The sequence below is a fragment of the Rhamphochromis longiceps genome, linkage group LG17 (assembly GCF_057381845.1).
Source record: "Rhamphochromis longiceps isolate RC_006_pf linkage group LG17, R_longiceps_female_GT1.1, whole genome shotgun sequence".
Taxonomy (NCBI): Eukaryota; Metazoa; Chordata; class Actinopteri; order Cichliformes; family Cichlidae; genus Rhamphochromis; species Rhamphochromis longiceps.
Window position 1 is genome coordinate 6,407,354 of NC_140573.1, and position 72,089 is coordinate 6,479,442.

Consider the following 72,089-nt stretch of genomic DNA (forward strand, 5'->3'; position numbering starts at 1 on the left):
ACAGAATGATTATTTACACAGAACTATACAGTAGTGCAGTTAAGATAAGTGAGATATGTGGATAATTTCTACAGAGGCTATATAAAGTGCTAGTGGTTGTGAGTGGTGGTTCAGTCCATGTTATTATTGTGTTTGAGGGTACAGTTGTCCATTGTGTGTGTGTGTGTGTGTGTGTGTATGTTCAGTCCATGAGTTAACGTGGGTCAGATGTCAGGAGGCAGAGTTCAGGAGTCTGACAGCTGTGGGGAAGAAGCTGTTCCGGTACCTGGTGGTCTTAGTCCGGAGGCTCCTGTAGCGCCTCCCAGAGGGCAGGAGGGTGAAGAGTCCATGTGATGGGTGACTGGGGTCTTTGATGATTTTCCCAGCCCTTTTTAGACACCGCTTCCTGTAGATGTCCTTTATGGCAGGAAGTGGTGCTCCGGCGATGCGCTGGGCAGTTTTCACGACCCTCTGCAACGCCTTCCGGTCCGAGGCAGAGCAGTTCCCGTACCAGACTGTTATACAGTTGGTCAGGATGCTCTCGATGGTGCAACGATAGAAGTTCACCAGGATGTCTGAGGACAGGTGGTTCTTCCTCAGAGTCCTCAAAAAGAAGAGGCGCTGGTGAGCCTTCTTGACCAGCTTGGAGCAGTTGGTCGTCCAGATGAGATCCTCGGAGATGTGGACTCCCAGGAACTTGAAGCTGCTCACACGCTCCACAGCCGTCCCCTTAATGTGGATGGGTGGATGTGGGTCAGCATTTCTCCTGTAGTCCACGATGAGCTCCTTAGTCTTCTCGGTGTTAAGCAGCAGGTTGTTTGTGTCGCACCACTCAGCCAGACGATCCACCTCCTCCCTGTAGGCGGCCTCATCGTTGTCACTGATGAGGCCAATCACCGTGGTGTCATCTGCAAACTTAATGATGGTGTTGGAAGCATCAGCAGGTCTGCAGTCGTGGGTGAAGAGGGAGTAGAGGAAAGGGCTCATCACACAGCCTTGTGGTACCCCGGTGTTCATTGTGATTGTAGATGAACAGTGGTTATCCAGCCGGACATGTTGGGGGCGGTTGGTCAGGAAGTCCAGTAACCATTTGCAGATGAGGGAACTGATACCCAGGTCTGTCAGTTTCCTGATGAGTTGTGAGGGGTGGATTGTATTGAATGCTGAACTGAAGTCTATAAACAGCATTCTGGCGTATGTGTTGTTGTTGTCCAGGTGTGAGAGGACAGAGTGCAGTGCGATGGAGAGTGCATCCTCTGTGCTCCTGTTCTGGCGGTATGCGAATTGGTGGGGGTCCAGGGTGGGGAGGAGAGTCAGAGGTTGGTGGTCTGGCGTCATGTCTGTTTTGGGTGTGGTTGTGGGGTTCCCTCGCTCAAAACGTGCATAAAAGTTGTTGAGCTTGTTGAGGAAGGAGACATCAGAGGATGCGGGGGAGGGTTTGGTGGTCCTGTAGTCTGTAATGGTCTTGAGTCCTATGGTCTATGAGATGGATTCGCCGTAATAAAGGGTCAGTACTATTATGTCAGATCACAGGACACTTTAGCTTTTGTTCACACTGAACTTTAAACTTTAAATACTTTGCTACTTACCTATAGAAAGGAATGTGGTTGTCCATCTCCATATCTTTTGTACAGGTCTGTCTTGACAAAGAGATCTTAATCTCAGTGAGACTACCTGTTCTAAAAAGAAAGAGTGACAAAATATATTTTTACCTATAGTTATATTTTTTTTATGTACTATGTAAAAACCAGTGTAAAGTAACGCTTTAGATAGGCTCGTTATTCATTACTTCGTGTGGTGGCTATCGCGGAGCTTCCACAGATTTAGTAACATTAGCAAGTGGTGGAAGCCAGCAGGTGGATGAAGGAAAGGGGAGGCAGGAGGAGCAGAGACCCGAAGCGGCCGCCGGTCCGAGTGTCAAGTGAACTGAACTTCATATAAGAAGTTATGACCTGCAGTCTATTCGGGTCAGATATAAACCAAGTTTAGGTGGAGTTTATTTTCGTTATGCTGACTTTTTCGTACTGCGTACTAGCTAGCATGACGGACTTTCTATACAGCTGGGTGGGTGCTATGATGTTGCTGATGTTGAACTTTATCTTGTTCATAGAGTTCATTATTAGAGTTTCCAACCATCCCGTAAAAAATGGAATCGTTCGGTATTCAGAGAAAATATCACGCGTTTCGTATTGAGGTGAAAAGAAACGCAGTTTGTCCCGAACTTCAGCTACAATGAAAAAGACACAAAACTGGATTTATTCTGTCTTTGCTGCACAGCTGCCTCTTCTTCTCTCATCCTCTCATCCTCTCTCTCCCGTTGCTACTTCAGTAATGAAACTGATCAATGATCAGCTGATCGGCTTTTCTCTCTTCTGTTTGTTTATCGCCCACTTTGCGCCAGAAAGAAGAAACCAGCAGATGTCGCGCTAAACAACAGCAGCACGTTTAAGCTTGATCAGCTGTTGTTAGAATTTATTTAATATTACTTTCTAGTATCAGCTGATGTTGGCTGGAGCCACAGCTGTAAAGCTGCTGGTCATGATATCGGTTTGGATATGTGGTGAGAGGGAAACATGAAGATGAAACCAGGAGATGTCCTTACTGAATCATCAGAGCTGTGATGGAGAAACAGGTTTACCTTTTAGGTGACATGAATGAGTTGAAGGGAAGTTATGAACTGTTTCTGAGAGACAAATAACACCAGGATCCTTTTCTCAGTAGCTGACAGCTGGTAACTGTGCAGGGGCGGGTCTAGCAAAGTGTTGCCAGGGGACCAGGTATAGGGCATTAACAGGGAAAGGGGGACACAAAGAAATACTTTTCTTTCTTATTCTCATTTAAAATAATAGCTTTTAAAAAATAATCATCTGAGTCTTACAACAAACGATTGATAGATTCATACATATATACCATCAAGACAGTGTACATCACTGTCACAACAGCGTTTGTTTTCATTCAAAGGCTTTATGATTTTTCCTATAAGGGTGGGCCTGTCTCTAGTCAAAATGCCCAGGACGATTTTTTGTCCCAGTCCAGCCCTGTAAGCAGCTCATCAACAGTCTGGTAGTTAACCTACATCTTCCTATTCAGAAGGCAGAATTTCCGAGTTCTGAGTACAATCGAAAAGCACCACGACTGCAGTTTTTGTGTTGGATGTAAAAAGCGCACATGATGCTGTGACGTAGGCTAGAATCATGTCGACGATCAACGACGGTCCAGGCGTGGGATTTCTCTTGTGGAAATATGCAGACAATTTTTTCCTTTCTATTGGTAGGTGGCACAGTGCACTTGTGGCAAGTAAGCAAGCTAGAAGACTGGCAATCTCGCTGGGTATCCAGTTACGGAAGCAACACATTAACAAGAGAATTCTGAGTAAAACCAAAGTTACTTTCCCTAGTAACTAGTTACTTTGAAAGTAACGAGTAACTTGAAGTAACTGAGTTACTTTTGATAGAAGTAACTAGTAATGTAACTAAATTACTAATTTAAAGTAACTTACCCAACACTGGTAAAAACATATAGCTAACAACAAACCACAAAATGGAGACTTGCCAATTTATAATCTGCATGAAGGGTACTATATTTTTGGCAAGTGGTCTCCAAATACTTTTAAACAAGAAATATGCACAGATTCACCACACAAAAAATGATACACGGGCTAATAAAGTAAGACAGTGCTGGAATTATCAAGTATATGTATATATACTTGATATATATACTTGATATATATATATATATATATATATATATATATATATATATATATATATATATATATATATATATATATATATATTAGGGGTGCAACGATATTCGTATCGATATTGAACCGTTCGATACAGTGCTTTCGGTTCGGTACGCATATGTATCGAACAATACAACATTTGTAATTTATTTGATCAACTTTCCTTCTGACGATGCTGTCTGTGTTGAGCGCTCAGTGAATCTGCGTTCGACTACTCCGCCTAGGCTGCACTGTCTAGCGCAGATCCACTGAGCGCTCACAGACAGCACAGTCAGAAGGAAGAGCGCAGGGCAAGCTAGCCAGACAGAAGTTAAGCTCTCCTTGCAACATGGACCTCCCCCACCCTCATTCAGATCTGGCGTTTGGAATTATTTTGGTTTTCATGTGACGTATGACCCTGAAGGTAAGTGCGTCATGGACTAAAGTAAAACAGTATGTTGGATGTGCCACGCAATGCTCAATTACATGGGTGGGAGCTAGTGTGTTAGCGCAGTTAGCTCGTTAACGTGTTGGCCGTCTAGCCCCATGCACGGGGCTATCAGGGGTAGCTCGTTAACGGAGATTTGCCGTGTTGTGGCGTTAAGGTCATTTTAACGAGGTTAACCTGAAAGCACTAGTGGGAACACAACGAATATGACTGCACATTTACGCCGACATCATCGCTAGCCCGACGTCCTGGGGCTAGGACGCTAGCGATTTTTCCAGTCGGGCTACCAAAATCTATCTCTGCCCTGCCCGTCCGGCTATTGTAGGAAGGAAAAATATATGTCAATGCTTTTGCATTCTTTCAGAAATGTAGCTGGGTAATTATGTCATTGGCATCGGTGAGCCACTGCCAATATGTGACATATTGAAATCACGTTTGAATTTGCGCTTGTTTTTTTGCTTTCACTTTGCAATCGCGTGAACTGTGTATAGAGAGCGACAGCACTGATCTGTGAGTGATGATAATTTGTGCACCAATTCCTCTGACATCGTCTTATCAATCGTTAGCTTACTATGCAAACATGACAAGTGAAATCTCCCGCAGCAAGCTTAAACATGTGAGAGGTTGATCGCGCAGAGAATCGCTGAGCTTATGTGAGTGCCTGTGTAAAAGCAGCAGGATTTATATTTCAGTTCTGCTGAGCCAAATAAGACAGGTCAGGGTGAAGAAGTGACAGCCAAAGAAAAGCTTACCACAAAACGGAAAAGTTATGACAAATCAGACTATAAGGCAAAAAGAAAGTGCAGCTTTATGATTTCATGGACAAAAGAATTTCTGTGGCTGCGATATGATGAGCTAAATAACCAGGGCTGCACATAAGTGGTCCGCAGGTGCGCATTCGCTGTCAAAATAAAAAAACACGCACAAGGGTTAGGGTTAAATTTAAAAACTGTACTTTTGAGTTAAAATATATATTTATAATTTTAATAAATGACAAATTAAAAAGGCATGAACATTTTTTTTGTATCGAAAAAATATAGAACCGTGACACCAAAGTATCGAACCGAACCGAGTGGAAGAATCCGCGAGTTTCTCTGTGAGTTTCCCATTACGTCGTTGCGCACTTGGTGCTTGTTTGGAAGGTTAGGGTTTTTTTTCGCTGTAAAAAGAAGTTTTCTTCCCACGCACGATGGACGCTAATGTTTTTGTCACTTTTTATGGAATCAAACTCAAAGTAAGGTCAGTACTTCCACGCTTTAAATGCTGCACGCTCATACTCTCTCCCACAATTGATATATGATCCATTGTTGATCTGCACACAGCTGTTGTCACTAACGTCTCACTCGCTTACGTCACTGTAGTGAGACATTCTCGCAAAAAATCACGGTTTTAGTAACGCAGTAACGCAGTGTTCCTACGGGAAAGTAACGGTAATCTAATTACCATTTTTGCAATAGTAATCCCTTACTTTACTCGTTACTCGAAAAAAGTAATCAGATTACAGTAACGCGTTACAAGTAACGCGTTACTGCCCATCTCTGGTCCAGACCAAGTTGAAAAACAGTAAAGTATGTTTTCTTTAAAAAAAGGCCATTGTTTTTTTTTATTCTTGTGAAATATGCATGTCAAAAGCTTTATATGTTTGTATGTGATGTTCTAGCTCTTAATCCAATGTTGACATGATGGTCTAATGTTGTGGTTTTGATTGTAATTAGTGATTGATTTTACTTTTCACATGTTTTACAACAAAATTAAAATGTGTTCTTTTATTCCTTTCCATGGTATCCTGAGTGATGCATCCTCGTCCAGTTTATTAGTTAAGTTTGAAGCAGGCTTTTAGAAGAAGCTCAGCTTTTTTGAGCCACCATACTCACCTTGACAAAGCAAACTTCCCTCAAAATTCTGACAAATTATAAGGACTCAGGTATGAATGGTGTGAATCCACCTGGGATTTATTTAATTTAAAACAACAAAGCACTGAACCTGATAGAGAATAGAACAAAAGGCAAGCAACATACAACAAGAAGAGGAATGCACATGTTCCAATACATTGTTGCAGCCATTTACCATTTTGCTATATAAATAAAGAAATGAGTTACTCAACAAAAAGTACTGGCTCAGTACTTCTTCTTTTTGCACATTACTGCAAACAGGGGTTTAACTGCATCAGAAATGCGACCTTTTGTGTGAAATTAGGGAACGTGTAGCTCTGTCCAAAACTCAAATTCCATTTCCCAATATTAAAAAAATACTGACCTAGCATCTGAGCCATCTGGGAATAAATATAATAAAAACATTCACAGGCTAATGTTAAGAACTAAGAAGCATGCAAGCTCCAATTTTTAATCTAAGTAGTCACAATGACATAAGCATTGTTAGTTAAAAGATGTAGTAGCTTGTGATCAATTATATAAGCACACACCTTAGCACATGCACTTTGCAGGTGATGAGGCATGATGACATAGCAAAAATCCACCTTAGGTAAAATGCACAGCAGACTAATATAGGGTGGGCCATTTATATGGATACATATAAATGTAGAATAAAGGCAGTTTGTGGGATTCGTAGTTTTTGAGAGTCTTCAACTAGTAAAAACTAAAGTTATAAGGAGATGTCTGTATGTTGTGTTGCATAGACACCAAAAACAGGCAACTGAATTTAGCATGCTAACTGGCTAATTAGCTGCAAAAGTCTCTCATGTTGCTGGTGAGTTCATCATCAGACATCAAAATGACAAATTTGACTGGCAAATAAACGCTAGCACAAAGATTTCACTTTGACATGTTTCAGTCCCAGTACTCACTTATCCTTTCCCTCTATCACAGCCGTTATCACGTGAAAATTGTGCCAAGTCATGCTGTGCAGTACGTGGGTTTAATTGCCTGAAGGAAATACAGCACCTTACCAGGAACATCCAAAATCACATGGAGCTTGAGAATAAAATAAACAGCTCCATGCAGCTGAACAAACACAACTCCAGAACACTGTATGATTGTCTGTGTATGATTTATCCCCCCCTCTTCCTCTTCATGAGGTGCCATCAGAGGGTCAGTCCCATTGTGTATTTACATTGTGAATTCCATACTGACCCTGTCTAAGCCTCTTGAACCTGCTTATCTTGAACCAGCTTATTTCCTTCTGGCTGTGACATGAAAATAACACAACTACGCCTTTTTTTACATGACAACTTCAAAAAGATTGTTTTCACATCAAAAGGGTTTAATATTACATTCATATATGCCTGCAAGAGCTTCATGAGTCCGTAGTAATACGCTTGGCAGCTGAAGCTTTACTGGACCACTGGCCACGGGTTAAAACATTAATGAAACACTGCTGCCTTCTGTGTGCCGATAGCACAGACAAGTGTTGACACTGACTCAGGCTCAGATGCTATTTCCTCGTGTGTGCTTGCTGTAACTTTGCCCAAAATGAATGAATGTTGCCACATTATAAGAAGAAAGCACCTGTCTCTTTGTGAACCAGAGTGATGAGCTAAACCGTACCTATGATTATCAGTATTATCATCTGTTTAAACGTGACCTTTTGTGTGAAATTAGGGAACGTGTAGCTCTGTCCAAAACTCAAATTCCATTTCCCAATATTAAAAAATACTGACCTATTTCATCTGGGAATTAATATAATAAAAACATTCACAGGCTAATGTTAAGAACCATGTCATTTCCTAAAATAGTTTTGGAGTTGGAGAAATACTAAACAAACCTGACCTTTGAACTGTACGATGTGTTCATAGAGAGATGATTACCAGCACAGCAAACTTTGTCATTGTTTGGCTGTTAATGTGAAATGCAAAGTTTGTATCAAACACAGTGAGTCACAAATATTTTTACAGTCAGGAATATCTATTATATCCACAGGAAATACTTACAGGATTGATATAATTCACAACATTAGGATAACAGCCAGCGTTTGAAGTCTGTTTTATGATGTGGCCATTAAGATAAACTCATATAGATGAAGAGTAATCAGTGTAGGTTGTTTGGATAGTTCAGCTTTGAATCATCATCATCACAAGGCTGTGTTGCAACCACTACATGCTGATCATGGATACTTTATTTGTTTGTCATTTCTATTTAATAGAGTTATGAAATGCTGCATTACTAGTAAATTTAGCAATGGTTGATTTCATATTTCGCATAGAGTTCAACAAAACATAGGCTGTAAGAAGACGGTAAAAATAAAAGAAATTGACGAATTAAAACATAAAGCTTGGCTGTAAGTTTGTATCAATTTTCACAGAAAAGAATATTGCTATAGAGATTTCCATCTAGACCAGGGGTGTCCAACATAAGGCCCAGGGGGCCTTAATCAGCCAGGAAAAGACTCCCATACTGGATGTTGCTAGAGTATGTGAAAGAAGCATATGTTTTAGACTTTAAACTGTACTTTCATACATTTTACACCTCGCTGATGGCCAATTAAATCTATTTTAACTTCAATTTCATTTCAATCTGTCCAATTACAGGAAATCACAACAGCAGTTGCCTCAAGGCGCTTTATATTGTACAGTAGATACAGAGAAAAACCCAACAATCATATGACACCGTATGAGCAAGCACCTTGGCGACAGTGGGAAGGAAAAACTCCCTTTTAACAGGAAGAAACCTCCGGCAGAACCAGGCTCAGGGAGGGGCGGGGCCATCTGCTGCGACCGGTTGGGGTGAGAGAAGGAAAACAGGATAAAGACATGCTGTGGAAGAGAGACAGAGGTTAATAACAGATATGATTCAATGCAGAGAGGTCTATTAACACATGTTGAGTAAGAAAGGTGACTGGAAAGTCACAGCTCTTCAAAGGAGAAGATTATTTCACAGTAGCATTTACTCACCTTGTGCTTTCTACCTTCAGCCATCCGGTCAACTTCCCCTTAGATCCTCTGACTATACTCACCTGCATCCAGACGTTGGTCTGTACTCGGCAGCTCACATCGGCTTAACTCACCTGCCTGCCCTCCTGTCACAGTACTCTTAGAATCACCCTCACCTGGAAACCATGCTGCCTCACCTGGACCACTTGGCCCTCCCTTGCCATTTCTCCACCTGCCTGTTATGATTCCTATCCACCAGGACTTCACAGACTGAGCCACTAAATCTTGTCTCCTCTCATTCTAGTGTTCAGAGCCTCCTGTTTGCTTTACCTGATCCAAGACCTTGTACCTACTCCCCTCGTCACCGCTCCCAAGTGCTTTTCTTTTTTTTTTCTTTTTTTTTTCAAGTAGCAGATCATTTAATTTTCTTAAATACTTAATTTAATTGACCTATTTTAGGATCACAAGACCTGTCTGAAGATATTATTATCAAAGTGTTAATAAGCATATATAAGTATATATAAGGAGTATGAGCAATATATTGATATGGTAATAATATAATTTATTTGTATCAAACTTTAAACAATAGTTCACCCTCATTACTATTAAATTATTAAGTTGAGTGTGTGTGCTGAGCTCACTGTTTATACAGGAGGTATTCTTTATCAGTTTGAGTCATGAATATTTGGCAGTGGTACACTTTCCTAGATTTATAGCATTATCTTCTTTCTTTTTTTTTTTTTCTTTTTTTTTTGCCTGTCCCGTTTGACTCTTTTGCCAGTTATAATTGCAGACAGCAAGAACTTCAACAAAAAGGATATACTTACTTTTTTTGCCAAAAAAGGCTGATGCTGATGGACTACAGCAGCAGAGAAGACCAACACTGGACAACAGAAGTTTAGAAAAATGTTGTCTGATAAGTCACGATTTTGCTGCAACATTCAGAATTTCACATAAACAACCTGAAATAATGGATCCCTCATGCCTTGTATTGGCAGTCCAGGCTGCTGGTGGTGGTGTAATGGTGTAGAGTAGAGCTTTCAAACAAAAGGACTGGGAAAGACTCCAATCCGGTGCACCGGATTGCTTTGGACCAAGTGAAAGAGAGCATATGTTTTGGACTTTTGAACTGTATTTTCAGAGGTTTTGTAGCTTTTCCTGCTTTTCCTGCTTTCCACCTTCCCCATGAACATTCATACTATGATAAAGTCATTAACTAATAAATAAACAATTACATGACAGAAAGCTCCTGTTTTGACCATCTAATGTAGAAATTTTAGTTTTTCACAGTGAAAAAAGCAAACAACTGAAGCTTATGAGTAAGTTCAAAGGAAGATCTGTATTCACTTTTCTGCCTGCTTTCCTGGGTGTTAGGCTGCTTTCTGTTCTTTACATAACTACCACTTTCCCACGCTATCAGTTTCAATACTGACATCATTATTCCAGTCCAATCATCTTCTCGTCCACCTTTGAGCCAATCAGCCTTTGCTTTGCATGATTTAAATCTGTGTGCTCCATCATTCTCCCTTTCAGACTCTCATTCGCGCAGCCCACCTCCTCCTCATCTCCACCTCACGCACCTCAGTCAGGGCTCCATCCATCGGTCTCCAGCTTTACCGCCACCAGCATCTAGACTCGGGGGAGTCCTATCATGGCTGGGATTCTGTTCTGCCCTGAGGGGTCACTGGAGTCTAATGGGAAAATGTGTTAATTTCTATATCTTGATAAATCATGTTTAATTCTTCCAAGTCATCAGTTCTTCTCAATTCTTCCAGATGAAGTTACTGAACTTAAAATATCTTTACGATGAAATGCCTAGCATAGGTACTTTCTCTGGTCCAGCCCACTTGAGATCAACGTAGGCTGCATGAGTGATGTCACATCCCTGGTGTAAAGAAGATTGTTCTGTTTCAAGAAATGACTGTTGTTTAGGTGTTTTTTTTAATTTATAATTTTAAATAAAACTGAATTAAACTGAACACTTCATGTATATAATATGCCAGTTAAACATTATCGATCTTAATGACAGACATTGAGTGACAAACATGGAGTGGATGGCACTGTGCTCCGTGTGAACACACTGAGGAACAGAATGTACCCAGAACTGAACTGAACCAACATATTGACTGAGGTTGATTCGCACAGACATATGAAACTGCAGAAATCGAGCTCAGTTGTTTGCACACGTAGCAAACATTCATTTTCTTAGAAAGGGTGTGATGTACTCTCACTGTCCTGGCTGTTAGTAAAGCAGATTTATTTTCCATCACAGCAGGTGAAGAGCACAGAGCTAATGAAACACATGAGTGAAGGCCGTCGGCTGGACTGGTTCCCAGGCCGCTGAGTCTGTAGCAATATTTTACCTCATTGTGTGTTTAGGTTAAGTACACACTTTATTCAGTTTTCATAGTTTGATTTTCAGAAATGTCTAACTGTGCTTGTAAGCAATTTCTATCTCTTTCGTTTCTCAGGAATAAAGACTTTCATTTCTTTTCAGACATGCGGGGCTAGCATAACCTCCCAGGCAGATTTAACACACCTAGGTTTTGCTCCACCACGCCTACACGGTCCCCAAGAGGTCACGATCAATACCCCCCCTTTTTGCATGCGTAGTGTACTGCATGTCTGTGGTTGGAGGTGGTTATTTCTCACACCTAAATGTAGTTTATGTCACAGGGTTGCCATCTTTGCCACTGTAGGCGTGTCATGCAGCACCTTACAGTCAGACACATAAAATCATCCATCTCTGATCTCAGAGACCGAGCCCTGCTCTCCTGAGCACATCCTTTAAGTGATTAAAAAGAGATAGTGTTTGTGTGTGTGTGGTTTTCCATGTTGTTGTGGCTATGGAAAATGTGTGTATCCTGTGTGTGTTGTGCTGATGCTGCTTTCAGATGAGTCATCAGCATATGGTGAGGACCCCGAGCTTAATTACGTCCTCTAATTCTAGTTTTAATTCATTTAAGGTCATTTAGTAAAGTCGATCAGTGGTGATGACACTGACATTTCCCTGATGCACTCAATCAATGAGAGCGGGGCCTTTTTCTGACTCTGCTCAGCTGTTCTAAAATTGAATTGTATTTCATAAAAGTCTGTTAACCACATCTAGACAGATGCTTGTTCAGAGTGGGTACTGGCATCCACTCTGAGGCCACCGAGAGCATCCTTGGTCACACACACACACACACACACACACACACACACACACACACACACACACACACACACACACACACACACACACACACACACACACATATGTATATATTAGGGGTGCAACGATACACAAAATTCACGGTTCGGTTCGATACTTTGGTGTCACGGTTCGATATTTTTTCGATACAAAAAAAATGTTCATGCCTTTTTAATTTGTCATTTATTAAAATTATAAATATATATTTTAACTCAAAAGTACAGTTTTTAAATTTAACCCTAACCCTTGTGCGCGTTTTTTATTTTGACAGCGAATGCGCACCTGCGGACCACTTATGTGCAGCCCTGGTTATTTAGCTTGTCATATTGCAGCCACAGAAATTATTTTGTCCATGAAACCATAAAGCTGCACTTTCTTTTTGCCTTATAGTCTGATTTGTCATAACTTCTCCGTTTTGTGGTAAGCTTTTCTTTGGCTGTCACTTCTTCACCCTGACCTGTCTTATTTGGCTCAGCAGAACTGAAATATAAATCCTGCTGCTTTTACACACGCACTCATATAAGCTCAGCGATTCTCTGCACGATCAACCTCTCACATGTTTAAGCTTGCTGCGGGAGATTTCACTTGTCATGTTTGCATAGTAAGCTAACGATTAATAAGACAATGTCAGAGGAATTGGTGCACAAATTATCATCACTCACAGATCAGTGCTGTCGCTCTCTATACACAGTTCGCAAGATTGCAAAGTGAAAGCAAAAAAATCAAATCAAATCAAATCACTTTTATTGTCACATCACATGTGCAGGTACATTGGTACAGCACATGTGAGTGAAATTCTTGTGTGCGAGCTTCACAAGCAACAGAGTTGTGCAAAATACAATAATGTAAACAAGCAAAATACAAGAATGGCTACATCTGAAACTAATAAATATATGTACAATATATAATAGTATATGCATTTCTGGATGTGTATACTAAATATTTTTCTACGTGTGTGTGTGTGTACACATATTTTACAAATTAAATAGAGTAAACAATAAATAAAATATATAAAATAAAATATACAGAGTGAGACATGTGCAAAACAGTGGCGTTACTGTACAGTATGGAGTGCATAATGTTAAAGTTCCAGTAGTGAAGCTGAGGTGTCTATGAAGTGTTCAGCAGTCTGATGGCCTGATGGAAAAAGCTGTCTCTCAGTCTGCTGGTTGGGGACCGGATGCTGCAGAACCTCCTTCCTGATGGAAGCAGTCTGAACAGTTTATGGCTGGGGTGACTGGAGTCCTTGATGATCCTCCCCGCTTTCCTCAGGCACCGCTTCCTGTAGATGTCTTGGAGGGAGGGAAGCTCACCTCCAATTATCCGTTCAGAGCACCGCACTACTCGCTGGAGAGCTTTGCAGTTGTAGGCGGTGCTGTTGCCATACCAGGTGGTGATGCATCCAGTGAGGATGCTCTCAATGGCACAGTGATAGAAGGTCCTGAGGATGCGGGGGCTCATGCCGAATCTTTTCAGTCTCCTGAGAAAGAAGAGGCGCTGCTGCACCTTCTTCACTGTTTTGTTTGTGTGTACTGACCATGTAAGATCCTCAGCCAGATGTACACCAAGGAACCGGAAGCTGCTCACTCTCTCCACAGCAGCGCTGTTGATGGTGATGGGGGTGTGTACTTCTCTGCACCTCCGGAAGTCCACTATCAACTCCTTTGTCTTTGCGACGTTGAGGGTGAGATGGTTGTCTTGACACCAGTGGGTCAGGGCGCTGACCTCCTCCAAGGAGTTAAGCTCTCCTTGCGACATGGCAAATTGAACCTCCCCCACCCTCATTCAGATCTGGCGTTTGGAACTATTTTGGTTTTCATGTGAAGTATGACCCTGAAGGTAAACGTGTCATGGACAAAAGTAAAACAGTATGTCGGATGTGCCACGCAGTGCTCAATTACATTGGTGGGAACTAGTGCGTTAGCGCAGTTAGCTCGTTAACGTGTGGAAGCCGTCCAGCCCCACGCACGGGGCGATCCGCGGTAGCTCGTTAACGGAGATTTGCCGTGTTGTGGCGTTAACGTCATTTCAGATTAACGCTGACAGCACTAGTGGGAACAAAATGAATATGACTGCACATTTACGCCGACATCATCCTAATGCAAAGACAAGTGGAAGCAGACAAAAACAACAAGCACACATGCTACAAACTTTACCCGAGTCATTTAGACAGCTGTTAGCACAGGATTCTCCTTATGGGGACCTGATATGTTTCATATGCTGCTGAGAATATAGCCCAGAAGAAGCGTATAGTATAGCTTTTATTTTGGAAAGAGACATTCCTCTGTAATAAACTCTCTTTTCCAAAGATGAGTGATTTCTCGATCAGATAGATTTATTTTTTTTTATTACTTTGTTGTTTCAGCAACATTAAATTTAAAAACTGCACTTTTGAGTTAAAATATATATTTATAATTTTAATAAATGACAAATTAAAAAGGCATGAACATTTTTTTTTTGTATCGAAAAAATATCAAACCGTGACACCAAAGTATCAAACCGAACCAAACCGTGAATTTTGTGTATCGTTGCACCCCTAATATATATATATATATATATATATATATATATATATATAAAACAAACACCCAGCACGCCCATGCGGGCGGTTTTTTTATCCTTCAAGCTCGGGTCCTCTACCAGAGGCCTGGGAGCTTGAGGGTCCTGCGCAGTATCTTAGCTGTTCCCAGGACTGCGCTCTTCTGGACAGAGATCTCCGATGTTGTTCCCGGGATCTGCTGGAGCCACTCGCCTAGCTTGGGAGTCACCGCACCTAGTGCTCCGATTACCACGGGGACCACCGTTACCTTCACCCTCCACATCCTCTCGAGCTCTTCTCTGAGCCCTTGGTATTTCTCCAGCTTCTCGTGTTCCTTCTTCCTGATATTGCTGTCATTCGGAACCGCTACATCGATCACTACGGCCGTCTTCTTCTGTTTGTCTACCACCACTATGTCCGGTTGGTTAGCCACCACCATTTTGTCCGTCTGTATCTGGAAGTCCCACAGGATCTTAGCTCGGTCATTCTCCACCACCCTTGGGGGCATCTCCCATTTTGACCTCGGGACTTCCAGGTTATACTCGGCACAGATGTTCCTGTACACTATGCCGGCCACTTGGTTATGGCGTTCCATGTATGCCTTGCCTGCTAGCATCTTGCACCCTGCTGTTATGTGCTGGATTGTCTCTGGGGCATCTTTACACAGCCTGCACCTGGGGTCTTGCCTGGTGTGATAGACCCCAGCCTCTATGGATCTTGTGCTCAGAGCTTGTTCTTGTGCTGCCATGATTAGTGCCTCTGTGCTGTCTTTCAGTCCAGCTTTGTCCAGCCACTGGTAGGATTTCTGGATATCAGCCACCTCCTCTATCTGCCGGTGGTACATACCGTGCAGGGGCCTGTCCTTCCATGATGGTTCCTCGTCTCCCTCCTCTTTCTTGGGTTTCTGCTGCCTGAGGTATTCACTGAGCACTCGGTCAGTTGGGGCCATCTTCCCAATGTATTCTTGGATGTTCGTTGTCTCATCCTGGACTGTGGTGCTGACACTCACCAGTCCCCGGCCCCCTTCCTTCCGCTTAGCGTACAGCCTCAGGGTGCTGGACTTGGGGTGAAACCCTCCATGCATGGTAAGGAGCTTTCTTGTCTTTATGTCAGTGGCTTCTATCTCCTCCTTTGGCCAGCCTATTACCCCAGCAGGGTACCTGATCACGGGCAGGGCGTACGTGTTGATGGCCCGGATCTTGTTCTTACCATTCAGCTGACTCCTCAGGACTTGCCTGACTCTCTGCAGGTACTTGGTGGTTGCAGCTTTTCTAGCGGCCTCTTCATGGTTCCCATTCGCCTGCGGGATCCCCAGGTACTTGTAACTGTCCTCTATGTCTGCAATGTTGCCTTCTGGTAGTTCAATCCCCTCAGTTCTGACTACCTTCCCTCTCTTTGATACCATCCGACTACACTTCTCCAGTCCGAACGACATTCCAATGTCATTGCTGTATAGCCTGGTAGTGTGGATCAGTGAATCGATGTCTCGTTCACTCTTGGCATACAGCTTGATGTCATCCATGTACAGGAGGTGGCTGACAACTGCTCCGTTCCGTAGTCGGTATCCGTAGCCAGTCTTGTTAATGATCTCACTGAGGGGGTTCAGGCCTATGCAGAACAGCAGTGGGGACAGAGCATCTCCCTGGTAGATCCCGCACTTGATGGTGACTTGTGCTATGGGCTTGGAGTTGGCCTCTAGTGTTGTACGCCACATCCCCATTGAGTTCCTGATGAAGGTTCTTAGGGTCCCATTGATCTTGTACAATTCTAGGCATTCCAGTATCCAGCTGTGGGGCATTGAGTCATAGGCCTTCTTGTAATCAATCCAGGCAGTGCACAGGTTGGTCAGTCTGGTCTTGCAGTCTCGGCTGATTGTTCTGTCTACCAGTAGCTGGTGTTTTGCACCTCTGGTATTCTTGCCAATTCCTTTCTGTGTCCCGCTCATGTATTGACCCATGTGCCTGTTCATCTTAGCCGATATGATGCCTGACAGGAGCTTCCATGTAGTACTGAGGCAGGTTATTGGTCGGTAGTTGGAGGGGACCGGTCCCTTCTTGGGGTCCTTGGGGATCAGGACCGTCCGGCCTTCAGTTAGCCATTCCGGGTGTCTCTCGTTAACTAGCAGCTGGTTCATTTGTGCTGCCAGACGCTCGTGGAGTGCAGTCAGCTTCTTCAGCCAGTAGGCGTGAACCATGTCAGGCCCTGGTGCTGTCCAACTCTTCATACTGGAGACCCTTTCTTGGATATCTGCCACTGTGATGGTTACTGGACCCTGTTCAGGGAGGTCGCTGTGGTCTGCCCTCAGATCCTCTAGCCACTGAGCATTGCCGTTATGGGTTGCATCCTTCTCCCATATGCTCTTCCAGTATTGCTCCGTCTCCAGCCTTGGTGGTGCTGTTCTCTTATTGTTCCCTTGCCACTGAGAGTACACCTTTGCTGGTTCTGTGGAGAACAGCTGGTTTATTCTCCTGCCTTCTATCTCTCTGGTGTACCTCCTCAAGCGGCTGGCCAAGGCTGTGAGTCTTTGCTTGGCAGTTTCCAAGGCCTCAGGTATGGATAGCTTGCTGTATTTCTTAGGCACCTTATTTGTCGCACGTTTCTGCAACTCCGTTAGTTGGCTAACCTCCCTCCGTGCTACTTTGATCTTGCCCTCTAGCCTCCTTCTCCATGGAGGGTACTGCCCCTTGTGGCTGTTCAACTTGTAGCCAAGCATCTCACTGATCACTGCTGCCGTATTGTAGATCAGCTTGTTAGTGTCGGTAATCGTGGTTGTAGGTATTGCCCGTAGTGCTGCATTAACATCATCTAGCAGACCTTCTGAGGGTACTTCACGTAATCTTGGTAACCTGCTACGGGGGATCCAGGTTTCAAGCTTGGCCATGATCCTATTTTTCAAGTCAGTTCCTCTCGCACTCAACGATCCTTCTCCTATCGCACTTGGGGCTATGTACCCAATCTCGGGTGGGGGTGATGATATCTCCCCCCTGACCTGGCGTCCTGACTCCTCCTTGCCATAGCATTTGTGTTGTACCTCGTCAATCTCTAGCTGTGAGAGCAGTCCCTTCTTTCGAATGTTGGAACACTGAGCTACTAGTTGTTTCGCCGTCATTGTGGATGTTGGGTATCGAAGAATCCATAGGTCCCTCATCCTATTCATGTAGCCCCTTCCGCCGGGGTTACTTGCCCTGTTTTCGTCCCTTGCCCACCGATGCCTTCTTGTTCCAGTAGCCCACTATTCGTCAGGGTGCCCTGGTTCCTCAACACCTGACGCGGACCTTGTTGATCCGGGCGACGTCCGAGCCGGCATGCCTTCATATTTATCTGTCTCGCTCATGTCTGCGGTAGGCTTGCTTAGCATAGGGGGTCTAGCCTTAGGACCCTTACTGGATACAGACGCCCCCAGGCAGGAATCGAACTTGCGATCCTCCGTTCCAAAGGCGTGTAGTTTAACCACTACGCTATCCAGATATATATATATATATAGAGGGCAGGGATAGCTCAGTATGTAAAGTGGTCGCCCCATGATCGGAAGGTCGGCGGTTCGAATCCACTTAACGGCTACCCTGAGGTACCCCTGAGCAAGGTACCGTCCCTACACACTGCTCCCCGGGCGCCTGCTTCACTGAGTGAATGGGTCAAATGCAGAGAAAAACAAGTAATTTCCCCATGGGGATCAATAAAGTATCCATTATTATTATTATTATTATAAATGGCCTGCATTTGTATAGCGCTTTTCTAGTCATTAAGGACCCCAAAGCGCTTTACACTACATTCAGTCATTCACCCATTCACACGGACATTCACACACTGGCGATACCAAGCTACATTGTAGCCACAGCTACAGACAGAGGCGAGGCTGCCGGACACAGGCGCCATATCTATATCTATCTATATCTATATATATCTATATAGATATAGATATATGCTTATTGTTGCCATTTTCTCATTGAGTTATTTACTTGTGGTACTCAATATTAATTTAAGTGACCTCTGAATTAAATCTCTGCTTTTACTAATTACCAGCTGTAATAGAACAGATGTTTGTACTGCATGTCTGTCTAGCTATGGAAAGATTTTTATCAAGACATTAACATCAAAGCTATGTAAGCTGCAGTCATGAAACTTGACACTGAAATGAGAACTCTTTATAAGGTCAGTGTGTTCCGAGAACTCATACAACTGCAACACGTCTCCACACGTCTTTGAGCTCCTGTTAAAGTTTCTCACTTACACTTGGACAGTCTCTTTTTAGGGTAGTTTCATTTTAATGAAGTAAGATAGTATATCAACCAAATGTCAAGCATTAACACATTAAATACGTTATGAACTGATTTGCATGTTGTTGAGTGAAAGAAATATTTGATCCCAAAGCAAAACATGACTTGGAAAAACCCTTGTTGGTAAGCATTTCTTGTAGTTGGTCACAAGGTTTGCACAGATCTCAGGACAGAATTTGCATTGTTTAGGCTTGGGCCAATTGTTTAAGAATAGTGAAGCAGTAGCACTTTTGCATGAGATGCCCATCCCTAGTATGAAGCAAATGTTATGTATATCTGGACATACAGAGATAGAAACTATAACTTAAATGGTTATATAATTCTCATTTTTATATGGAAATTCTGAAAGGTATTTCACATATAATGTTACACCTACAAATAAACCATGTTATGAGTCTCCAGTTACCCTATACCAGGGTTTCCTGGCTCAACAGGCTTCTGGTTGGTGGCTAGACTTCTGATTCTCATAGTGAAAGCAATAAGTCCATGTGATCTTATTTGACAGAGCTTAATGCATTTTCCTGTGTATATATATATATTTTCAACAAATTAAACCATAAAGAAATTTGAAACTAATTTTTCCAAAGCAAAGGATCCATTAGTACTTGGTGGAGAGTCCTTTTTTGGCTTATAGTTGGTCTCCAGGTTTGCGCACATCTCAAAAAGGAATTTTGAGAAAGGCCAAATCTCTAAATCCTTTAGGTTTCCTAGCTCTCGTCTTCAGACTGGCTAGGCCACATCATTGCCGTAATGTGCTCCTTAAATAACCACTCCTTTATTGCCTAAGCAGTATGTTTTGGGTCATTGTTATGCTGAAAGACCCATCTACGACTCATCTACAGTGTTCTGGCTGAGGGAAGGAAGTTCTCGTCCAAGATTTTATTGCATATAGGCCTGTCCATTGGCCCCTCAATGCAGTGGATGCCAAAGCGCTTAATTTTAGTTTGATCTGACTACAGCACTTTTCTGAATGAATTATATGTTCACTGGCAAAATTAAGATGGGCCTGTATCTTGTATTTTCCCAGTTTAGTTGGTCCGCTGTTTACCGGCAACCTGCTAATAAAGCGGTTATTTTGAGTTCTACTTTGCCTCACTGAAACCTGCATTTTGGGTCCTTCTCTCCTTGCCTGCTGGTACGCGAACATGACAGAATGATGCGACCATTTCGTGGACCCAGCGGTTTCATCCCGGGAGCATGACCTCTCCCGCATCCACCGCCTGATCGAGTGGGTTTCCCACACTAAGGACACTAAGACTATGGCAGTTGGGATTAATGCAATCGAAGCGATCCTGGAGGGGAATCCTCATTTGCGCACACTAAAGGGATTTATGGGCTTCATGGACCAGCTGCATGAAGCCCAGGAGGTGCTACAGGCTCGGGAGCTTGCAGCCTTTGCCCGCGCCCAGTATTCTTCGCCGAAGCCATCGCATCGGCAGCGGCCGCAACATAAGGAGCTCTCCGCGGAGTCGCCCGCCGCACAGCAGCAATTGCCACGGGGGAGAGGGGTTTCCGCACCGCGGCCACAGAGCTCCACTACTTGCCGCTCAGGGCTTAATTCACCTGCCTCCTGCTTGGCGGCGATGTGGTCGCAGGACGAGGACGTCTTTTCTCCATCGTCACCAGTTTCTCCTGTCGCCTCAGCCCCTGCCGCCAGGAGGAAGCAGCGCCACCGCCGTCATTCCTCACTACAACCGGAGCCCAATCACTCGTCAGAACAGCAGGCAATGGTGAGTGATGTTGACTGTACCCCTATTGCTTCACCTGCGAATAGTAATGGGAACTGTTTTCTTCTCACGGCTAAGAGTAGTGAGGTGAAGGCGGTTTGTTCCATGGACATTCATCCCGGCCCTGTAGAAAGAAAAGACTCCCTGACTAATTATGTTGATGCTTTTTCCGCTGAAGTATCAGAATGTATGGGCAAAACTCTGATTGTGCACCCTCTGTTGGAGCCAACTAAGAATTTTTCTGTCGATACAGAGTTAACCCCGGACAGTTTGAATTCAGTTTTGACATGTACTGCTGAATCTATGAATGACGCTGTGGGTTCGCTATCCAAGAATGGGGAGGGAGACTTAACGGGCTGTTTCTGCCCTGTTCTCTTAGAGCAGAGAAGCCTAAGCAGAACTGTTTCTTCTGAACTCGTTCAGCTAGTTAAAACCGAGCCCTAGAGGCTCAGGGGAGCCTATACCACCCCCTGCATCACGCTCACTACAAACACCTCTTCAACTGTTAGCTCATTCAGCAGCCCAGCTAGCTGTTCAGCTGCCCTCAGCTCAGTCAGCTGCCCAGTTAGCTCCTCCATTACCTATAGCTCAATCATCTGCTCCTTCACTAGTTTCGTTCTCACCACAACTGTCACTTCAGCCTTTTTCAACCCAGTCTCCTGCTGAGCAGCCATCTTTTCTCACTCGTGTTAAGCAGAAAAACATTCCCAACAGGACTGTTTTCGTTCCTCAAAAGCTGGCCCGATTAGAGACATTTACTACCTCCAGGGCCTCCCCAGAGTCCGAGTTTCAACCCGCAGTCGACTCTGGACCCCTGAAGGCTAAGGAGTCAGCCGAGGACTGCACCCAACTGTTGCCTCCTGAGCCAAACCTATGTGTTGCTCAGCCCCAGTCAGCATCAACGCTGCCAGAGGCCCGTGCGCCTGCTGGTCCTGTTCTGTCCCTGCCAGAGGTCCCCGCACCTGCTGGTTCTGTTCTGTCCCTGCCAGAGGTCTCCGCACCTGCTGGTTCCGTTCTGTCCCTGCCAGAGGTCCCCGCACCTGCTGGTTCTGTTCTGTCCCTGCCAGAGGTCCCCGCACCTGCTGGTCCTGCTCTGTCTCTGCCAGAGGTCCCCGCACCTGCTGGTTCTGTTCTGTCTATGCCAGGGGTCTCCGCACCTGCTGGTTCTGTCCTGTGTGTGCCAGGGGCTCCGGTGCCCACTGGTTCTGAGACTGTTTTCGCTGGGGGGCCAGAGGAGCCCGTCCAGCTTCCTGCCTCGTCAGCTGGAGGGCCCGAGGAGCCCGTACAGCCCCAAGACTCGTCAGCTGGAGGTTCAGGAGAACCTAGCCAGCTTCCTGCCGCGTCAGCTGGAGGGCCCGAGGAGCCCGTCCAGCCCCAAGACTCGTCAGCTGGAGGTTCAGGAGAACCTAGCCAGTTTCCTGCCTCGTCAGCTGGAGGGCCCGAGGAGCCCGTCCAGCCGCCAGCTGCAGCCTCATCATCCTCGCCAGCTGCAGCTTCATCCATGCCACCTGCAGCAGCCTCCTCATCTGCCTCAGCGCCGCCTGCAGCAGCAGCAGCAGCTTCATCCACGCCGCCGGCAGCAGCAGCGGCTTCTTCCACGCCGCCGCCTGCAGCGCCACCGTCTCCGGCTTCCACGCCGCCGCCTGCAGCGCCACCGTCTCCGGCTTCCACGCCACCGCCTGCAGCGCCACCGTCTCCGGCTTCCATGCCACCGCCTGCAGCGCCTCCGGCTCCGGCTTCCTCGCCGTCGCCTGCTGCAGCCTCGTCATCCTCGCCAGCTGCAGCCTCCCAGTCTTCATCCTCACCAGCTGCAGCCTCTGAGTCTTCATCCTCGCCTGGTCCAGCTCCGGCTTCACCCTCGCCTGGTCCAGCTCCAGCATCGAAGTCGCCTGGTCCAGCTCCAGCATCGGCGTCGCCTTGTCCAGCTCCAGCATCGGCGTCACCTGGTCCAGCTTCAGCATCATTGGCGTCGCCTGGTCCGGCCTCCTCATCAGCTTCAGCATCATCGGCGTCGCCTGGTCCGGCCTCCTCATCAGTTTCGGCGTCGCCTGGTCCGGCCTCCTCATCCGCTTCGGCTTCGCCTGGTCCGGCCTCCGCTTCAGCTTCGCCCGCTTCGCCTGGTCTGGCCTCCGCTTCAGCTTCGCCTGGTCCGGCCTCCGCATCCGCTTCTGCCTCGTCTGGTCCGGCCTCCACCTCGCCTGGTGCTGCGGGGGCCACGCAGCCTTCAGGTCTACAACTGCCGGCTCAACATCGTCGGCCATCTGCCAGGCCGCTTGTTGGGCATCTTCGCCACTGTGGACGACCTCCTGAACGCCGCCACTGCCTTCCGCGTGGCCGGCCTCTGGACTTGCATTGCCGCTGCCGCCGTGCGCATGGTTGGCCCCAGAACTGTTTCCACGCCGCCACTGCCGTCCGCGCGGTCGGCCCCCGGAACTGAACTGTTTTGGCCTCCTGCACTGTCGGCCTCCGGGTCAGCCCCCTGAACTGTTGGTTGGATTTGTTTTTCTTGACCACCTGGGTTTTTGGTTTGTTTTTGGACTCTGTTTACCGGCAACCTGCTAATAAAGCGGTTATTTTGAGTTCTACTTCGCCTCACTGAAACCTGCATTTTGGGTCCTTTTCTCCTTGACTGCCGGTACGCGAACATGACACAAATATTCATTTTACTCAATGACATGGAAGTTAGATTATACCTTTTATATGTTTATGTTTTTTCTGGTCTTTTGGTTGATATTCCTTCATAAAACTGTCAAAAAAAGAGACTGTTCATTTCTTTGTAAGTGAGCAAACCCAGTGGGAGATCAAAAACGTGTGGAGACATGTTACAGTTTAAAATGAGTTTTCTGAACACACTGACCGTAATATATGAGTAATTAGAATGACTCATCAGTCAGACACACCCAGGGGCATGTCCAGAAAGGTGGCATCGGCTCCCCCTGAAATAGGATCAGTGTATCATTATAGGGCTGCATATAAACCTGAAAATCATGGCATATGTTTTGTACACTATTTTTAATTTGATTTCATGCTGTGCAGTGTATGTAAATGAATACTGTAGCTTCCATATACTGCATATTTGTGTAGCATAGTATAAGGTGTCCTTGGTTATGATAGGAGATAGTATTATTACTGTTTCTTTAGTTTAAATGTTAGCAGTTTTATTACAAGGAGCTTTCATACACAGGATGAGGAGTCTCCAGACTTCTAGACCTGGATTTGGCCTCTGCAAGGATTATACTACAGACACAAATGTCCAGAATTAGTTTCTGGGTTCACCCTTATGGCATGTTGGGGGGGTCAAATATCTGGAAGAATCTTAATGTAAACAGAGCCAAATGGAAGCTCCCAAATGAAATGCTTCTCACATTCGTTGTGGAGGTATTGGTAAATGTTTGCAAATAACTTTTAGCCATAGACCCAGGTGGGCTAAGACTTAGTATTGTGTTCCCCCAGGAGAATCTGAAGGATGTGGCTAGAAAGAAAACTACTGTGACAACTTTGCCACATGACTCAGATGAGCTGTTGTGGGGATTTTATGCCTCCACATTGGCAACAGCTATAGCCAGGAGGCATTATGTTCTCAGTTGTCTGTCCTTTTGTTCAGTTGTTAACAAAATATCTCAGGAACATCCTGAGGGAATTTCCTCAAATTTGTCACAAACTTTCACATGAACCGATTGATTTAATGAACTGATTATCTTTTGGTTCTCAATTGGCAATGTGAACTCACAAAATAGATTGTGAAGACGATGATCATGCATTTTGAAGTATCATGCATTTTGAATTATATAATTGCATAGTAATTCAATCATAAAACATTCCAATAGTTTATGCAGCTTCTTTAAAAAAAACAAAAAAACAAACCCTTTTCCTTATACTGGAAATACACTACTCCTGCCAAGAGTGTGACAGTATTGCGCATGGAACAAAAACACTAGTGGTGTGGTGTGTGGAGTGGTGAGATTAGATGCTAATGCAAAAGAAATGTTTAAAGCTGTCAAAAAGTTATGATGGCCCAGTACAAATTCTATCAAATACAGCTAGCATGTCACAAATCTGGAGTGGTTTGGGGTTTATTGTTGCAAATAAGGAACAGTAGTTTTGCATGAGGTGCCCATCCCTGGTATGAAGCAAGTATTATGTAAATCTGGACACACATAGATGTAAATTGTAACTTAATTGGTTATAATTCTAGTTTTTATACTGAAATTGTAAAGCTGTTACACATTTGTAGTTTTACACCTACAAAGCACTGAGAAAATTAGCTTCTAGCTTGACATAGCTAATCACCTACTAGATGACTCATTTAGCAGCTACTTCTACAAAATATTTGGACACAAAACAGAAGCCAAGTAGCATATTTCACATGTAACACATTTGCGATCGGGTCTAGTACACTTGTAAGAGTTTGCTTACACACCCAACATACCAGATAAATCACTTTGTGGTTTATAAGCTGCATTAGGAGAATTTGATGATCAGAACTGGAATTCTTATTAGATCATGGTGGGAGCTTTTAATTATGGCCAGGTACTTTCTCAGGTCAAAAAATCTGGGTAATGTGACTTCAGTTCTCAGCAGTTTAGTGGTGCTGTGCTGAGCCTCTTTCCCACACAGATAGTAGGTTATTAACGGTGAGTGTATTCCAGGAATTTACAGAACGGTACAGCTAATCCTCATAAAATTAAGATAGTGGGTGGTATGGGAGGGGGGCAGGAAGCAAAGAGGGTTTTGGAAAGGGGGGACTATTAGTTCCAAAGGTAAAGAGTTAAGAGGAGGAAGAGAGAAGAATATAGTTAAGAAGAAACGTCTTGGTGGAGAATGGTGAATCAGAAAAGAGGAAAAAAGAAGAGAAGAGAACAGCAACAGGAATCACAAGAAGCAGGTCTGTTTTGATTATTTACATTGGAGTGGCACACCTTGATCCAGTTTTATTTGCTCCCTTTTTCAATTACACTTCCATCTAAATACATTTAAAGCTTTACATTCTTCAGAAACAACAAATAGCAACATCAAGCTACGGCTTACTGACTGGTTACACAGTTCTAAACATTATAAATTAAGTTATTCATAAAAAGCTCCATTAACAATGGATTTGGGTGTGTAGAGTGAGTCATATTTGCTGTATATCCTGTGTTTACTTAACATATCTAATGTGGAAGATAAATGTGCTATTCAGTTTATTACTCATGCATCCTATCCTTTCCCTTTGCCACTGCAGCAAGCTGGACTTCTGGGAAATGGGAGCATTTGAAAGACATTCTTACTATTTTTGTGGATGCTAATCTATGAATGCACACGGTTCATTATTTATGTATGAAGAGAACAAAAATGTTTTAACAGGTATATGAGGCAAAGGAGCAGCACAATGAGGTGAAGGGAGGTTTCTACAGATTGTCAATCAGAGGTCAAAGCTCACACGTGTGGCATAACCAGATTTACAACTTCCATGTGGTGGAATCTGCATTGTCTTGTAAAGATGCCGTGCTCACACATAAAATCTCAGTTGGACAACACAATTTTTCATAGAGGCATTTTTAATGGCATTGATGAAAAACTGAAGCATGGGCCACCAATCATTAAGAACTCATTAACAGGCTTTAATAAGCCTGTTAATGAGTTCTTAATGATTGTTAAAATAATGGTGTAAAAATACTATGGTAAGTACAATACAGTTATTTGCTTTGAGCATAGAAATGTCAGAAAATAACTTTATGTCTTTTGCAAAGTGAAATAATTTTTATTTTAAGAATAATCTTTGTTTCAGTGAAAGTCAAAATGACACTTAAGTTACAGGAAGTTTTAGCATCAAGTAGAAAATAGAAAGAAAAGCAGCAACAAGAGTATTCATACAGAAACATATGGCACTGGTCAGCACTTTTGCCTCACAGCAATAAGATTCCTGGTTTAAATATTAGCTGGGGGCTTTTCTGTGTGGAGACTGCTGTGCCTCTGTGGGTTTCCTTTGTCCACAATTCAGCCGCATGCATGTTAGGATAATTAGAGATTCTAAACTGGACACAGTGTGTGATAGATGGTAAAGTGCTTGTACTCTAAAAGCCTTTGAGTGCTATATTAAATTAGGATTATTGATTTGTTGATGTGTATAGCCATTTTAATGCTCCAGCTGGAGATGAGTTTAATTATAAACTGTTGAGTAGTTTTTTTTTTTTTTAAAGTAGTTTTATATTCATTGGCACAGGAAAATATGCAGTATCAGTGGATTTTTTTTAAAACTCTGCAAAACCTTTTAAAATGAATTGCACATCATTAGAAGTGTACAAGCATCAGTACATTCAGTCACTCCAAACCATTATGAAGTATTGTTGGTCACTGTACTACTCAAGCTCAACAGTGTTGTGGCAGATATATGAAATTTATGCATTTTTATTACTGTATTTGCAAAATGCAGGAGAAAAACTCTTTGGAGAAAGAAAAAAATGGAAAGATTATAACATTCCTCATTTTGACTCTTGGGACATTACAAGCAGGTGTTACATGTCAGCAGCAGATGCTAGGTATCCAGGAAATTGAAGATTTATTTCTATAGGCCCAATACCATCTAATTGTTATGACAGAAATATGGTTCTGGTCACTACCTTCTCAGACACAAACTAGAACCCCCCCACCCCCACCCCAGCATGTTATATAAAATCTGGAGCGACATAAGGGATTTTTCCCATATCCACATTTACAAACATTTTATAATATACTGCATTTCTATTATTACCACTTGTTCGTTTGCTTTGGATTTCTTTAAAGAACTATGATTTTAAAAGTTAAAAAATGATAAAAACATGGTTTTTATTTCACATTTTTATTGTTCATCATAATGAAACAGCATCACCGATACAAAAAAAAGGAAAAAAAAATCCCCTTTGTTTAGGTAAAATTACAAATCTGAATGTTCAATCTGATCCATAGGAACACTGTGAACAGCAGAAACATTAAGCCAGTGCTTCTACACGGCTGAGGCTCCATAGAAAAATAAGGCAGGTGGTTTTTCTACACCTTCTTTCGAAACACATTCTGGGGACTTGTCTGTTTTACAAATCCATGAGAAGACTTGTCATTTAGACCAGCACGGCATTGTACAGCTTGGCTCGATCACACAAAAAAGGAAAAGAGATATGATACGAGTCTATCCGAAAGTGAGAAGAAAAGTTCAGCCAGACTGAATACCTGAGATACTAAAGTAGGTTGAAAGAGCTTTCTGATAAAAAACTGCTGTCTCTTCTTTTTATTGGATGAGCTGCTTGAAAAGACAAAACTCATCCTGAGGAACTGAGAAAAACTCTTACATTAGTAACAGACCCAGAGGAGAGAGTGAGGCAGATTTTCAAACACCTATTATTGAATATTGATAGTGAGTACTGCACGGGTCAAGTGACCCTTTAGTCGAGAAGCTTGGTGACTTTATCAGGCTGTAAAAATATTCAAGTAATGCCTTGCAAATAAAACCTGACCAAAAACTGGGCTTTTTAAAGATGTCTATGACACCAATGCGTCACAAGCCACTGACATACATCCAGCAATGGTGTATGATTGTCCTGGTAAAGCTTTGAGCTGGTGAACGTGGAAGATTCTTATGCATAAAGATATACGCTTACAGTACATGTTAGTTTAAGTGATGGCTACACTGCATTGCACAGTGCAATAGCAAAAGAACCACTTGGTCTTGTAACAGATGACTAACGTGTCTTGTAAGAAACTTCCTGTAGTGTGGTCATAAAATACTTGTCTCGTCCTAATTTTGTTGAGTGTTAAATTACATGTTTAATATCAACACGGCTTAATCGTGGCTTTAAAATTCAACCCAGTGACGGTCAGCTAGTGACATAAACCCAGTTGCCTTATTTCTGAGACTCCTGGGAAAACCGTGTTGGGAAGTAGGCTGTTGAGTTAATGCATTGTGACGACAGGTTAATGTTAAAATATGAAAACAGATATATAGCGAACAACTTTTCTACAAATATACAAGCTTCAAATATAGGACCAAAAAAACCCAGAACAAACTACTGTCTGACAGCAAGAGAAAAAAAAGGTCTAATACATACTTAGAAACTAAAACAAACACGGATTGCAGAAGAAGTCAAGTAGAATTCATCCATCAACCCGCTCACAAGCAATGAGTGTCAGTGTACCATAAAATAAAGATTATTTACAGAGCATATACAATTGTTCAAAAAGACCATGTTTGTAGGCCAAAAACATGCACATTATATACTATTTCATTTGAAATATCTATTTGTTTTTATGTACGTAGATCCACAAAGGATCTATAAATGCTGTCCACTTTGGCTGCGTGTGACTCGCAATGGCACGGGAGAAGCGGTGAAACGGAACAAGTCTGAGGTTGTGATGCCGCCATTCACTGTTACATTTAAGGCACCTGTTTCAAAAGCCAATTACAATACCAAGAATTCAGAAGGCACAATAAAATAATGAATACGATTACCGGTTGTATATTATTCTTTTAAATTAAAAAAAACATCAAGAATTATATATATATAAAAAAATATATTGCTAGGGGATATCCAAATGTTTAGCTTTAGATGTTGAGGTAAAACATCTGGAGTTGCAACTTGGGATCTTGGTAGACACCCTTCACAACATACTTAAAAATGGCTGACACCTTTAGCATGGTCATCTAGGTATTGAAGCATTCTTTGTTAGTTATTATTTACCGCACCCTTACTTCTAAAAATTACTGCTCTTTGATATTTTGTGTGTGAAGGGAACATTTTCACTTAATTGTCAAGACTTACACGTGAAGATTGATAACAATCTCGTTTATATGCCAAGTAAAAACAAAGGAACCTGGAGACTTGTTAGCCCTCGCTAGCATATTGACTGACTAGCTAGCATGGTTTGGCGTAAAGTTAAAATTTGCCTACCACAGCCTCTAAAGCTTAATAACTGAAATATTATATTTCCTTAAATTAATTTCTATATATCCGTAAATGTTTAAGCATTGCATCACACTTTAATGGAGCGTTTCAATCCCTACAGGCCTGACAGTAAAAGGTTAACTTCCTACTTAACGTGCCTACATGAGATTGTTATCAATCTTCGCATCTAACTCATAAACTTTTACAAAGTGTCAAACAATTACTTCAAACTAAATAGCATATAATTATGCAAAAAAACAAAAACAAAGGACGTACATTCGAATAAAGTTCTTCTTGAGCATAATATGGCACGAGTTAAAATAATTGTAATATTTAGGTCAACCTATTCATATGTATCTTTTTTAGCTGATCTTTTTTAAAAATTGTCTAAAATGCATACTTATTTTTTCCCCATATAATTACTTATTTAAAAAAAAACCAATTCAATGTTTATCTCATGAGTTCTACTGTATGTGCCTTAATAATGATTCCAGCAGGTATATGTATACTGCTAGTTGGAAATGATCATCCAGCTGAATGGGAAACAGCCTTAAGAGGCCAAGTAAGATATTATATACAACAACCATTTTGTCAGTAGATACACTTAATTATGTACATTCGTATCTTGCATATTTAGATCCATCTGTGAACAGTAATACTGAAAGCACCCACTTAATCTTGTGTGCACAGCCGAAATGAAAAAAGACCAGCAAGGAAGATCCTTGTCTTTTTGGAGCTGAAAATATCTAGCATAACTCTACTAAAGAAAATTGTTTGTGCGTGCCAACTTTGGCAAAGCTTCTGGTTGTTAATACGTAACACAGCAGCAAATCGATGTTGAATTTCCCAAATAAAAAATGGAATTAAATTGCTCATCAACCGTCATTTTGAGAAGAGATGAATGCTTAATCGACCGCAGGAATTTTAGGAAATAGTAGTAATAATTATAGTAATGGCTTCTTACACAGCTACTACTGAACACAATGCTAGATATGCTCCTTTTTCCATGGATGATGGCACACTCCAAAAGACTCCTTAAAGTTCACAGAGGACTGATGGACCTACATGATCGTTCCAGCCCTTCCAGCTTCAAGTACAGGCTGCAGAGTATCTGTTCATTGTTGTTTCTTCTTAGCTGGAAAAGAATGATCATCAAGATGATGGTGACGATCTAAAGCTGTCTCGGTGGCATGTTGGCATTTTAAACCAGAGACCGGTACCCCTTGTTGTGATTCTTTCATTTGTGTCGTTTCACATCCAAAAAAAGAAAAAAGAAAAAAAAATACAAACTAAGCTAAAAGGATCCCCTCCAGTGGGACTTTCTGGGAGGATACTGAAGATGTCTTAACCCAGTGCTGCACTCATGTCTATAGCCTGAGGTTCTATAACGATTTGATGAAATGAAGGAAACCAGTGGGTACGGAAAACAAGTGATTTGCTGTGGGGCAGTCAAGGAAGTGGCTGCACTTCTAAATGGGAAACTGAAGACGGTAGAAAAGTGTTTTAATGGTGTCCCCCAGAGCCTGGGGGGTTGTGGATCCAGTCAAGAACGATAAGCGTCAAGCTGCCAATCATGAAGATGACTCCCACGACCAGGAAGATGGCTGCCTGAAGAGAGAGAGAGAGAGAGACAGAACAAGAAGGGATTCAGCTTGATGAGATACACAGAAGAAAGAAGGGGTCTGTGGAAATTTCTGGCAGATCACATTCATCTGGCCCTCAGTGGATACATGGAGAAAGCCAATACAGTGAGACAGCAGCAGAAAGCATTGTGTGTGACTGCGAGTGTGTTTCTGTACACTTACCCCAATCTTCTGTGGGGAGCGCAACGGCAGCGACTTTACCAGGCGCAGGTAAAAGGCAGCGGGTAGGATGAAGATGAGCATTGTTGCTGCAGAGGCGCCTGCAATTAAACCGAGAGGAAAACTGAATCTGCCATCAGGTGACAACAACTGAAACAAACAGCCAGACCAATCACTATGAGGAATTCTTTAAGTGACACGTTGAGTGACAGCTGTGTTTTTTAGACTTTTTAATAATTAAGGTGCATAACATAAGCTTTTAAAATACCTTTAATAAAGCATCAAGCCTCATATATTATAGGCATGCCATTAAGTATTGATTTGAGGTGCTGGTACTCAGTTACAAAGTAGTACTCTTTGGTTTGATTTAGGGATTAGTTTTGCAGAGCTGATTTTTCTTTTTTCTTTTTTTTAAACTTTGCTCGAAGTGATCGTCTTTGCTCCAACAGAACATGTGCACAGGCATCTGCTGGCAACTCTTTATTAAAAAGGGGGTGAGTAGGAAAGTGTTCTTCCTGACAATCTTAAACCTGAGAATCCTCACCAGGTAAGGATTTAACCTGACATTTTAAGCTTCTCTGTACTTCCAGCGGCTTTATCCAATTAAACAATCCCTCATCTGAAGGTGCCAATCAGGCGTGAACCGGCAAACCTCACTGACTCACTCTGGGTTCATGTGTCTTTTTGAAAGGGCAGAAATGTTGCTCTCTGTTCACACTCAGTGTCAGGACTCACCGATGAAGCCAAAGATGTCCCGGATGGTGGGGACACAGATGACCAGGACGTTGTTAAAGGCCAGGATGAAGGCGGCAATCAGCAAGTGGCGAGTCCAGCTGAACTCTCGCCCGCTGAACAGTAACGTGGTGATGGACGAACGGATCTAGGAGAAACAGTGACATAGTGGTGATGAATGTGGTGAAACAGTGTTTTCAGCTTTCTTGTAAATAGAGAAATAAACGTTTGTTTGATAAAAACAATTTATTCCAACACTAAAGTCAGTTGCTCTCTTCTTGTCTCAGTCAAAGAACCGAATCATTAACAAATATGCACGGCTGCCAGCCTGCGACTGAAGCCGATTCCTCACATTTGGCCAGTGATTGAAGTGTGTCAAGAGTTATGAACTTGTGTGTGTGTGTGAGTCAGAGAAAACCAGGAGATCCTTGAGCTACAGGCAACCTGTTAAAGCCTGAACTGGGTGAAAGGTCGCAGGTATCAGGTAAAACCTGAGGCCCCTTTAGCCCGTAAGCCTCTGGGAGAGAGGTCACAAAGAGCCCTGCTTACAGCGCCCATTCAAAACTGTTTGGGATTATCTCCCGCAGCGCAATGGAACTATGGGATTGCATCAGCCAGTGCAGAGAGGAGGGCGGGCTCAGCCCCGGGGGGGGGGGGGGGGGGGGGGAAGAGGAGGAGGAGGAGGCGTGTCTTTACGCCTTTTCTCTTTTTTTGTTGCTGCCAGCATGTGCTTTCTTCTCTGTGACAAACTAGTGGCTCACAGCACAGATAAAATGAACGATTCAAACCCAAGTTTCTCTCTTAGCCGTTTTAAAACAGCCCCTCCTCACTGCCCCAACCCATACCTTCACTTTACTCCCACCAGCGTAATTAGGACTGCTTGGAAAACTAGAGCCTGGACGCAGCATTTCACTCCAAAGCTTCAAGTTATTCAGCATCTGACTGTCATCTGGCACTATGACTCTTGGGAGTGCACCCTTTGATATCTGCGCACTCCTAACCTATCAGTATGGCCAGGCTTCGGTCAGTCCAAAACAAACCACAGATGAAGATCTAAGGTAATAAATAGGCAAGCATATGTGACTTTTTCTGAGCAAAGTTAAATGTGTGACTGACAAAACCAAGTGTGAACTGAAACTACAAGCAGCACAGTAAGGAAAGCCCCTTCTCGGATATACATATATACATATATATATATATATATGTAAAAAAAAAGTGTTGCCTCGCTGTAGAACCACTGAAGCTTTACAAACCATGACTTCTTCTCTAGGCAAAAGGCTTTAATGCAGCCAAGCAAACCTAAGAAGAATATTTGTGAACCGTGCTCTCTAGCGGTGACACCGATCCTGATGGACAACAACTGCACTGTGTGAGGCACAGACTGCCCTGCCTTCCCAGAGGTTTACATACAGAACACGCTTTGTACTTCAGCAAGAACAACATTCGGGTGTTGAGGTTGTGTAATTTCTGTCTGGGTGGTGTTTGTCCCCTCCAGCATGACACCAGTGTCATCCTTTTAACCTAAATTCAATAGAAGACCCCTCAGGCTTGTTTGCCCTCGGCTCTTTTGGAAGCGTTTCAGCACATCTGGACTGAAATAACACAACTGTTTACAGAAGCACACTTAGGAGGAGCACACTTATTAAAAAGTAAGACATTCACACGCCTGGATTAATCACCAGAAATGACCACTCATGACACATTAAATATATTTAGCTTGAGTGGCTATCTGCAAATATTCACAGTCACATGTACATTACTAAAGCAGGAGCAGAGGAAGTAAAGAGAAACCAGCTGTAGCATACAAGACTTTACATACATGTATTTAAGCCAGAGCTACAAAAGGAACATTTTTATGTTGATGATAGTAAGTTATTACTGGCTGTAAGTGTTAATCAGCTCTCTTACAGCCGTCTTTTGTGGTTTCCATCTCCTGCTGGAGCCTGAGAACTGGAGCACGTCTGACTCCACATAAAACCCTTTCATTATATCCTGAATCCTGGCAAAGCCTTATGTGATGTGGCCTCTGTAAGCATCTATCCTTCACGTGACTGCACCGCCCTCTGCATGCACACACAAACACACACACACACACACACACACACACACACACACACACACACACACACACACACACACACACACACACACACACACACACACACACACACACACACACTTTCAGGCTTGAACGTTTATCTGGACATTTATCTCCCACACATACAGTCTTGTCTCGTCTCTTATAGTCCTCTACAGGAGTCAAAGACAGCTGCAGATAAAGCTAAAGTTATTTTATTTTCCTACAAAATGAAGGTCAGGAGCATTCAAGACAAGATTCTCAAATGCCACACGGAAACTTGGCATAAGCGTTGCTGTGACTGAGCAGTTCTTTTGATCCGACGCCGTGCACGGATCTAGATCTAGCCAGTCTTCCGGCAGTGTTATGGCAACGGTGATTGTAGGAATAGTTATGGTCAGTTAATTAAAACCTCCCCAACTTTGTGTATTTTAATCAGAACGCTGTTAATCAACTTTCCCAGTCACTTCATTCACACTGTCACCAGTTAAAAGTACACCCAAGACTGACTAATGTTATGTGTCATGTCTTTACATGCAGGCATATTCAATCTAAAATCAGTTTGCAAAGCAGGATAACTAAAAGAAATCTCCTTGTAACAGCTTCAACGCTGATAAAACAGCCACGTGCACATTAGTTTTTTAACTCCAAGCCAAGGCTGCATAGCTGCCTTTTTCCTAATTCATCACAGCATCCCGTTTCAGTCTCGTGTTTCTCTGCTGCTATCAGTTTTCTATGTCCTCTGTCAAACTCTCTCTATTTCTCTTGAAGGACTCAGCTGGATATGTTTCACACAGTGACTAGACATGGATCATAAATACCCAGGATTACGTTTTTTGATATGATTTGAACATAATTTCACATATGGCCGCAATATTCAATTCAATGCAATGTATTTTATATAGTGCCAGATTTCAACAATAGTTGCCTCAGGCACTTTATATTGTAAGGTGAAGACCCTACAATAATACAATACGATAACACAATAATGCTAACAAAGTAAGTCCATTACACTGTCTTCCTCATTGACAGAGTGGGTACAGATGCATATTTCTTATCAACAAAACTACACAATTGGAGGACTGTGCGGTCCTGGCAGAGGTTTGTGTCTGTTTCTCTTCTCTAGCTCGTCTCACTGGCTCCACCTCTCTATCGCCCGGAAGGCAGCAGTTAGAGTCGGGGTTTTTCCACTGTCCACTCCGAGTCTGTAAACTTCCACTGCAGAGACTGAGGGGGCTGAAGGGATTCCCCTCTAACATAACAAAACACAACAAAGGAACTGAGGCGGAAGTGGCACTGTGCGGGCATAAGCTCCATCCATGCGTCTAAAATATAACAAAATGTGTAGGCTGTATGTAAGAGAGCACCGATGTACAGAAATGTGTCTGTATAAATGTGTGTGCGTGTGTGTGAGTGCGGTGTCGCAGTGTGTTTCCATAACATGCCATCACTTGCTGCATCATTCTCCATCAGCACTTTCCTCTGATTGAATGCTCCTGCCCCCTGGTGGCAGTCTGCTGTAACTTCAGGTATTTCCGAGAAGAATTCATGCCCCAGCTGCTCTTCTCTATATTAAACCCAGTTTAGATGTGTGTGTGTGTGTGTGTGTGTGTGTGTGCGTGAGTGCCTGGAAGCCAAAACGGGTCAGGAAACTTCCTCTGTCTAGCAGCCATTCTTGTTCTCCTCAAGTCAGATAAAGGTCAAGCTAAAATTAGTCCTTGACCATGTATGGACAGGCAAGTAAGAGGGGAAGCGTACGTGTGAATGAATGTGGCTTGTGAAGTTGTGGTGACTGGAAATCACACACATGCAGACTTTTGACTTCATGCTGAGAGAAAGAGCAACATAAACGGGTGTAAAAAAGAGTCGGGCCTCACTGCTGAAATCTTACAGTGTGTATGCCTTAATGTGATAAAAAAGTTTTGTTTTTTTAAAGAGCCTTCGTCTGTGCATTTGAGCTTTGAGGTGACGGCACAAGATGGAGCTCCAAACTGAACAGTGTGTTCTTTTTTACCAACGCCGGGAAAAAGCAGCTGTGTCCAGAAAATGACAAAAAAAAACCCCCAAAACATTCTGAATGACTGCAGTGAATACAAAACACAGTCTGTAAGCAGACTGACAGAGAGTGGCAGCAATGTTCAACATTTACAGGCGTGGTGTTTGTGCTCGTGTGCTCTGACGTAAATCAAATTAAACTGCTGCCTAAACGAGGCTCCAAATGATGAAGGCGAGTGATGAAAGAGGTTAGAAATAAGCTCTAGGCATGATATTTTACCATAAAGGCAACTTTTTCGGCTTCCAGAAGACAAGACAGAGACAGACTGTGTGTTTATGCAGGTTGTACTTACAGGGAAAAGCACGATGGGGACAGTAAGAGTGACAGCAGTGAGGACAGCCAAACGCACCAGCAGCAGCATCGTGTCAAACTTGTACACTTTAGTGAAAGTGTGCAGCAATTCTGCCTCCACGTTGTCTGTGATGCAGAGGGATAAAAGAGCAGTCCGTGAGAAATACTGAGACTGAAGAAATGGAAAAATAGGAATTCTAGCAAGACAAAAGAACGGAATGGCAGAACAAAACAAACAAAAACCAATCGTTTTTTTCTGTTGGTTAAACTGTTGCTTATACCATAAAAGGTGAGGTAGCCAAAAAGTGCCGACAGCATGTACATGATGAGCATCGCCAGGATGGACAGGTTAGAGACATTCTGCATTTTCTTCCGGCTCCGACTGTAGATGGCAAACACACAGACTTTTAGAGAGGTGACTTCACGATCGAAATATAAGGATTGGACAAAAGGGTGAACACAAAAGGAAGTGTCGAAAACAAACCACTTCCTGCAGAAGTAACACCATTATCACGCCACTTCTGCAGGAGGTGGTCTGTTAAAATTAGGTAGTGACCGACAGAACAAGATTGTAGACACAAGTGGCAGAAATGACTTTTCTCCAAAGGACTTGCCTCCCCCTTAGCGATTGGGTGCCAGTTGAGGTTGTTCGGGAAAGTGACGAGTACGCCTCCCGGACACCTCATATGTGAGGAGTTCCAGGCATTTCCTATTGGAAGGAGGCCCCTATTTCTCTCTAGTGTGTCCTCGGGAGATTATATCTCTTGACTGGCCTCAGAATGCCCTGGTGTTTCCTCGAATAAGGTGGAGGCGGTAGCTGGGAGCTAGCTCACAACTAGCACTTCCCAAATGACAGTATTACTGAAAAATGCTAATTAGAAATCCATGTTAAAGTCCCTGACAGCAGTGCACGAGGAGGTATCTGAAACCAGATGAATGTAAACAATACCAGCTCTGGCAGAGGTCCACTACTAGGAGGCATCCACTAATCCACATTAGGAGTACCCCACATAGACACCACAATTTTTGCCATGTCAGAATTACTAATCAACTTTTTTTTTTTGCTTTGAACACATCAAGAATATCGAGAACTAACTGTTTCTTCGCTTCCTCTCTCTTGGAAGACGTCATTGCAACGGGTCAGCATATGATGATTTAAATGTATGTATAAGATGTTTGATGGTTTTTCAGGATGTGATGATGTAAATGTAAGTAACATACTTACTCTTTAAGCTCGCTATAGATAGGCAGCACCTCAGGATGGCAGACGAAAGCAAAGGCCAGGATGGGAACAGTGTACGCAGTCTAAGGAAGGATGAAAAAAGTACGGAAACGAGCCATTAACATGATGTAATATATATGAGAAGTATTCTTCTACTGGGTAAAGTAGCTGTAAAACAGAAATGCCTGCTGATATAGCCTCAGGAGAAAAGAGAGGAGGGAGAGCACTAAAAAACCTTTTCCTCAGCATTTAAGACTTCTGATGCACTGGACAGTTGAACACAGCAGTGCTGCACTGCTGTCTGCTCAGGTCATAAAAACTGGTATGCATAAAAAGACACGGAATATGTTTCCTTTCTTTGTCTCCAATCAAAGCATGACATGCAGACAATACAATGACCTTTACTTCTACCAGCTGCTACTTTTGAACGGTCTCATTTTTCTACTTAAATTATGTGAAAGGTATCATCGTGAAATTTTATTTGTAAGAGCTGTTATTACACAAAGTTTGGATTTGGATTAACTCGCTTTTATGAAGTATAATGCCACATTTAAAATGTGTACCCTGATTTATGATTATATTTGCCCACAGATTAAACAAAACATTTGTCACTCAAAGGCCGAAAACACAGCACCAAAGATGTCAAACATGTCTTGGCTTGGCATACTGGTGTCTTGTCTATTCCACCCCTACAGCCCCATGATACATTGTGTACATGTTTTCAAGACTTTACCCCAGCAACAAGATTATCTTCAACTTTACTAAAGTCTTGGAGTGTCTAATTAATTGGGAACTGATCAATGGTGAATATTTGCACATGTACAATGACAAACCCAACAGTTCTCCATTTCAGAAGCTAAAACCTCTTAAAATAACAAATAAGCAATGGACTGTGAAGGCAATCAAAGGTTCTGCACCAGTACAACGAACTAACCTGTGAGTTGAAGACAAAGTATTTCGGCGTGCACATCTCCTCAACGTCTGAGTGAGGTTCAGAGTGTATTCCCGTGGAGTGCTGGGTATCGTGGCTGCCAATGATTGCTGGGGAAATGTCAGCGTGGGAGAAATCCATCTGTATAGACTTGTTTTGCAAGGCGTAGAGCCCTGGCATGTCCGAGCCATTTATGCTGAGATTGGATGAGTGGCCATGGAGGAAAGGCAGAGGGCAGGGTAGCTGGGTTTTTTTGTATATTATCTGAAAAAGATTGACATGAAGTCTGACTGTGCTCTTCAAAGTAGAATTGTCACATATTGTATGCTAACGTACTAGCTAACAGTTTTTATTACGACATCCAAAAGATACGGAGCAACATTAGCATCTCAGCAACTTAGTGATTTCAAACTCCTTTTAGCTCTTTTCTAGTTTCCTTCAACTCCATAGAAAAATAAACTGGCAACTTAGTTGCTAAATAATTGACTGAGTTCTCCAGTTAGCAGCTAAAATTATCTGTTTTTTGATGCTGCGGAGGTAGCACATGCTGGGTTTATCAAGACTGTTCACTGAAGCAGGCTCCTTTACCAAAGAAGGTGCACGTGAGGAGTGACAGTGAATCAAGAGTTTAATATTGTTAAAAAATGTCATCTTTGTAATTTGCATTTAGTGTAATTTTGTCATACTACCTAGCAAGAAAATGCCAAAAGATACCATTATAGCGTCAACCATACTGAAGGGTTAAAACAAATAATTTAAGGACGGTTGTTTTACTGCTTAGTTGAGGTGTGAGGCTGTATCTTAGGTTTTAGTTGCACCTTCTTCAAGAATAAGAAGTTGCAACTAAAATTTATTAAAACGTGGTAACAAAAAAATTATTTGACCCTTTTCCCTACCACTTTTGTTCTTTTAGGCAACAAGTTGAGTGTTGACCTGGGAAAGTAAATATGAAAAGAAAGAAAAATCTACTTCCTCCGTTAGTAGTCCTGACACTGGCAAATCGGAAATCTGAGTAACTGGCAACAGGCCGTAACACAGAAACTATTAGCTGAAAGATGCTAACATACCCCAAGTGACAAACACCTACGTACAGATGGTTTATGTTCATACTGATCTCTTGACATACAATTCTTAATCACATTATTATTAGCACATATTACGATTGCTCACACTCAACTTACCACACCTAGGAAGAAAACCATGCAAGAGAGGGAAAAACCACTGGTGTAGCCCAGGTAGCCTAAAAAAGAAACAAGAAAACAAAAAGTGAGTTCCTTTCTTACTCTGAACCTAGATAGCTGTTTTTAATGCATTTTGATGCCTTTTCTATTATATGTGTCACTCTTGCTTGTCAGCCCTATTAAAGAAACGCACCAACCAAGTGTGATCTGAGCAGAAACAAATTTAAATAGTGACAGATGCAAAAAACCCCACCATCATCATCATCAACAAATTCAGTTCTAACATAAAGAATTTATCCCGTCTGCTGCTTTATACAGCTGTCTGTATGTTTTACAGACAGCTGCAAGAACATGGAGGCACTGAGGAATTTGGCGAGACATAGCAGGAAGCGAACTTTAGAAACTTTAGTGAAACTGGAAGTCAGTCTGTGGTGGGAGCAAGTGGATAAAGTTTACAAAACATGTGAAGGAGAAAATATGACGGTTTTCACTTGTGTTCCTACCCAGATTTTTGAGGAGGGATAAAGGCAGAATGATTCCGACGGACACAAACAGCACCAGGTAATTTCCATTTAGGTACCATTCACTGCAAACACAACACAAGGTTAGACCACAAGAGATGGCACACGAACATTAGTTTGCTTCATCTTTAGAGGAGCCCATTCTCACCCAGAGTTTTCTTCTAAGTGCAGGAATGCGCGGATCACTTCTGGCAACTCATACTTCACTATAAAGAGGTAGCTGGACATCGCTGCAAGAGGACAACAAGGGCAACTTCAGGTTTCATGCAAACTACAAATACTTCTTTAGAGGTGCACATTACAGATATTATTGTAGCTCCAGTAATGCAATTAAAAACACATATGTTTCATTGAAATACACTGATTTAGGGCCTACCTCCAATGTTCTGCATGATTATTGATCCAAATGCAGCCATTTTTCCGGGCCAGCCAAATGCCCTCTCTCCAAGCTTCTCATAGATGAGGGATCCTGCCAGAACAGAGAGAGTGACTAAGGATACCAGCCTTAACTAGACAATCAGGTGTATGTTACACAGTCTCTTTTGCAATTCTTACTTAGCCCCTTCTTTGTAAAAAAAAAAAGTTATCTTTGCAATAACTACTTCATTCTCATTTCTTCAAATGCCTTTAGGTAAGGGTGTGGAGATTTCCAACGAAAGTTGGCATAACAGCAATTACTTTTTTGTGCTGTTACAATCACTTGTCCGAGCATTTTCTCATGCGTCATACTCCTCCCTGTGACCTACAGTAACCTCCCAATTAAATACTGTATATAAAATGTTATCATCTGTGGAAACATACACTTGTAATCCCTTAATCAGCAGTCATAACATTTAACGTCGTAACATTTAAAAATGTTTAAAGGTCTGAAGAGCAAATACCAACCTCCTTCCTTAGCAGTCACAAGGAGCAGGTGTACAGAGTATAAGGAGAGAATGGCTATAGCGATGAGGAGGACTCTGCGCAGCGAGAGAGAGAGAGAGGTGTAGAAGTATGAAAAACTGGTACTGTGTAACTGAGTATCTACCCCTTGCTGTTAAAAAAAACGTAATGACATTTGAAGCTGCTCTGGCTCATGTTTGTGTTCGGTGGGGGGGGATTCTGTCCTTTCAAAATGACTTTGGCATGGTTGTAGCATGACTAATGTCTGTGTCACGTAAATGCTACAAATACATCCATTGCTGCATTCTTCAACTGTGTGTCAGCAGTGAGATTATGACGGAAGAGGGACAAAGTTGTACAGCTTCCTGTAGTTATTTCACACCCCCAGCTAGTTCTCATTTTTAGGCTCTGGACTGCAGCCATGTGCGTGGACAGTGGATGACAGAGGGAGTTGCGGTGGGTACACTGGGGGCATTTAGGGGGTGTTGGATAATGGAAGTCATCCACAGTCCAATAATGCATATGCATGGGACCAGATTGGTGAGGGAACTGACCACTGAAGCTCAGATGTCCCCGTGGGGAACAGGTGCCCCCTAATCCGAGTGGTACGTGACCACAGTCTATATCTAAAAGAGTCATAAAAATCATTTTTACTTTGTCAGTGCAACAATTAATAATCAGACACTCTGATTTCCAAACAAATTAGTGACATTCCCTTCAGCCTTAGCTGTACCATAATTATCACACTATTATACCATACAAAAGATTCCAAAATGCTGAATTGTCATGGTTGTTGTGGTAACACGCGATTGTCACCTTTTCTAACAAAAAGTGAAAAGAACTTTCTGCCATCATTTGGTATAAGTTAGTTAGTACACACACTAAACACTCCACCTAGTGACGCAGCAGAAAATCTTTGTCTTTCCTGCCCAACCCATAATTCTGTCATCTTAAACTCCACTACAATAAATTCTAAGAAGACATGAATTAATCTGTGGAGAACAATGCAATGCTAACCGGTGTTTATTTTAGGTCTCTTTTCAGGACTGTAAGGAGGGGTGACACTGACAGGGAGCTCTAACAAGCTTCAGCTTATAATTGCATTAGTTATTATTAATCCATGTATTTTGTGCTGTCTCCCTCCCCTCGATCTAAACTGGTCGTGGCACATGGTTGCCCCTCTCTGAGACTGGTTCTGCCGAAGGTTTCTTTCTGTTAAAAGGGAGTTTTTACTTTCCACTGTTGCCAGGGTCTTGCACATAGGAGGTGGTCTGATTGTTGGGGGTTTCTCTGCTTTATTTTAGGGTCTTTACCTTACAATATAAAGTGCATTGAGGTTATTGTTGTTGTCATTTTGTAATTTGATAAGTAAGTTGAACTGAAATTTAATAATCTTTCAAAGTATATCCTGTGGAGCAATCATTGTTTTTGGCATTTATAACCAAATTAACACCTAATCTCTATCAAACATGTAACACAATGCACTATATATCCGGTAGTCCAAACATACTTACGTAAAGAGAATGATGCCAGTGTTTGCCATGGCAAAGGACAGGCCCAGGATGCCGCTGCCCATAATGGCGTTGCTCAAGTTGAAGACGGACATGCCGAATGAGGCGTGGCCAGGATGCTGCCCAAAGTCAAAAGAAAAGACAAGAGCTTTTTAAGGTAAAACTACCTTCAATTGAGTGATGAACTATTGATATTTACTACATGAATCATTAATGTTAGCATCATATGCGCCCTGTTTTAGAAAAAGAAAGAGCTAAACATTTGGCATAGTAAGCCACCTACAGACAGATAGAAGCTTTAGGAGACAAGCTGCAGTTCTTCTGCACTATTCTTATGGTTTTGACCTCACTCTCCTACAGCATCTCATAACTGCTAACAACTTAGAGACTGTGGTCTGCCATGTGGTCTAATTTAAAATAATGAGCAGTGAACTGAACACATGAAAAATTGATGTAGAACAGTAAGTGCGTCTGTGTGTATAATTAATACTTTTCATTTACTTGAATTATGAAGACAGGATGATGAATTGTTGACATGTGCATATGCATTATATGGTGAGTAAAACCAAATATAAAAATAATATAACAGATTATATTGGGAGTCAAAAGGAGATACATAGTTGATGTGACTAAATCCTTACATATTCTTCTTCATATGTCTTCTTCTTTGGTATACCGTTTGACAGAAACCTGTGGCTCTCTCCATCGTCATTATCATCCCCATTAAATTGGCTGTCAACATTGAGAAAGATACACGTTAGGACAAACACAGTGAGAGGTTCACTTCAAATGTGTATCAACTTTCAGTGCTATATTTTATGATGTAACCGCCTGTCATCAAATGCAGTCTTTGTGCGTAAGTGCAAGCGTGAGTGCAAGCAATAAGATGCTCAACTGTTTATATGGTTATACCGATCTACACTGCTCTCAACCCAGAGACTTCCTCTGAAGTAGAACCAAGTTCAAATGAGTGATGAAATATGTAGATTTTCTTTTGCAAATTATTAGTGTTAGCATTCAGTGTACCTTGACTTGACAATGTGCAGGAAACAAAAAGACATTGGTGCCACTTATAAAAGATTTGTTAGACACAAGAAAAACAATCTACCAACACATAGTCCTCCATCCAGGACTATGGTCATCCATAAACTGACTGTGAAAAAGATATACATTAGCACATGCAGTCTCTGTATCAACTTTATGTGCTACAATTTACTGTTAACTACCTAAATCTGTAGCCGTAGTCTTTACGTTTAAGTGCGAGTATAAATGCAAGCAACAGAAAAGAAGCTGGACTGGTTATGCTGGTTATCTGACGACATTTGTGTGTGTCAGGGTTTTAAATGTAAACGTAAAAATTGTAACTGCACCTCTTTACACCTATGCCTTTCTTCATTTGTTCTTAAAAACGCATCAACTCTAACAACTCAGTTTTTTTTTAAAAAACTAGCTACCCGCTGTGGCAAGGGAGCAGCAGAAAGTAGCTAGCTGGACTGAAACACCTTCCCAATTCAATAACCACCAGTGTGCCTCACCCTGATAAACACATTATTTACATGCAATTAATCTGCCGCCTTAAAGCCAAAAGATAGACATGCCAAATGAGGAGTAACTTCGCAAGTGCAAGCACAAGTGCAGGGAGCAGAAAAGGTACTGGACTATCTATGTTGGTTATTTGTCATGAATCTGAACCTTCTGTAAAAGATTTGTCAGACACAAGGAAAAATCCACCCTCCCATAGTCCTGTGCTAGTTTTATAAAGTTCTTATTATCACCTTTGTCCTTCTCCGTCTTCATTATCATCCATAAATTGACTGTGAGGATTGAGAAAGATATATATTAGCACATGCAAACACAGCTAATGGTTAATGTCACATATGAATCAACTTTCTGCCCCACAATTTGCTTTTAACCACTTGCCATCAGCTGTAGTCTTTATGTTAAAATGCAAGTGTCAGTGGAAGCAACAGAAAAGAAGTTGGACACCAACCTATGCCCAGAAAGAAAAGAATGGACAAGAATCTGTAATAATCTGTATAAACCAACCTAAAATGAGTAATAAAATATGTTTATATTTATTCTATGACTCATTAGTGTTTGCCAAGTCTGCTAGTCTTAGTGGATGCTATGTGCAAGCAAACCAAAGCCTGGTACTGCTGGTGGTGAAAGATTCACCAGTAGAAGGAAAAACTATTTATTATCATACTTTTTCCTCCTTCGTATCTCATTTGGAAGGAACATATCATCCATGTTATATTCACTGGCAGAATAGAGAAAGCAACAGAATGTTTGTATGTATTATTGTAGGGTCTTCTATAAAATTGAATTGAATTGAAAGTTATACGTTGGGACATGCAAATGTAGCTAATGGTTCAGTTCAAATATACGTCAACTGTGGCACATCTTTTTTGTAACCAGCTGCCAATAGCTGTTGTAGTGTTTATGTTTAACTGCAAGTCTTAAGTGCAAGCAAAAGAAAATAAAGTAGAGTCTATAGCTTTTGTCAAGCGGTTGTCCTCAAACACACCAACCTTCACCAGACAAAGACTTTTATTTATTTCATTAGTGTTAGCTTTAAGTTTACACTGTCAATGTGCAGCAAACCAAAGGCTTTGGTGCTGTTGGTGAAAGATTTGTCAGAGAGATTGAAAATCCAGCTTCCCATAGACATGTGTTAGTAATATAGAGTATTTATTATCATACTTCTGCCTCTTTGGTATCCCATTTGTCAGGAACACATTGCTTTCTCCATCGTCATTATCATCCACATTATACTGACTGATAGGATTGAAAAAGATATGCATTAGGACACAAACACAGTGGTTCAGTTCAAATGTATATCAACTTTCTGTGCTATGTTTAGCTTTTCTTTTTTTTTAGCAAACTGCTAACAGATGTAATCTTTATGTCTATATGCAAGTGCCAGTACAAGCAACAGAAAAGAAGCTGAACTGGTTATGCCACTTGTCTGAGGTCATTTGTGTGTCCACGTCTCAACTATATATGGAAGCTATGTGTAAAAAGATTCACTGTGCTGCTTCAGACTAAAACATATGCAATTTATTCTTAGAAACAGATCAAACATCCCAAGCAGGTGTCCTGAAGTGATGCAAACACAGAGAGTCATTCATTGAAAACATTACCGTGTTACGATTTATGATTTAATCACCTTTCTGTGCAACGAGCAGAGAAGAAGCTGTCTACGCTGATTATTTGACACCAATTTACAACTTCTGTCATTTATTCTGACGCACCAATGCACACCAATTTATACCCAATCATGGTAAAGCAGGAGTTCAAAGATCCGCTTGTGATTAGATTGCCATAACCAGAGGCTTGCCCACAAAAATCCAGCCTTCTCTAGTCTACTGATATTAAGAAAGACATCACAGTCACTGACCTGCTCATGGTGGCCTTCTCACAGTCGGTGGGCTCTGTGAGTTGTTCATCAAGGCTGTCGTCGTCAGCCACTGTGGAGACTTTCCTCAGTTCCATGCGTTCCACAATTCCCGGCATAGTGGTACAGAGAGGAGGACCAGAGGCAGAGAAATGTACCTTTCTAGGATTTTCAGGGTTTAGACTTCACTGGCACAGGATACAAGAACCTTGTCAATCACCTCAGCTATATCTTGTTACCGTTGAGAAAAGTCCTGAAACAATAAAGGAAAAACAAGACAAAGTTTCAGTAACAGAATTGGCTTTTTGTCTGTTTATATGTTGCTTTCCTTTTTTTGCTGGTCTTAAACTGTTCCAAGAACTGGAATAACTGATTACAGGGGCTGTCAGTGGTTTTATTATCTGCCCTTATCAGGTTTTTGGCCATGATGAGGAAGGCACACAGAAAGCCTTTTTGGCAGAAAGCCCTGAAGGCAAACTTCAACTTAAACATGGTTAACCATGATGTTTAACCTTTAACTATCCAAGTACTTTATGGCAGAAAGGGTTTCTTGTAGAAAGCCCCGGGGGAAGACCACTCCCACAAGAATAAAAAAATCCTTTAAGGTAAAAATGGAGCCCTCTACTCTGGAAACCATTTCCTGGAACTGAGGGGCTTCCTAAGAGATTATATGTGCCTTGGCACTTGTTACGCAGCTTCACCTGTACCAGGAAGGGTGACTTTGTGTTAATTTTATTGCCTTTTACATTTCACACAGGCTCAATTAGTTGTGTTAATGACTAAAGTTATTTGTATCTCTTGTCTCTTTAGGAAGATATCACAACCAAGTGCTGACGTACATAATGACTGCTGAGCGGAGTCGAGTCAGCTCCAGTGACGTGAAACTAGGTCATGGATATAGCATGTCCGTGGGGTCGTCGGACCACCATCAGCTGTGCCCTTGATAATGCATGAGCTGGTTTACACAACTTAACCCTTAACATCAAAGAAAAGAAATGACACTCCACTTAGGGGCACCGCCTTCAATTTCTGTAGTGTTTAAGTTATGTAAGAAGGAGCTCAACACACTGAAAGAAGACAACGTGATTATAAACGAAAATAGCAGCAACGTGATTTACAGTGCTGTTTCCCCCCTCACACAAAGAGCTCTTTGACTGAGTTGGAAGAAAAGAGCCTAAGGGCGACTCACTAATGAAAAACTAATGCAACGTGTACAGGACCAGCCAGAGCCGTGACACCGATGAACCCATGAGAAAGGACACTTCTGACATCCTCTTTTGTTTCACGGCACTCGCAGCAGTAATGATGTGGTGTAATGCATTGAGAAGAACAAATATGTTAATGTAAAGTTAAAGGAACAGCTCGGCAAACCACATTTACCTATTCACACAGCTCTTTCTTCTGCCATGAACTTAACATACACTAATGCAGACCTTCCCAAAGTATGGGGCCCGCCCCCTAGGGGGGGCGCAGAGCCATGGCAGGGGGGGCACGGGATGAAAAGGGGGGAAAAAAACAAAACGCTTGGACACTGCTAGCACAGGCGCCTACAGAAACGCAAAGCAGGAGATGAAGCATCGCTGAATGTGTTTCCAAACCAACTTCATTCTAAGCCAAAGACTAGAAAATATGGTGAAGCATATCTTCCCTTTGGCTTCACCTGCACAAGTGCCGAGGTAGGTCTCCCCTGCAGAATTGGTTTTCCCTTTGTTGGGAGCAGCACTGGGCTGTTTAAATCACGGACAAACAGTATCCCACATTCGTGATTTTTAGTTCACAAACACTTCCTGTAATGACTAACTAGATATGGACAGGTCTTTATTCTACCTTGATTACCTTTATGCATAATGATAGCTTTGCTTCTTTGCACTGAATCAAACAGTGTTTCTCTCTGTTTAAAAAGGTCTTATGTTTTAAACCAATCATTGGGTTTTTCATGCAAATTTCTGATAATGCCACAATACGACAACAACTGTAACATCAACGATGAACAAAAACCTTCCCACAACCACCTGGTGATGATCAAGTGGAGCAGTAAAAACATAGTTGAGCTACCATCCATCCGCAAGTGGTCAGTCTTAAGGACAGCTGATAGAAATACAAAGACCTGCAACTTAAGCAACAGCTTTTAAAGAGGGAAGCGGTTGAGCCACTTCAAAGTGTAAACAAGCGTTTGCAGTCAAAACTTGAGCTCTTTTAGATACACTACCAGGGGTGTTCAATGTCCTGGCCGATGCAGTTGAGACCTTCTTTCACAAAAACTTATTGTTACTGACAGGTTGTTGTACTTTCTGTGAAGTAAAGCCATAATAGTTTTGAGCCAACAGAGATTAGGTGGCTGTGTCATCGTTAAAAGCCACATCACACACGCCGCTACACCTAATCTCTCAAAGTCCTTGTCTGCCGTGCTGTTAGAGGGAAATGGAGACTGGGGTTCGCTCTCTGCAGCCAAGAGGATTAACCTGTCAAGCTGGGTTAAAATGATGTGTTGATACAACCATTACTTATAGAAACCCACATTAAGTACTTCCCACCATCGGTAAAATTAATCTTTATAGGTTGCTGGAATTTGTTCATTTCTTTTCCAAACCCGACCCATCTATCTCACTCCTGAGGCCAAAACATTTTTAAAGACTCCAGAGACAACACACAGTTCATACAATATGCATTTAAAGATTTTGACTTGGTTCTTTCAACATGTTTCAAGGCAAATCACACAGCAGCAGTCATTTTAAGTTTCTTCTCATATATAGAATGTCTGCTATAGTGATATAGACTGTATGCAGTCATGTTAAGATAAGATATTGGTCTTATCTAAAGTGTTTGGCAAAAAAGGAAAAGAAGCCAGGCTTAAAAAAATACAGTAATTTGTAAATTTAGAATGAGAGCCCTTTACCTATTTAGTCTGAAACCATTCGCCTTCAGTGTACACACAAGCTGTTGCATCAGCCACGGTCTACAAGTCTTGGCACGAGCAAACACACCCCTTTATAGCTAAGTGAGTGAAGTCAATGCTTTAAACTGCTACGTGTTACACAGAAAATTCCTTGAAAGCAAACATTACACGTGTTTCTGTTTTACCCCCCACTCAACATTTGCACAACAGAGGTCCTACCTGCTGTGCATGGCATGGCTCACTTTTTCAAGAAAAAAAATCCCCCTAAACAAACAAGCTCACTTACTGAAAGGTTTCTTAAAGCGGTTCTAGGAAGGTTCCTTGTTTGTCCTCCCTTTTTGAATGAATAGATTTGAAGAAAAACAGACAGAAGAGAGACGAGTGGATGGGTGAGGTGCTCTGGCCCTTTTGTGACTCAGGTAAGACAGGAAGCTTTTAAAAGAGAGGAAGGAGGGCCTCTGTCAGCCAATCAGGATGCGCAGTTTGCTCAGACTCCTCCTTTTTTGATCAGTCATAAGCGGGGTCGTAACCTTGATAGCTCACTCCCAATCTCCACCAACACCACCCACTTGGTATGCATACATGTATATACACATCTGACTCAACAAATATAATCGAGGAGAGCACACGGAGAATAAACTATATACACTCACTGAAGGACGGATAGAGCTACACTGTAACGTGGCCAGTTTGATCATCGGCATCGGACTGAAGATACCAGCGTGCACCAACTCCTAAATACCCTCAGCAGCTTCAAGACACGACCACATGAGAGGACACATGACCACTTATAAATGGACCTAAATCATACAGATCAAACACAGGTGGTCTGTATGATTTAGGTTACAGAAAACTGCTGTCTGGACTGGTCTCTGACACACACACACACACACACACACACACACACACACACACACACACACACACACACACACACACACACACACACACACACACACAAAATTGCTTGCACATGCAGCAGGCACACAGATGCCCAGACACAGACATACTGTAGGCGACTGTCAGTGTTTTCAGTAGTAGGCCGTGCCACAGGCTGACCAATCAGATGGCTCACTGTCTGGATGTCGGCGTGCCCAAGGTCATGTTTGTGTCAGAGATGGGTTTTTTTTTACTTTGTAATGCAGTTCAAATAGAAGAAAACACACACATGTACAAATCACTTAAGGTAAAAAGACACTATTTTCTTCCTCAGAACATCGGGCACTGAGCTTGTAAATGCTGAACATGAAAAGATATGTTTTAAATATAGACTCCAAATGCTGAACTGCTACAAAGTCTTCGTTTATACCAGGGGTGCTCAATACGTCGATCGCGATCGACCAGTCGATCGCAAAGGTAGTATTGGTAGATCGCATGGCATTAAAAAAATAGATGCCAGCCTATCATCCATCCCGTCACTTGATTGATACAGGGAAGCCAGTCAGATGACAGCAGATTTTTTCTGACGCTTAGGTCGCTGCGCATGCGCAAACAGCGGCGCGAAGTGTAGTAAAACTGACAAGCTAGTCAGCGAGTTAACTCCAATTTTTAGCTCTCGGTTTTTTCTCTTAAACCTGGCCGTCAGCAGCTACTGTCCGGACTATGCATCCCTGGCTGATTCAATTCAGTGCAAGTCATCAGAGTAAACTCAGGTAATGACAAAAAATTTACATAGTTAATTGTGTTGTGAAATATTGGATATTGCGGTTATGCATGTATATACATTGTAGATATAAAGAATCCTCAATATATTTATAAATAAGTATATGTTTTGGATTTTTGTAGTGGGTAGATCATTTTGACTTGGTCATTTTATAAGTAGCTCACATGCGGAAAAAGTGTGAGCACCCCTGGTTTATACGATACTTTACTGTGTTTTAATGTTTAAATAAAATCAGAAAATTTACTTGAGCCCACACGAGCCATTATTAGTCCGCATACTTGGCTGCAAATAAGGACTAGCTGCTGTCCAGTTTGTAGTGAAACTGTGAAAAGTATAACCTAAAATGGGAAACGGGGACAGTTTGCTTTTGAAATATGTCACCTGCAGCTCTGCACAACTTTATCTCTTATCGTCTCAACTTTTTACCATCTCTGTTGCACTTTTTCACGTTTCACTACCACTCGTCTAGTAGTTAGCAAGGCGAGCACAACCTGACAAATCTTGAGCAATGTGTGTGTGAGATCATGTGAGAAACTTCAAAATGTACCAGAGCAAGAAAGCAGTAATAATAATTTCACTTTAAATGCAAGTAAAATCAAATTCATCCCAAAAGTTTGACACAAAGAAGAAAAATGATGAAGCAGAAAAATGCACAGGAGAGACAATTTCTGTGAAAGCTAAACTGTGTGTGTGTGTGTGTGTGTGTGGGGGGGGGGGGTGTCTTCACACACATGCTCGGCTAATCACCTGTGACTAAGCATCAACCCCGAGATTCGGGGGTTGGGAAAGAAACTTCTGAGCCGAGCTGAAAAGCAACTACCAACCAAAGTGTCTGAGGTCAGAGTTTGAGGTCACATGATTAGCACTGCAAACAAAACAAAGACTTGAAGTATCCGTCGGAGGCAAAGACACGTGCTGGCTTCAGCCAATCCATTCAATGATCTGTATCTGCCTCAGTTCCAGCCTACAACTAAAAAAACATAAACCCAAAGGACCAGTCCACCAACTTTGCTCATTTAAAATGAAGGTTTTTAGTAAGAAATATGTGGCTGAAAATATTGCAAAGTTGCTACAAGCATCTACAAATACAGATATTTATCCTTTTTTGAATCTTCCGATTCTTCTTTCTTTTAGGTGTTTTTTTGAGTAATAATAATAAGTTTCAATCCTGGAATTGAAACTTCACTTATTTACTGATAGGTTTGTACAGAACAGGGTGTAAGAGTTCATGTTCTCAGTTCTCTTCTCACTGGGTTCAGTAAAGGTTGATCATTGCTCACGCTGATATCTCTACCCACATTTTGAGCCATTAGCATGTCCCCAGTCAATGTTTTGGGAACACTTTGTCATTTAACTGGCAGAGCCCACCTACTGCTGGTGTTTGCCACCACACTCTGGCTATTCTTAAAGTTTGCTAAAGTGATTGCCTAAATAAGAGCTGAGGTAATCATGTGGTTCTTCCAGATTAGAGAGTACACGTTGTTACTCTCCCGCTTTAACTGCATGTCTGTAGCGGGAGAATAACAAAGTATGTTGAAATCAGGTGGCTGACAAGAGGCCACGAGGGACGTTTCCATCATGGATCGAGGGTTTATTAACCTCCCATTTTGACCAAAACATCGTTGGCACCATCAACTTTAACTTCTCTGTATATCTTTATTGTTAGTGAAGCCCAAACCTCTCAACTCGATGTGACTGGGTGCAAATACCAAACAACTTGCAAGTAAATCATTAGTTGTCCTCTGTCAGCACGTGTTTCTAAGTAAGTGCTATGTACATCATATGATACTTAGCAATTATATTTGTGGAGATCCCTTCACGATAATCTCAAAAATATTCAATAACACATACATTAAAAATATAAGCTTAATTCAAATGACTAAAGTTACTTTCAACATTTTTTTGTAAACATTCTAAAAGTTAGTGCAAAGTTGTTCTGGCGTGCTTACGTCAAAAAGAAGTCACACACGTCACAGTAGCTGCAAATTGCAACCACATTCCTCCACCTGAAACCACAAATTCAATTTAATGAGGCAGTTTGGATGTACAACGGTAGCTGTTAAGGAGAAGTTGAACCAGCTGGTTCATACCTGACACCAGTAGCCTGCCAGCCTCTCTTGGGCTTTAAACAATTAAAATGAACAAAAAGTTATCAGTCAGCAGAAATGGCCGCTAGTTGTTTGCAGGTCAACAGAATGAGTCACTAAGAATCAAACTGTTCTTCTTATGATGCACTTTGCTTTAAAAATTGTGCTACAACCGGCCACAAAACTTCCTGTTAAGAAGCAATTGGGTACCCTGCCACTAGGTGAAGGTAAAGCAATATTCTGGGTAACAGATTAAATAACAAACTGTATGGTGTCATAGAGAGGCGTGAGGCAGGGTACACCCTGGACAGATCGCCAGTCTGTCACAGGGCCACAGGGTGGTAGACATAGTTTATAGAAATCGACATAAATATGGGCCTCATTGTATGTTTACATGCAGCAAACTCTATTTACCTGCATGCATGCATCAATGCTCAACTACTACACTCAGTCAGACACTGACCACCTCCATTGAGTGCATAATAAAAAATTAGAATGCAAGATTTTGCTCAATCAAATAAACATCCATGTAGGAAAGGAGATTTTCATACCTTAATTTTCATTAAGTTATCGTTTAATTATGGTTTACCTGCACATCAGCAACATGCACCAGACAAAAATGCATAAAATGCTGAAACAAAGGTGACTTTGAAAGCTGGATTAGATCACGTAGCCTAAAATACATGCATACAGTTATCTGACAACCTTTTGATATGGTTCCTAAGTACAGTTAACTTGACTTACTAAGTTACCCTGTGAAATGATGTAATACTAATACTAACACTGGACTAATATGGCACACTTTGGAGATGTCAAAAATGAGTATACTCAATATTTGTTAAATTAGATGTTACTGTTATAAAATCAGTATCATATGACACTTTTATAAGGTGTTACTATTCATAAATGCTAGAAACTAGCCATTTTAACCTATTGGTCGGAGGTTGCTAAGTAACACGATGACACCCGATGAACAAACGCCACATTCCAACCAGAAATATCACCAAGACCTAGAAGAACAGTGTTACTACCTCGGACAATCCCTGCTTTCTAAAACTCGTGAAACTTTTAAAGCACAAAACAGTTTTGCTAACCTTAGGTTTGCTTACACTTTCCAGTCATTTCACAATTGCCAAAACATGAAACCCTATGATAGATGGATGAACAATAAAGTGTTATCTCTAAAGTCTTATCTGTGAAGAGCCATACAGCCAAGACTGGAATCCCCAACGAGAGATCTTGCTATGATTGCAACTCGTTTTGTAAACAGTCTGAATATGTACTGATAACAGATAAGGACAGCTGAAGCTCACGGAGCTAAAAGTTCTTTTTCATGAGCGCAAAAAATACCAAACTGTCCATTAAACCAGTGAAGTCCATCTGCCTCTGCTGCCTAAGAACAGTGACAGAAATCAAAGCGTTCTGAATCTGCAAAGAATTATGATAGCCTAACCATAGCTACTGGTGAGGCGTGTCATCTGTGGATGGCTTAACATTCACTTGTGTCCCTGCAGCAAGAACTATAACCACATATGAGAGAGTGTGACAGAGGCACGCATGCTCCTTCAGATCATCCAGTTTGTCATTGTTTGCATTTGGGACGAATCATCATGTGTGACATGTGGACGACAACTCCCTCCTCCCTTCTGTAAATTTCCCTTGCTGTTGCGCTGGAATCGAATATCACGTTTTCACATGTTGAGAGCATATGAACAGACTATCCTGGAAGGCTGCGTTCATGCTATTCATATCTAGTTTGAAACTGCTACCATATGGAAGGGTTAGGAATCTATTTCTTGATTTTGATGTTCCATAGAGAAGTTTGATTTTTAATGTTCTGCTTCTGTAGGGTAAAGTAAGCACAGAGGACTGAGTGTTCCCAGAAAAGGTGTGGTGGCTGGTAACTATTTTTTCAACCTCAGTCCTGAGGTATTCCCTCTAGTCTGGAACAAATAATCACATACAACGACTCTCCTGAATAAGGGCAACTTTATACTACATCCAAAGTGCTAGGTTAGCTGGTTAGATAATTCCTCTCAACTGTTTTCCAACATTTTCTGTTCATTTCCCGTTATCGTTTCACAGCGACGGGCTAGATGTGTGAAGGTAAAGAAGAAGACGGGGTTTGAACGCACCTCTGTCATTTCATGCGATCACTGTGACGTATGTGGCCACTGAAAACAACTGCAAACACTTTTTGACGTAGCCAAACCGCACATGGTGTGACCTATTTCTAACATAATATGGAACGGCCCTTATTGCCTGTGACATTTAAGATACCAGTTTGCGTCCACTGTTAGGCGACAGCAGTGTCGGAAGTGAAGGAATGAATCGTTTCATTTATTCAAAAGAAACTGTTACATAAAGATGGAGATTTCTATGACGAATATCAAACAAGTAACACACAAAAAACAACCAAAAAAAAAGCCCATATTGACAAAAAACTTTGACCTTAGACCTAAAGTAAACACCATATTGACCTTTTGGAATAAACCTGGTGTGTCCAAACCTGTTTGTGAACCCTGGAGACTTTCTCTCTCTGTCCATCTTATCAGTTAATATTGATTTGCCAGCTCATGTCTGCTAATAGTGACGACAGCATTTTGTTTTGTAACAATGTGTAATTCTTCACAAGCTCAAGGTTTCACCCTTGACTCTAGCTGGAGGTGTGGATGATGACTTCAGAAGGGGCTAATGGGCCAGAGAAGGGTTTTTGTTTCCTGTTACGTCAAAGGCTCAGTTCTCGGTGTCTTCAGTTTCAGTTTGATTAAAATTAAGCTAAAAGACTAAAACCAGTTCCATCTGTGGTCTTTTCCACCATGAAAAATAACCCGTGGGTGTAATTTGAGAGCTTGGAGCCAGTAACTTTTGTTAGGTCACCTGTATAAAGACGTCACTACCTGATGCACAGAGGAGACAGACTGTTCTCTCAGTAGGAGAACACATTTACAAAATAACCTGCTTCTTTTCATGTTTCTCTAGTTGGCACCATTTTGAACTCTGGATATCTTCATCACGCCATAGTAAGAACTTTCCACATAACAGTCTGCATTTTAAGTTCACTTTAACACAGAACTACTCTGGCTGCTTATGTAAAGCTGACACCTTTGTCCCTAGTAGCTTTATAAAGTGTAATTGAAGCATACAATATTGAATTAGGAGAAACAGAAAAAGAGTCTTTACACTACACAAGCATGAATTCAGGTCACTTTAATTACATTAACTGGGTCTAAGGAAGGAATTGTAGAAGAAAAATGGAGAATATTTTAGTAACCATCAACCCGGTGTTCTCTGATTATTCAGAGGTGCTATGTGGGATATTTAGAGCTACAATCATATCAAGTGCTCTGCACTAATCTCTTGCTAAGGCACTGACTCATAGTTCTGATTCCTGGCAGACAGATAAAAGAAGAAAATATTTAAATATATTACCTCTCTCATGCACAGTGTTGCCTACATGAAACTCGTGTTTACCTTTGCAGGGACTTGCTAACATTAGGTAAACTCAGAGTTACTCTGGGTAAATTATAAATGCTACATTTTTAGGAAAGGCAGAAGTATCTTGGGAAGTCTGTATATTGTCCTTTCTTCAGAGGTTTTAGATGAGAATATTCTAAAACTCTCAAGTCTGCAGGACAAATATGAAGGCAGAGTAAGCATGGGGAGACAGATAGCCTAGCTAAGCCCCCAGTCACACAGGCCTATAGCCAGGTTGTTAACTGCAAGGAAACCACTGATCATGAGGGGAAAATGTACATTCCCCAACAAGTTGCGAGTGGTTGAGAGCAGTCAATGTGATATCACTTGCCCCATTCACACAGGCCTTGAGAGCTGGCAGTCACCTGTCCTGCTGTGTATTCTGCGAATGCTTAGCAAGTGGTTGCACTGTCACTACCATGAAATTGCGTTGCAAAGACGTGTGCAACTATGGATAACAATTAAGGAGGTTTTTGAAGCAGTACTCTTTTTATGACCTGTTTCACCTGGTGAAAGCTAGCAAACTCCAGCAATCACTTGTCAAACGGTCGGGAAATACATGGGTCGACAGGTCTCCAGGGCTATGTGACTGACACCTGATATGCTTGCTAGCTGAAAAAAATAGTTTACGAGTTTCTATCACTCCCTCTCTTTGCCTTCTTTTCCTTTTGTGGTTTTCTCCTTGACATTTACCCCAGGTGTACCACAATCAGTCAACTGAGGAATGCCCCCTAAAACTACAAAAAAACAAAACAAAAAAACCTAATCAGGAATCACACCTTATTCCCTCCACAGGAGTTTTTAAAGTGCTCAAGCAGTTGTGTTGGCAAACATCCCACAGTGCTTAGAGGACACTGAACCCCTGCAGCTGACCCCTGACCACCCTGTTGGCGAGAAAAAGAAAAGGGGTAAATTCCTTCCAAGGTTCTGCTAAGTTTTACATTAGAAAAAAGCTGGATTACTGCATACAGGCAGGTGGTTACCTCAGTGAACAGCCCAGGTTTGTGAATTATGCAATCATTCAGTTCACACATTATACAGTGTATTTACCTTTTCACATTCGCATTGAATGTGCCGACAGCATTCTGGAAAACTGCCAGTTGCTTCTGTGCTTTGTGGCACTGGCTCAATGCATCTTTGTATGATATCCATTCCTTTGAAACTGACACGGCATCTGGCTTGTGGATCATTTGCTCATACTCCAAGTTAGATCAGCCAGTGCAGGCAATATTTCAGCTCCCAGCTGCGCAGCAGGATCTGACCTACATGTGTCATTCAGGTATCCATGGGGTCAGTGAGGAGTAAGGCTTCACGAGCTCCAAGCTCTAACATGTGCAGGAATTTCCTTCCCACCTTTATCTTGGAAAAGCAGTTAAAATAACTGTAATGGCTGCTTTCACAGAGACCTTTACAGTCAGCTGGTGTAAGACTGAAAGGCACTGCACGGATATTAAACATGGAGGTTAGTTTAACCAGCGTGCAGCTGGTGAAATAGTTGGAAACTGCTCAGTTGGTACGTGATCCACAAAACCTTTTCCAAGCTGGAAACACGCTTATGTTATGCTTCTACAATCCTTTGACTCTGACCATACTCTTTAAAAAAAGTTACAGTTTAGGAAGTTGTCAAACTTCATTAAAGTGCACTTCTGCTCAAGAGCTGGAATGACCCACTGCCATTGAGGCAATGGGTCATTTCAAATTTCTTATAAACTTAGGTTACACATTTACTCTGTAGTAATTATTAAAGCTGCAGCAAGGTAATAACTTCTCTTCAATAACTGATAGCCATTATGTCTCCACACAGTCTTTACGACACGAGTGTGTACCACTGCCACCACCACATTCCTCAAAGAAAACACGCCCACATCTAGAAACTTAAATATCCATGTAGGTGGAGTCATACTCAGACCTCTATTATGCAAGTAGGTTGAAAAGAAAAATCTAGGCCTTGGTTTGAAAGTGTACGGTCACTGAGTAGCAACTGGGTATTTTTAGCTTCCAGAATGGCAGTGACAGAACCTTAAGTCACCACTTGAATACGCCCAAGCCTGCAGATTCTCCAGGCTCAATCTAAGTCTTTGTTTTCAGTCCTGTGCTGTCACCTGGCTGTCTGCCACTAAGACCAGTGTTCTCCAATTTCAAACCAAAAGACGCTCAAGAGAGTAAAGTGGAAAGTGAAAAGCATCCCATTATAAAAACCTCACTCTTTACAATCTGTAATCTATTATGATGCCCACAGTCAAAAAAAATGATCTTCCAGGTGGTAACTGAGGGGCACACCATGACAGACAAAGAAAAAGAAAAAAAAACAAAAAGCGTGGACATGAAATCTCGTCAAAATAAACTGAGATTAACCATATAAGCATCTCCATCAAAGCATGGGGACAGTATGAGCTTGTGATTGCAGTCGTAACATATCTATTAGTCCTCAGAGGGCTTCCTCAAGCCACGCTCCGCGTGCCTCGCTCCGCTGTTACATAAACCACGATCCTTTCTTTCTTTAAGCATCTTCTCCAGCTGCTCACCGCTTCAAAAATCATTACTGGAATTGTATTATATACAGAGAGACTTTATGAGTCACAGAAACTATGGAAAGTGAAAAAAAGCAGGGAAATGTTAAATAAAAAGCGAGATGAAAATTGGAAACGTTATTAGCCGCCTTTGTGTAGCTTTTTTCCTGCGGTTTCAGTGAACGCGGAAAAGCATGCAAAACACACACAAGCTCCACGCAAAATCCACGTTTGCTGCATGCGATCAACTGGTGGCTCGAGAAACCCTTTTGTTAAGACAATAAATGCTCACACCAAAAAAAAAAAAAAAAAAGAAAGAAAAAAGCGCAATTTTCTCTTATAAATAAAGACACGTTTGGCGCTGTTTATTGACTTCAGGCACCACCCTGCAGGAAGCCTCCGCACACAGACGCTCCTTATCTAAAGACACGCTTTACTGTAGAAAGAAACCCGATAAAAACAAACAAAAAACAAACAAACGAATAAGCATGCATGCAAACCCAAATAAACCCGCGCACAAGTGAGCTCTCTGTCATTATTATTATTTATGATTTGACTTACATGTTCTAATTTTAGTCATTAAACCTCACCACACTGCTTACCAGGCGGGGGGAAGCCCTCCGAGTCAAACTGCCCGCTTCCAGAGTATCAGAAAGGGAGGGTAATGATTAGGCAGCTAATCACAAGAAGGATGGAAAAAAAAAAAACTTAAAGTAAAGAGCAGATGTTAATGGAAATGTCGGGGTCTTACCTACTGTGTAAGAGCGGCGCAGGAGGAAGCGGACTACTGGAAACGAGCGCTTCAGACCCTTCCCATTTAACAAGCAAGGACACTGAATGGAAATTTCCATCTGCCATGTGATGATAGCAACTCTTTAAGCGTCGTGTTACACCCACCGCTGCTGGGGGCTCCTTCTTCTCCCAATTACCTCATTTGATTTGAGGATACACTTAAACAGCCCAGAGCTCAGAAAGTGACGGTCTGAGTGGAGTCGCTCAGTCAGTCTTTTACCAGTTTTTCCACCTGAAACAGGCGTTGTAGTCTTAGCCATTTATAATGAGTGTCCAATTTTATGTTTGGGCAGTGTTTAGGATAAATACAGGTTTAATGACAGGGAGTCGTTGTTTACATTCTGGCTGACCACATTGTTGGAGAAAAACAGCTTCACGCTGCCAGTTCAGTGCAATTCACTGCTTTTAAAGCGAGCAGGACCTGGAACGGACTTATCATTTGGGCGTTCCTGTGGTGGTGGCCAAGTTTGAGGAAGCTGCAGTTTACTGTCGCCTTTATTTGCCATGCATTTATTATCCATTGTATTATTTTACTGCCTTGCATTAACTACTTTCCCCCCAAAAGGAATAAATATTACACAAATACACATTAAATCTTAGTGTCGTGAGTTTTAACAGCAGGCATAGAAATCTAAGCCTTTGTGGGATGGATTCAGCAAGGTGTTGGAAATATTGCTGGCAGATTTTGGTGTGACAGCATTACAGAGTTGCTGCAGATCTATCAGTTACACGTTCATGGTGCGACTCTCCCGTGTAACATCCCAAAAGTGCTCTATTAAATTGGGATCTGGTGACTGTGACACTGGTTAGTGCACGTTAGAACAGTGGTCCCCAACCTTTTTTGCGCCACGGACCGGTTTATGCCCGACAATATTTTCACGGACCGGCCTTTAAGGTGTCGCTGATAAATACAACAAAATAAAACTAGTACCGGTACCGAAAAAAAGAAGATTTATTCATAACACACGTGAAAAGACCCAGGAAAACCGAGTTAACGATAAAAACGATAACAAAATGACGCTGAAAACCGATAAAAACCCTGAAAACCATACATTTCTCACCTGAGCGTCAACTCTCGCGGCCCGGTACCAAACGACTCACGGACCGGTACCGGTCCGAGGCCCGGGGTTGGGGACCGCTGCGTTAGAACAAAACTTCAGTTGGCAAAGTGTGCCAACAAAGTATCTCCCACACGTTACACATTACAGCAGCAGGAGACAGATCCATGCTTTCATGTTGTTTATGGCAAACTCTGAATGTCACAGCAGAAATTAAGACTCAGCCCATCAGGCAGCGTTTTTTCCGGTCTTTTATTGTCCAACTGCCGCTCACTGCCGCTCACCGCCACCAGAGATGGGCAGTAATCTGCTGTAATCTGATTACTTTTTTCAGGTAACGAGTAAAGTAAGGGATTACTATTGCAAAAACGGTAATTAGATTACCGTTACTTTCCCGTAGGAACGCTGCGTTACTGCGTTACTAAAACGTGATTTTTTTGCGAGAATGTCTCATAACAGTGACGTAAGCGAGTGCGACGTTCCTGACAACAGCTGTGTGCAGATCAACAATGGATTATATGGGTGCGGGAGAGAGTATGAGCGTGCAGCATTCAAAGCGTGGAAGTACTGACCTTACTTTGAGTTAGATTCCATAAAAAGTGACAAAAACATTAGTGTCCGTTGTGCGTGGGATGAAAACTTCTTTTTAAAGCGAAACCCCCCCCCCACCCCTAAACTTCCAAGCAAGCACCGAGTGCGCTATGACGTAATGGGAAACTCACAGAGAAACTCTCGGCACACCTGCACCAGGGTAAACCTCCGCCTACGCCACTCCTGCTTTACAGGTGAAAATAGAGCAACAGGACCGCTAGTCTTTGACTTTATTTATTTTCTGCTGTGTTTTACTTGCATCTATTTGAAAGAGTGAGTGTAAACACACACACACACACACACACAAAAATATTTTATGTGCTGGAATGTGCAGAAAATAAGTTTAACAAATTTCTTCCAGTCAGAGAATGTTGCATATAATTAAATTTTTGCTTGATGCATAAAGTTAAAAGGTTAAAACTAATAAAACAAGTTTTAAAAAGAGACTTTTCCATTTGATTACATTTTGTATGATGGATTATGTAGAAAAAGTAGAATTGGGCTGAAAGATCTATTGCTTTATCACCTATTCAGGTTGTAAATCGTGTTTTTAAAAAGTAACTAAGTAACTAAGTAATTAATTACTTTTGAAAATAAGTAATCAGTAAGTAACGGGATTACTTTTTAAGGGAAGTAATCGGTAATTAGTTACCGATTACTTTTTTCAAGTAACTTGACCAACACTGACCGCCACTCATTTCTGTTTTTCAGACCATTCTCTAGAAAAACCACAGATGGTTGTGTGGAAAACTCCCAGCAGATCAGCAGTTTTTGAAAGACTCAGATCAGCCTATCTGGCATAAACAATCATGGCACATTCAAAGTCACTTAAATCACCTTTCTTCCCCATTTTGGTGCTCAGTTTGAGCACCTTTTCTTCCATGAAAATAAAATAGGAACCACTTGTCAAAGAATTTCTTGATGCGACAGGTCTGTTGCTGAAAACCTTCTTTGCTATCTTTTCCTCATCACTGGGCCAAACACTGTTTGACCGATTTAAAGGAGATATTACTGGATAAGCCTATTGAGACTGGGTGTCTTCACAATATGGTGTGTTTGTATGTAATACATCGAACTTAATGCAAACATTTTAAAACAATATGAAATGGACTCAACAGTTTTTCTTACATTTTGTAGACTTTCAATATTTCTTCCAGTGTTTGCGGTACTCTCTGTCTGTCTTTCATTACAAACAATTATCTGCCAGATAACTTAGCTATATATGTACAATATCTCTCTCTCTATCTCTCTCTCTCACTCTCTCTCTCTCTCTATATATATATATATAGCAGAACAGGGTGGGGATACCAATCTCGACCATGATGTCCATCTGGCTAGGCCCCCCATGCTACCTAAACCATACAGGATGCCATGCTGGCTCGAACATCTCCTAGATTAACAAGTACCACATCAGGTGTTACGGAATCAGGGCACATTGATGAGAAGTGGGCTACTGGAACAAGAACGTAGACAAGGGATGGGAATAGGGAGCTGTTGGAATGCTACTACACAAGTAATCCCAGCAGAAGGGGTTAGAATAGAATAGAATAGAATTCAACTTTATTGTCATTGCACATGCACAGGTACAGGGCAACGAAATGCAGTTTGCATCCATCCAGAAGTGCTTTAGTGATATAGATATATTACAATATATATTAGCAATAATATAGATATGTGAGTATATTACAGAAATGGGTCTATTATGGTATGTTATAATGTACACGGTATGAAGTATGTTGTGAATATTCTATAACTATAAGTATGTACAGGCTGTAGTGAGTACAAGCTATGTACAGGATATGAACAGGATATAAATATGAAAAACTATACAGAATATGAAATAAATAACTTTACAGAATCTGGGATATACAGCTATACAGAAATGGGAACTATGCAAGTTGTAAACAGTTGTAGGATTAAAGATTATCGAATGTACAGAATGATTATTTACACAGAGCTATACAGTAGTGCAGTTAAGATAAGTGAGGGTGTAGATAGTTTCTACAGAGGCTATATAAAGTGCTAGTGGTTGTGAGTGGTGGTTCAGTCCATGTTATTATTGTGTTTGAGGGTACAGTTGTCCATTGTGGGTGTGTGTATGTTCAGTCCATGAGTTTAACGTGGGTCAGATGTCAGGAGGCAGAGTTCAGGAGTCTGACAGCTGTGGGGAAGAAGCTGTTCCGGTACCTGGTGGTCTTAGTCCGGAGGCTCCTGTAGCGCCTCCCAGAGGGCAGGAGGGTGAAGAGTCCATGTGATGGGTGACTGGGGTCTTTGATGATTTTCCCAGCCCTTTTCAGACACCGGTTCCTGTAGATGTCTTTTATGGCAGGAAGTGGTGCTCCGGCGATGCACTGGGCAGTTTTCACGACCCTCTGCAACGCCTTCCGGTCCGAGGCAGAGCAGTTCCCGTACCAGACTGTTATACAGTTGGTCAGGATGCTCTCGATGGTGCAGCGATAGAAGTTCACCAGGATGTCTGAGGACAGGTGGTTCTTCCTCAGAGTCCTCAAGAAGAAGAGGCGCTGGTGAGCCTTCTTGACCAGCTTGGAGCAGTTGGTCGTCCAGGTGAGATCCTCGGAGATGTGGACTCCCAGGAACTTGAAGCTGCTCACACGCTCCACAGCCGTCCCCTTAATGTGGATGGGTGGATGTGGGTCAGCATTCCTCCTGTAGTCCACGATGAGCTCCTTGGTCTTCTCGGTGTTAAGCAGCAGGTTGTTTGTGTCGCACCACTCAGCCAGACGATCCACCTCCTCCCTGTAGGCGGCCTCATCGTTGTCACTGATGAGGCCAATCACCGTGGTGTCATCTGCAAACTTAATGATGGTGTTGGAACCATCAGCAGGTCTGCAGTCGTGGGTGAAGAGGGAGTAGAGGAAAGGGCTCATCACACAGCCTTGTGGTACACCGGTGTTCATTGTGATTGTAGATGAGCAGCAGTTATCCAGCCGGACATGTTGGGGGCGGTTGGTCAGGAAGTCCAGTAACCATTTGCAGATGAGGGAACTGATACCCAGGTCTGTCAGTTTCCTGATGAGTTGTGAGGGGTGGATTGTATTGAATGCTGAACTGAAGTCTATAAACAGCATTCTGGCGTAGGTGTTGTTGTTGTCCAGGTGTGAGAGGACAGAGTGCAGTGCGATGGAGACTGCATCCTCTGTGCTCCTGTTCCGGCGGTATGCGAATTGGTGGGGGTCCAGGGTGGGGGGGGGAGACAGGATTTGAAGTGTGCTAGGACCAGTCGCTCTAAGCACTTAGCGATGATGGGGGTGAGTGCTACTGGGCGGTAATCATTGAGGCAAGATGGGTTGGAGTTTTTGGGTATCGGGACGATGGAGGTGGATTTGAAGCAGGCCGGTACCACAGCGTGGGCCAAGGACAGATTGAATATGTCTGTGAGCACTCCTGCAAGCTCCCCAGAACACGCTCTGAGAACACGCCCGGGGATGCCATCAGGGCCTGCAGCCTTGTGGACATTGATCCTGCTCAGCACCGCTCCTACATCGGTGGGGGAGAGAGTCATAGGTTGGTGGTCTGGCGTCATGTCTGCTTTGGTTGTGGTTGTGGGGTTCCCTCGCTCAAAACGAGCATAAAAGTTGTTGAGCTCGTTGAGGAAGGAGACATCAGAGGATGCGGGGGAGGGTTTGGTGGTCCTGTAGTCTGTGATGGTCTGGAGTCCTTGCCACATGCGTCGGGGGTTGGAGTTGGAGAAGTGTTCTTCTACCTTCTTTTTGTAATGGTGTTTGGCTTTTTTGATGCCCTTCTTTAGATTAGCCCTGGCTGTACTGTAGGCGTGTGCATCTCCTGACCTAAAGGCAGTGTTGCGGGCCTTCAGGAGGAGACGAACATCCCGGTTCATCCAAGGCTTCTGGTTGGGGTACATGGTGAACCGTTTCTGGGTGGTGACACTGTCTGTGGTTTTGGAGATGTAATCCAGTACAGATGAGGCGTACTGGTCCAGGTCTGTGTGGGTGAACATATTCCAGTCTGTGTTTTTAAATCTGTCCTGGAGCACTGTGTCTGTCCCCTCTGGCCACACTTTAATTGTCCTCACAGCAGGTTTCACACGTTGGATGAGTGGTGAATACCGAGGTGTCCTCACGAGATGGTCCGATTGTCCAATGTGGGGGAGGGGTGTGGCTTTGTAGGCTCCAGCCAGGTTACATGAACCTATAGCTTGTTCGACACCCAAACTAGGCGAGTGGCTCCAGCAGATACTAGGAATGACATTTGAGCTCTCCGTCCAGAAGCGCACAGTCCTAAGAAGTGTAAAGATACTGTGCAGCACCCTCAACCTCCCGGGCTTATGGTAGAGGACCCGAGCATGAAGGAAGACTGCTTACAGTGGTGAGTGGGGATTTTTATATAGATAGGCCATTTTCTTCATTTAACTGACTTTCATCAGCTGTCACTTCAAGTTTGTTGCTGTGCACCTTTGTGCATGTTTTGGTTTTACATTTGAAAGCTCATTATCGTCAAACATCACCGAAACGACACACTGAACACGTCTGTTTATGAAAACATTCCAAGTGTGCTTTGTTGACCTGCTGTTCTCTGCTACATCCTTGCTCCGTATTTACAGGATGGAAAGAGGAAGCTGATGTTGGTTCGACTTTATCCGCCTTCAGGTTTCACCTCTCAGCAGGCATTCATGTGGCAACAAGCAGGCAACAAGTGATAGTTTTCTTTATTATATGCGCAGTACAGCTGATAACAGTGGGCAGAACAATATTTTGGAATAGCATGGGTGATTGATTGCATTAAAAAATAAGCTTCTTATTATTCTTATTCTTATTATGCCTTCTTATTATTAGCCAACGTGCCCACTGAGGTCAGAAATAGTTGTGTGTGGTGTTACAGGCCAGCTCGACATGCTTTTCCCCCTTTTTGGTGCTACGTGTCATGTGTTGTCTCATGTTTTGAATAACAGCACAGAAATGCTATAAATCATCTCATGAGAGTCGGCTCATTTCAGCTGACAGCGATTATGAATACTTGAACCACACTGGCAGTAATTAGACGGAGCATCTGTCAGCAGGAAGTAAGTCCCCTGAAGAAGTCTCTAATACCTCAACGAGTTAACCATCCAAAAGTTGGCATCTTCGTCCGCTTCTACATCACTTTGGCTTTTTCTGTCAGGTAACAAGTTCATGTGAACTATTGTCACACGATAGCTGGTCCATGGAGCAGCTATATCTGAGACCAGAGGATTTGCAGGCAGATATTATAAACTGCACATCCCAACAGTGCAACACGTGTATGAACATGAAGCCAGATGACCTACTTTTTCCGAGTTCCTTTTCAGGCACAGAACATTGCTGGGTTCTCCACGCTGTTAAAGTGCAGGTAAAACACATGCAGATAACTTTTAGTGTCACTATTCGCACAGAGGACACACACGCAGATCGCTGATCACAGATTCATAACGTTTAATGAAAAAAGCCAAGATGGTTTTACAAAAGCAATAGAAGTTAACCATGGAGCTTCTTAAAAGCTGGGTGTTCAACTTAGGTGAGAATTTTACGACAAAGAAACAGGTGATACTCCTGGGATGTCTCAGAAACGTGAATAAGCCACTCAGGTAGGCTTCTTGTTAGAAAATCAGACAAGTTTCTGCAGTCACCTGAATGTTTTATTCAGGTAAGTAACTCGTCACTGAATCAGAAGTGTCTTTCCTTTCTGTCCTCTATCGATGATACATGGTTGACTCCTAGTCTGGGATGATAGTGGGTCAGGCAGGTATGTAGATGTGTATGCTATTCCAAGAGTAGGAGGAGAGAAGCAGGTAAGTGAAAGCACAAGTTAACAGCAGGTAAGTAGAACATAAATCTGAAATGCAAGCGGCCTGCACTTCACAGCCACATGAAGTAGGTTAACAATCTGGCGAAACGTGGAGATGAAAGCTGGGTTTAAATATTGCCAGTGACTACAGATGGAAAACAGGTGCGCCTGGGCCAATTCCTGGAAGACACACGCTCATGCTCACTGAGAGGAGAGCCAAGGAGAGAGCAAACGAGGAAGAAGTCAGATCTTAATGAAACTGCATAAATATTGCCTACCTACCTACCTTAATACTGCATTCACCATGTGCATTTCTGGACGTTTGGTGTTCGAATGCTATGTTTGTTGTAGTTTGTGCATGTTGGTTATGCTATGCATCTTTATGGTCACTGCAAAACTGCCATCTTTGCAGTGCAGATGAGTGGCCGCTAACTTACTGATATTAGCTAATAAAAGCACAAGGTAGGAACATAACACAGCAGAGCAGATGTCAACAACATCGGGATAAGAGGTAGGAGTTTGGGTGAGCATCATCATCATCATATCATCTACAACTCATCATCAATGCTTCAACACTTAGTACAGTGTAATAGTAATATTTTATACCCTCAGACACTTAAAGCAGATAGCTGCTCCTCCATAAACCTGGCTGTGCCATAGGTTTCTTCCTGTTAAAAGGGTATTTTTCCTTCCCACTGTCACCAAGAGATTGTTCATAGAGGATCATTTAATTGTTGGTGTTTTCTCTGTATAATTGTAGGGTCTTGAATGTACAGTATAAAGGACCTTGAGGCGAATGTTGAATTGAAGTAAAGTTTTGGTACCATATATTTAAAGCGTTTTATTGTAAATGTAATGTATATTACATAAATATATTTGCAATGTTGACCATCATTAGGTGATAACAGTTCAAGTAAGACTGTTGAACTCAAAGTATGTGCCACATTTTCAGTGATCAAACAAGCACTGCAGGCCAGGCAGAACCCACCTGTATGAAACTCAGAGACTATACACTTACTCACGCATAGCGCAGGGATTTGATAGATTATGTTTATGCTCCTCATGCTTTCGTTCAAACACACCTACAACACTGATGAACTAAGCCAAGTTACCATTATGGGATTTTAGAAGCTCTGCGTGTGCCAGACTGTTGCACTTTTATGTTTATGAAACAATGCTGCTGCCAAAATGTGGAAAAAACGGCCTGATGCACCACGTTCAGGCTTTGTCCAGGGCAGCATCTGTTAATATTTGCTTTTCAAAAAAATATTAGTCTCCCTTTAAACTAGTTTGAGCAGAGGACACCTGCAGTTGTAATCGTATTAATGTGACGTGTGCTGTGCTGACAGTGACACATAAATGTTACTACAGTTTTACTGTGCCAGATCAACCTTGTAAGATTGTAGTCGCTAATTTTATAGAAGAGCGACAAGTGTGCACATTCGGACATGAAGCTGACCTGATCAAATGCTCTCAGATTAATGGAAAGGAGTGCATGTCTGGGACTTGACCTAAAAATGGATTTCAATAGCAGAGCTGCAACTATTTGAGAGCCTTTGAGCTGCGGGTTACATTCTGTATCTAAAAACAAAACCGGCACACATGAGCGATGTTCTAATTGCAACATGCCGTTTATAAATAGATATGGTGCAAAAGTTGACACCTTGACACGAATACATTTAATTAAAAACTTTTATGTTTAATGTACAGGATCATAAAGGTTGAATGAGATTTATTCAGTTTTATAGATGACTGCTTCCTGTAATAATGTGGCTAATTGTAGACCCAGAGAGCAGACTCAAAGAACAGCTGGGAAGTTTAAGATTTATTTTATTGACAACGACTGAATGAAGAAGTAGTGGATAGATGGTCGGGAGGTTCTGCAGTTCATTAGTGAGCACTGCCTTTAAATAGGGAGCTAAAAGCAGTCCAGTAGTGGGACACTGTTGACAGAGGTGAAAACTGTGTCAGCCTTACTTGTTTTCTAGGTGAATGGAGTCATGGAGGAGGTTTGTATTTCCAAAGAGCCAAAGTTTCCACAACAGCTCAGACAGGTAACTGGGAGGAAACAAACAGATTGTCATCACCATCATGGCGCCCATTGAGCCACCTTCATTACCTGTTATTTGTAACAAACCTGCAAAGAACTGGTGAATCCACCAGCCAGATATACCCAGCACTCGATCGCAAATGTGAAGCAGGTGTATGAAGGAGGGAACTATAGGGAAATGCTGCCCAGAGGCGGACCCAGTGAGAGAAGCCAGCGCAGCAATTCCACCTGAGACTGATAGCAAACAGTTTAGAGAAACAAAGAAAATTGGGCTTCAAAGCCATCCAGCCACTCTCATCATAACACTCTCATCATAACACTCTCATCATAACACTCCCATCATGTGCTTCTTTTGTTTTCAGAAGAGAAACAGAACCTAAAAGTGCCTTCTATGTTTAGATGATGTTACCACGAGGAAAATTAGTCCTTTATAAATAGCAGTCAATGGATCTAAAGAACTAACATTTTCAAGGCCAATTTTTATTTTAGCTTTTGAAATTACAAAATGAATTACATAGAATCTTAGAAGTGAACTGTAATGACCTTTGTTCTTTCCTACCTGAAAAGGAATGAATGCTGATGGTTAGTTAACTGTTTACAGCAGATTGTGACAGGATCTTCTCCTTTGAAAAATGCTAGGCTTTGTGGTTCATTCATACTTTCATTCAAATAATAACTCTTAAAATATAAAATATTCCTTCCAAACGTCTTCATAGAACATTGAGGCCCAATCACACAAGCCTAAAGACTGGCTGGGACTTCCTGCTAATCACTGCTGACAAGGGGAAAATGTCTATTCCCTGATGTCAACTACCTAGCTTCTGAATTTACTGGTGATTTAAATGGGAGAATAAAATCAAAATCTAAAAAGCAGGAAACAAAACACAATTAAAACTAAACACTTTATAATGGACGATGTTGAACAATTGCAGTACAGATACTGCATGTATTTAAGAGCAAGGTGAAACAATTAATCACATTACTACTAAAATTCTGTTATATGTTGCTGAAATGTGCTGCTCTTTGTGACTTGTATAACGTTGAAAACACACATAATGTCAGTTTGCAGTGTGGCAAACACCATATAAGCAATCTCACAGGTATCGACATGCCTGTGTTGAACATAGTATAACCAAAAACTCATTGTGACAGATTTGGTTGCTAGAAGATTGCTACAGTTGCCCATACTTTCAATGGAAAACGGCAATTTATAGCATAGCATATCACTAGGTTTGTTTGACTTATGCCTCTTATGCCTCTGCTGTCTGGTGTGGCAGTTTCTTTTCCATGTAGAAAAGCCAACTACTTATTAGCAAATGACAGATGAACAGTTAGCTGTAATGTTAGCTGAGGAAAAAACCCCAAACCAAAATATTTCCTTATGTTAGCTAAGAAGGAAGAGATTTTGCTCTGGGGTAAGCAGAACAAAAGTCTTGCTAAAGTGGATAAGTAACATAAACATAATGATAAATATCGCTCTTTATTGTTGAGCATGTAAAGAAGAATGTGCTAATGCTGAGCAGAAAGATAATAATTAGCAAAAATGATAATAAACTTTCTAGCACTTAAGTTTTAATTGAAGGTAAAACATAATATTATACTCACAACTTTCAGAAAAAGAAAAGAGGGTGAAAATACTAAAACATGATTCTCAGAATTGTGATTTTTGCTTAAATATTAAACAAAAAAAATGAGCTAAAAATATTTGTGCTGTAGAGCTACATGCTGCTATGCTACTTTGATGTTTGCCTGCTAATAAGAGGCTGGTGTAACCACGGCTGGTACATAATAACAATAATTGGTACATTTACTTTGGACATATCAACAAACCTTGTGACTAAAATCTACAGCAATCAATTTTAGTGGTTACAGAAGGAAGAATAAAACTGATTATTAATATTTTATTAATAGTGATCACTGTGGTGGGATACACATGCACAATTCAAGTGACAAAGTAACAACAATTAAATATAGATTAAAAAATGTTACAAATTAAGACAAATGTCACATTTTTTATCATGCTGCAATTAAAGGGCTGGCTGCTTTTAAGTATATATTAATAAGCTATTTAAAAGCAGTGTGACCTTTCCTTTGATTTGATGTTACACATGTGTATCCCGTTTATCGGTTATCGTGATTGGCCCAACAACGGTGTAAGAGTTCTATTTGCTCAAAGCCATCCCACCCTCTCTGTTCAAATACTGCTGAACTTCATAACTTGGACTTGGATCGTAATATTAGCAAACAGAACTTAGATAAACTTTAGACTGGAACATACCTGTTGCTGCATGATAATACTCCCACTCAGCAAACCAGTCAAACGAACGCTTGCGTTATGTAACTGACAAACTGAGAAAGACATTGCCCAAATGCATTTGCCAACTTTCTGAACTTTTGCTGGAGTGATCGCTGGGACAGGTTGAGTTTACTGCACGTGAGCTGGGACAGATAAAAACTTTAGATTTGGAATTTGGAACTTTTAGGCCCTGCAGGCCCTTGTTCAATGTCAGACCCTGTTTTCTGAATAATAACCACATCTGTGTTTTGACACGGCTGAACAATGTTTACAAAAATCAAAGGGGAGGGCAAACGCGTAGGACCCCAGAGTGTTTTTGTTAAATCTAACATCTGTCTTCCCGATTTAGCATAAAAGAAGTGTTTGAAGACGAGAAGCGAGACCCTGACAAAGACCCTTCACCTCTTACAAATAGATGTTTATCCAGATGGGTGTTTTCTGACCATAAGAGCCAAAGCACATAATTGATTTACAGAGGATAAAACTTTATTTATGACTCACTTGTGGTAAGAAAGTCGCACAAAAAAATCATAAATAATAGTAATCAGATTCCTGGTTAATTCACATTTAATTAATTGAACGTCAGTGTAGGCTGCTCAGATGTACTGCACACGTGAGACCAAATAAAGTTGTGCAATAGTACTAGGAAACAAAATCAGATCTGCTGGCATGAAATCCACAC

General features: G+C 42.1%; 1 protein-coding gene across 8 annotated transcripts; it reads right to left on the reverse strand.

The window, feature by feature from the left end:
* Positions 1-27,513: 27,513 nt before the first annotated feature.
* Positions 27,514-59,735, reverse strand: slc38a4 (solute carrier family 38 member 4). Of its 8 annotated transcripts, XM_085387307.1 has the most exons (19): positions 59,591-59,667; positions 59,442-59,476; positions 46,210-46,459; positions 45,513-45,587; positions 44,585-44,623; positions 43,451-43,541; positions 42,813-42,928; positions 41,302-41,375; positions 40,793-40,885; positions 40,565-40,646; positions 40,399-40,481; positions 39,896-39,954; positions 38,718-38,978; positions 37,787-37,866; positions 36,843-36,943; positions 36,563-36,687; positions 32,141-32,285; positions 31,409-31,506; positions 27,514-31,211 (listed from the first exon to the last, which is right to left on the reverse strand). In XM_085387307.1, exons 3-19 carry the CDS (start codon positions 46,323-46,325, stop codon positions 31,107-31,109), a joined length of 1,743 nt encoding a protein of 580 aa, XP_085243433.1. In that variant the 5' UTR covers positions 46,326-46,459; positions 59,442-59,476; positions 59,591-59,667; the 3' UTR covers positions 27,514-31,106. The 8 variants fall into 8 exon arrangements, with proteins under 8 accessions (XP_085243433.1, XP_085243430.1, XP_085243435.1 ...); XM_085387304.1 differs by lacking the exon at positions 59,442-59,476 and having other exon boundaries at positions 59,591-59,735; XM_085387309.1 differs by lacking the exon at positions 59,442-59,476 and having other exon boundaries at positions 59,595-59,728.
* Between the last annotated feature and the right edge of the window lie 12,354 nt (positions 59,736-72,089).

Excerpts from the sequence above, each read along its gene's own strand:
- slc38a4 (XM_085387304.1), bottom strand. The coding sequence starts at position 46,325 with ATGCCGGGAATTGTGGAACGCATGGAACTGAGGAAAGTCTCCACAGTG. Across the intron at positions 42,929-43,450 it reads AGACATATGAAGAAGAATAT|CATCCTGGCCACGCCTCATT; the intron begins GTAAGGATTTAG and ends GACTTTGGGCAG. Across the intron at positions 37,867-38,717 it reads ACTTTGTCTTCAACTCACAG|ACTGCGTACACTGTTCCCAT; the intron begins GTTAGTTCGTTG and ends ATCCTTCCTTAG.